The sequence below is a fragment of the Salvia miltiorrhiza genome, chromosome 1 (genome assembly GCF_028751815.1).
Source record: "Salvia miltiorrhiza cultivar Shanhuang (shh) chromosome 1, IMPLAD_Smil_shh, whole genome shotgun sequence".
NCBI classification, from domain to species: Eukaryota; Viridiplantae; Streptophyta; class Magnoliopsida; order Lamiales; family Lamiaceae; genus Salvia; species Salvia miltiorrhiza.
The window spans coordinates 49573651-49635839 of NC_080387.1; the positions used below are offsets into that span (position 1 = coordinate 49573651).

The 62189-nt window shown below is 36.0% G+C and overlaps 7 protein-coding genes across 26 annotated transcripts; 5 read left to right on the top strand and 2 right to left on the bottom strand.

Moving 5' to 3' along the window:
* The first annotated feature begins 512 nt into the window (after positions 1-512).
* Positions 513-5671, top strand: LOC130989777 (mannosyl-oligosaccharide 1,2-alpha-mannosidase MNS1). Its single transcript, XM_057913882.1, has 14 exons — positions 513-905; positions 1705-1752; positions 1837-2016; positions 2105-2217; positions 2674-2739; positions 2900-3071; positions 3236-3325; positions 3609-3733; positions 3873-3938; positions 4105-4213; positions 4307-4405; positions 4506-4586; positions 4684-4854; positions 5127-5671. The coding sequence occupies exons 1-14, from the start codon at positions 753-755 to the stop codon at positions 5373-5375; spliced, it is 1722 nt and encodes a 573-aa protein (XP_057769865.1). The 5' UTR covers positions 513-752; the 3' UTR covers positions 5376-5671.
* A 518-nt stretch (positions 5672-6189) lies between these two features.
* On the top strand, positions 6190-10614 carry LOC130989787 (metal tolerance protein C4). Its single transcript, XM_057913889.1, has 13 exons — positions 6190-6862; positions 6948-6999; positions 7441-7573; positions 7679-7734; positions 8059-8173; positions 8279-8336; positions 8431-8549; positions 8968-9087; positions 9489-9590; positions 9675-9747; positions 9887-9954; positions 10112-10172; positions 10271-10614. Exons 1-13 carry the CDS (start codon positions 6580-6582, stop codon positions 10405-10407), a joined length of 1377 nt encoding a protein of 458 aa, XP_057769872.1. The 5' UTR covers positions 6190-6579; the 3' UTR covers positions 10408-10614.
* Positions 10615-18608: 7994 nt separating this feature from the next.
* LOC131009335 (putative late blight resistance protein homolog R1A-10) lies at positions 18609-24094 on the top strand. The gene is made up of 2 exons (XM_057936641.1): positions 18609-19468; positions 21631-24094. Exons 1-2 carry the CDS (start codon positions 18618-18620, stop codon positions 24092-24094), a joined length of 3315 nt encoding a protein of 1104 aa, XP_057792624.1. The 5' UTR covers positions 18609-18617.
* A 1734-nt stretch (positions 24095-25828) lies between these two features.
* On the top strand, positions 25829-29643 carry LOC130989798 (uncharacterized). Of its 20 annotated transcripts, none has more exons than XR_009090772.1 (9): positions 25846-26418; positions 26533-26729; positions 27060-27144; positions 27212-27430; positions 27551-27753; positions 28087-28211; positions 28293-28522; positions 28607-28729; positions 29120-29643. XR_009090772.1 is itself a non-coding variant. In XM_057913928.1 (8 exons), the coding sequence occupies exons 2-7, from the start codon at positions 26617-26619 to the stop codon at positions 28325-28327; spliced, it is 636 nt and encodes a 211-aa protein (XP_057769911.1). In that variant the 5' UTR covers positions 25854-26418; positions 26533-26616; the 3' UTR covers positions 28328-28522; positions 28607-28888. The 20 variants fall into 20 exon arrangements, 14 of the variants coding, with proteins under 14 accessions (XP_057769911.1, XP_057769903.1, XP_057769887.1 ...); XR_009090770.1 differs by having other exon boundaries at positions 25851-26418; positions 26533-26698; XR_009090768.1 differs by having other exon boundaries at positions 25836-26418; positions 26533-27144.
* Positions 29644-31444: 1801 nt separating this feature from the next.
* On the bottom strand, positions 31445-35367 carry LOC130989884 (putative late blight resistance protein homolog R1C-3). Its single transcript, XM_057914035.1, has 2 exons — positions 35052-35367; positions 31445-34190 (listed from the first exon to the last, which is right to left on the bottom strand). Exon 2 carries the CDS (start codon positions 34128-34130, stop codon positions 31524-31526), a length of 2607 nt encoding a protein of 868 aa, XP_057770018.1. The 5' UTR covers positions 34131-34190; positions 35052-35367; the 3' UTR covers positions 31445-31523.
* A 1627-nt stretch (positions 35368-36994) lies between these two features.
* On the top strand, positions 36995-40010 carry LOC130989890 (putative late blight resistance protein homolog R1B-23). The gene has a single exon (XM_057914047.1). The coding sequence runs from the start codon at positions 37157-37159 to the stop codon at positions 39878-39880; it is 2724 nt and encodes a 907-aa protein (XP_057770030.1). The 5' UTR covers positions 36995-37156; the 3' UTR covers positions 39881-40010.
* Positions 40011-43662: 3652 nt separating this feature from the next.
* On the bottom strand, positions 43663-47002 carry LOC130989898 (putative late blight resistance protein homolog R1A-10). Its single transcript, XM_057914060.1, has one exon. It carries the CDS (start codon positions 46946-46948, stop codon positions 43790-43792), a length of 3159 nt encoding a protein of 1052 aa, XP_057770043.1. The 5' UTR covers positions 46949-47002; the 3' UTR covers positions 43663-43789.
* Positions 47003-62189: the final 15187 nt, after the last annotated feature.

Here is a 62189-nt window from a genome sequence, read left to right on the forward strand (position 1 = left end):
TTAATGATCCTAATAACGATTTATGAAGTATTAGAATAAAAATAAATATCTAAATTAAAAAAAGATAATGCTAACGATGACTAAATGTGAGTGGTGTTTACATAAGATGCTCACATAAGGTATGTAGCATAACATTCCTCTGTTTTTAGATATTAATGTGGACTGAGGAGTCAACGTGAGCCAGCTTAATTTTTCGTTGACTTGAATAATACAAGTCTACGCTACATTATCCTAATGCAATTGGGCTTTTTTCTGCAAATTATCATACAAAAATCTTTTGTAGTCATACTAATTGTAAATCTATATTATATACAAAGAATTGTATAATACCATCAATTTATAGAATGACGTCTCAAAATCTATATTAATTAATGCAAGTATAATTCCTTTAGATTTTTATGAAGCCGGCTAAAATTTTCCTCGACAATATTTCCTCGAAGTACTGACGTGTCTCCCTCCCATTAGCTACCTTAATTAAGTATTTACTAATATATTAATGGAAGAAAAATCAATCCGTCCCTTCATTTTCATTTTCATTTTTTTGCTATTTCGATATTTTTACCAAATAAAGGAGGTTTATGTCCGCCGGGAGAAAAATCCTCCGCATCGGAAAATCTCAAAGAGGATTGCTCCATTTTCTGCAGATCGCTTTGAGATCTTCTTGATTTCTCCGTTGATTGCTGCTGTAATATCTTAATTTTCAATTGCTGCTGGATTTTTTTCATTTTTCTTTTTTAATTTTGGGGAAAAAGATGGCGAGGAGTAGATCCTCCATCAGCAAATGGAGGTTTCTAAATCCGGCTTACTATCTGAAGCGGCCGAAGCGTTTGGCTTCGCTTTTGATGTTGTTTGTCTGCGCGACTTTAGTTGTGTGGGATCGGCAGACTTTGGTGCACGAGCACGAGGTACATTTTGCATATCTTTTGCATTATTTTTAGGTCGTTTGATTTTGTTTTGATGTGAAGATGGTGATCTGAAGATATCTGGCTGTTTTGTGTTGGATGAATTTTGTAAGTGGGTTGGTGGTCGGGATTTTCTTTGTTGTTAAGGATGTGATGCAAACCTTATGTACGTTTATGCGAATGTTGCTGCTGCTTATATGGGGAGTGTTGCTCTTATGATGCTGATGCAGAGCATGATACGTGTTAAGATAGGGGCATCTTGTTTTCTGTTTAATTGAGCTAACGATTGACTAGTTCAAGAAAATTTCTGTTGATATGGGTGCTTACCAGCTGATGTTTTGGGATCTAATTCGATTAGATTATAAAAGGTGTCTTTTATGTTTGCACTTGTTTGGAAGGTTTAAATGCGAAACCTTTATGTTCTTTTGGGTGTGAAGTTCCAAATTGGAACGTTCTTGTCAAACAAATGGACCTTTTCAGTGACTGGTCAGATCCAGTCTAGTTCTATGATATTTAGATGCTTCATATACTGCTGCTGCTATGATGCTTTAGTACATTCTCCCACAAATTGAGTGAGTTTTATGATTATGTTAGTGGATGCAAGTGCTAATGAGAAGAAAAAAAATTACTTGGTTGGAGCTGTTTCGTAACTGAGTACTAATGTACTACAACAACATGTTGCTTTATGTGTTGGTTTGATTTTGTAGTGAATCTCAATATCTTATCTTTGTCTTGATTCCTTTGATGAAAATAATTACTTGTGCTATTGCTGCAATTAACTGCTTGTTGTATTACTGTCCAGGAAGAGTTGTCTAAATTGACTGATGAAGTCACTCGGTTGCATAATATGGTAGGTGTTTAATTTTCTTAGTTTATCTTTTCTCTTGGTGTCTTGGATGTTACTTTTTTATTGAGATTATTAATCATATTTCAGATTGAAGAATTAAAGGCTGGGCATAGTGTTGTGGAGAATGAAAATGTAATTGCAGAAAGCAGGAAAGTAGATGTTTCTGAAGACCCAATCGACATGGAACGAAGAGGGAAAGTTAAAGATGCCATGATTCACGCGTGGAGTTCCTATGAAAAGTATGCTTGGGGCCATGATGAACTCCAGGTATGTTTTTATTTGAATTTGTGGCTGTTCATGGATATGGTAATGCCTCTACAAATTGATTATACTGATGAGGATTTACGGTTGTCAGCCCCAAACAAAGAATGGTGTTGATAGCTTTGGTGGTCTTGGAGCAACTCTAGTTGATGCTCTAGACACGCTATACATAATGGGATTAGATGAGCAGTTCCAAAAGGCTAGAGAGTAAGTTCAGGATTCCCTTTATGGCCTTTATATTATGAGCAGTTAAGGTGGTTTTTCTATCTAAATATGTAAAGTTGATAAATATTTAGTAGAAACTCAAGCATCCATATAACCAAGCATGCCATCTAATATTAAGATCGATCTGCTGTAGTAGTACATGGCCCTCTCTGGAATAGAAGCGTGAAATCATGGGTTGATCATTACTATTTTTCAGATAGTAAGCATAATTCTGTTTTTCCTTGCACCATTCGGGATTTACATAACCATGTGCTTCTCAATCCGATTCCATAAAGTTGAGGTTTTAATTGGATTAGGGAATTAATGATATTTTAATTCCTTGCCTTTTGTGTTTCTACTTGTGAGAGACTTGACTGAAGTACTCAATTTTTCATGGGAGCAACAAACGTCACTGTTTGTTCCTATTATTCCTTATGCATAGCAATTTTGTTGTTGCAGGTGGGTTGCACAGTCCCTGGACTTTAACAAGAATTATGAAGCCAGTGTCTTTGAGACAACCATAAGGTTGCTTTATAAGGTTTAATATGTCTTTATATTCCTCTAGTTGATTTTCTTACCTGAAGTTGATCTTCAAATCTGCTAATGAATCATAATCATTTCACAAGGAAAAGAAACATTCCTGAATGCTTACTTAAATTGTACTCTTATGTTTGTGACAATCCAGAGTCGTTGGTGGACTTCTCAGTGCATATGATCTATCTGGAGATAAACTTTTCCTTGAGAAGGCAAGGGATATTGCTGACAGGCTGCTGCCTGCATGGGATACTCCTTCTGGCATCCCCTTTAATATTATCAACTTGGCACATGGGAATCCACATAATCCTGGTTGGACAGGGGTAAGTAATTAGTATTTAACTTAGGAATTGCATACTATGTTGCTTTGCTAATAAAAATTATCCGTGATTCATGTTTGTATTTCCATGGTTTGGTTTTATTGAACAGTGCTGCTGAGTTATTTTACAATCTCGCATGTAAGCGACTGACATAATTCTTACTGTAGGGTGACAGCATTCTGGCAGATTCTGGCACGGAGCAGCTCGAATTTATTGCTCTTTCTCAGAGGACAGGGGATCCCAAGTATCAGCAGAAGGTTTCAATCCCTCTCTCTCTCTCTAATACACACACACACACATATTTATACTCGTATAGTAATATCCATCCCGTACTTTACTTATTGACGACCAATGCAGATGGTTATGGAGAGTTAACTATAAATGTAACTTCATTGAAGCATTATTATGATGGGATAGTGCGTTGTGTTCATGGGGTGTAAAACTATATATATGTAATTTCAGGATACTAATGGCAGGCGATCGCTTTCCTGTTAAACCTTGAGAATTTTATTTCCTCAAATTGATTATGTGATGTTTCAGGTGGAAAATGTCATTATAGAGCTAAATAAAACCTTCCCACCTGATGGTTTGCTCCCCATATATATCAATCCACACAAAGGATCTAGATCGTATTCAACCATAACTTTTGGAGCCATGGGGGACAGGTATGTCCTTTTACGGATATGAATTGACACCTCCTATTTTAGAATATATTTTCTTGTCTGAGCACGGATCAATTATGATGGTCAAAGGTGGTTCTATAAGGTTTTCTAACATTTGACGGAAGGACACGGAACTGTGCAGTTTTTATGAATACTTACTCAAGGTCTGGATACAAGGAAATAAGACCAGCACAGTCAAGCATTACAGGTAAATTACCCTAATCCAACAGATGTTTTATTCCACAGAGATACATATTTGTACATATATCACAGGTTTAAAACTATATGTAAGGCCTACAGTTTTGATGCACTTCATGTTTTACTCCTTTCAAGAACTTTCTGAGCAGCCACTGTTAAATATATTCCTAAAACAGGGAAATGTGGGAGACATCAATGATTGGTCTTGAAAGCTTGGTGCGGAGAACAACCCCGTCTTCTTTTACTTATCTCTGTGAGAAGATTGGAACATCTTTAATAGATAAGGTGGATTTTATAGTTTTTGGTATTAATAAGTGCATGATGTTTTCCTAACTTGTTGACTTTCAATAATTGATCTCGTCTATTATACATTTGCAGATGGATGAACTAGCATGTTTTGCACCAGGCATGATAGCATTGGGCTCTTCAGGTTATGCTCCTGATGAAGCCAAGAAATTTTTATCTCTGGCTGAGGAGGTAAACACGCCAAATTCTCACCGAAGCTTCTTGAGTGATAGGCCTGTGAGGTAGAGTGCCATCTACTGTTTTTATTGGATAATTTTGAACATCTTTGCAGCTAGCTTGGACCTGCTATAACTTCTACCAATCTACTCCGACGAAATTGGCTGGTGAAAACTACTTTTTCAATTCAGGGCAGGTGAGAGGATCTTTGATTTACTGTTTCTAAAATATTTCAAGAAATACTGAGTGTAAGGGATAATGTTTCTTTTCTGTTTTGTCTTCTTATATTTTAGGATATGAGTGTTGGAACATCATGGAACATATTAAGGCCGGAGACAGTCGAGTCACTCTTCTACCTCTGGCGTTTGACTGGAAACAAGACATATCAAGAGTGGGGATGGAATATCTTTCAAGCATTTGAAAAGAACTCCCGCACAGATTCTGGATACGTTGGATTAAAGGATGTGAGCATTCTTGACTTCATATAAATATTCTAAATCTTTCTTTTTCCTGTTATTTTAAAACTGAATATTCAGGAATATGCATATTTTCCCTTATGCGTATTATGACTTAGTGTTGCTAGAGCTCTATTTATATGCTTCAGAGTTATCGCTAGCCGTGTTAGGCGTCCTTTATATATGCCTGTCTGCGTTGGCCGTTAAATGCACAAACTACTTGTCTTCTTGAATGGTAATTTTTCCGATCATACCTGACTATTTGGTCTCTCGTTTCCCAGGTTAACACCGGTGTAAAAGATAACATGATGCAAAGCTTCTTCCTAGCAGAGACGCTGAAGTATCTGTACCTTCTCTTCTCACCTTCTTCAGTTATTTCACTTGACGAATGGGTTTTTAACACAGAAGCACACCCTATAAGAATTGTAACCCGGCATGACCATGCCGATGGGAAGTTGGGAGTCTCCGATGGTGACCATCTAGAAACCCGGTCACGTGCCAGGAGAGAAGGCCGTTTCCATGGCAACTAAGGTGACTTTAGATCTATTTCATTGCATATCATATAGGCTATAGCGCGGGAGGCCATAGCTACTAGATGTATTGAGGAGCGCTACAAAATTAATCGAGCATATGAAGAGACATCGAGGTGAAGAATAATATACAGGCTCATACAGATTTCTTTGTGCATTGCTTGGCCTCATAATAGAATAGCTTTTGATTTGTAACATAGAATTTCTAGATAATGTTGATGATTTATGACACCTTTTTTGTATGTTAGTGAGAAATGTTACACAAATCTTGGCAAGAGAATGTATTATTTTGGAGATGGCTAATGTTTCAGAGATTTTCATTGCTTGAAGTTGAATTTATATCTACTTCAACTAAACCATTAATTCAAATCGAATGCCATCACCTTAAAATTTCAACACTTTTGGATTTTGCAGATTGTTTTATTAGGGAAAATCAAAATACTATATTTTGTCACAGTCTTACCCTTTTTTCAATAATGTCAAAATTTTAAAATTTTGGCAAATTAGTAAAAACACTTCAATATTTATTCAGTAGTGTCGTCATACCTAAATTCCGAGAATTGGAAAATCAATGTGGCGCGAAATTTGGGACTCGTGAATTTATTGAAAAAACTATTGTAACATTATATATTAATTTGTCAAAAAATAGATTGCTTTACATTATTTTTAAAAAATGGCAAATTATAGGTTGAGCATAAAAGAGTGGAGGTCAATGTCATGTCATGTCATTTTCTTGGAATAATATATAAATATGTACTATTAGAATGTTTATTTGAAAGTGAAGTTTTAATCGTGATAAAATTTATTAAGCATCATTATTTCTAACAATTATACTACTCACGTACTACATATTGAACAAAATAAAAATAAACAAGATTTTTAATAAGCATGATTTATAAGTCTAATTATATAGCACACATTTTTTTAAGTAGATTTTTGAAGCGTATATATGCCCACAATTTTATAGTGCAATTAAACACTACCAATTTTACTCAGCTGAGAGAGAGTAGTGACTGAAGAATATGCTTTTCCTCCACAACTCCTCCGCCGCCCGCCGCCGGTAAACGTCTGAGCTTGACGGCAAAACCCTAGACTCTTTTCCGCTGGGAAGAAAACCCACGGGCCTCGCATTTGCCCACGTCATGCGTTAGCTGAATTCTCGATTTATTTTAGCTATTACTGTTACTACTATTTTCGAGCAGTAATGCGATCGTCTCTTCTTCTCTCTCGCCTCCGCCATGAACGAAGCCGTCAGTTCCTGTTCCGCTGCACCATTGCTCAGTTTCATGCCCCTCTCTCGTCGCGCGAGCCGGAAAAGGAACATACTAATTTGCAAGAAAACAAAATTGTTAATTCTGATAATGATTTTTCTTGCCCTCATGGGCGCGCTCAACGGCGGCGTTCAGCCGCAATCTCAAATTTCTTAGCGGCGAATTCTATGCCGAGAGTTGTTCCTCCGTCTAACTCGATTTTGCCCTTCACACGAAGTCAGTGAATTTTTTGTTCCTGTTTCTCGCTCTTTGTGGTTTGCGATATTGTGATATTGTAATTTGATAGTGGTATTGTATGCAGGTTTTTTCACGAGGGCTAAAAAGATTGAGAAGATTGCATCTATAGATCATGGGTATTTACTTTTTTGCTTAATCTAGTTTTTCTTGCTTTCGAATTTCTCTCTCTTTTTTTTTTATTGAAGTTGGATAGAGTTTCTTGACTTCCAAAGTTAGGTCATCACATTTTTGGAGTTTGAGGATAAATAGGCAGAATGTGAGGTGGATTATGAAAATTTATTATTTACTTGTGTATAGCTCTAGTGAAGTATCTCTTTAAGCATTCTTGTTGCTTTCCCCACGCCTCTTGAAGGAGTCATGGCAAAAATAGCTTAGGATATCTCTGCTTCCTCAGCTACTTTAGGTGTTTAGCATAGTTCGAACTTCGAACGAACCTCTTCCAGTGTCGGGGATATGGGATGTTCGTTAACCTATTTGAGTTTTTGTTCTGAACGCATCCTCTTCTTTTTACTGGTCGATGTTTTGGTTTGTTTTCTAATATGACATTGTTCCTTTAGCCAGCGAGCAGTCACAACTGCACTCTGGTGCAACTTTCTTGTTTTCTCTCTCAAATTTGGGGTCTGGTTATCCACCTCGAGTCATGTGATGTTGGCGGAAGTTATTCATTCAGTTGCAGATTTTGCAAATCAGGTACTTTGTTTGCTGTCTGAACGACATTCTCACTTTATTGTCAGCGTTTTTACCTACCTATGGTGCTGTGAATTTGATCTATGGTTTCCTTGTTATGACTCGCAGGCTCTTCTTGCTTATGGCTTAAGTAGCTCACGCCGGGCACCAGATGCTCTCCACCCGTAAGGCTTGCTCTGATTCTTCCATCTATATATCGTAAATAAGTTGTTAGCCTCATGCAGAGAGTTTAATGTAAGGTTTGAGGTGTCTAAAAATTATAAGGACCTTTTCCAAGTTTTTTGTAAAAAAATCTCTGTGCTTTTCTTTGTAGTGTACCTTTAAGCCTTGACAAGACTTATCAACTTTAATTGTTTTTGTTTTTTATGTTATTTTTTTGTTTTAGTATTAACTTCTTTTTATTAGATCTATTTTATTATAGTGTAGTAGATTTGTACTTTATACATGTCATGACGTGGGGCTGAATCTTGTTTATAATTATATCTCAGGTATGGTTATTCCAAGGAAAGATTTGTGTGGTCTTTAATTTCTGCTGTTGGTATATTTTGTCTTGGTTCTGGTGCTACGATTGTTCACGGAGTTCAAAATTTATGGACTGCTCAGGTAACAAAACTTTCAAGCTCAATTTGTAACACCAAGTGTTTCACTGCATTGCTTTCTTTATGCTATGAAATGGGGCTTTATTGATTGATATTATTTTCTCTTCAGCCCCCTGAGCACATTGAGTACGCTGCTCTCGTGATTGCTGGTTCTTTCCTTATTGAAGGTATTAGTCTTTGTTATTTGCTAAGACTCAGAGAGCTTCTATCGTTTATCTGCCATTTCCACATTTCCTTCTGAGTGAAGTGAATCTTTCTCAGGTGCTTCCCTCATTGTTGCCATCCATGCTGTTAGGAAAGGTGCCGCCGCAGAAGGAATGAAAGTGAGGGACTATGTCTGGCGTGGTCACGATCCAACAGCTGTTGCTGTCATGACAGAGGTGATGGCTTGTACATTTTTAGCCATTCCTGTCTTTTTTGTGACTTCAAAATTTATACTACATTAGAATACCAAATTTTCTTAGTGTAATGCCTGGGAATATTTTGAATGACAGTTATATTTCAGTACAATGTATTTGCTTATGCTTGATAACATTGATTAAAGTTTAATTTAATCAACTTGACGGATATAATATGACAATGGAGTCATGGAGATCATACATAATTTGCTATCTTCTTCTCAACTAAACTGAATGAAATAGAGAAAAGGAAGACTTTTGAATAAAAAATCTAGCAGTCCTTAGACGCTACTGCTAAAAGTTTAACCTTATGTACAATATTTAGGGAGACATTCTTCTCAAGCTATTTACATGCTTTTAAACCCCTTCTAATGAATGTTAAATCATGTGCATGGTTCAGGATGGTGCTGCTGTTACTGGCCTTCTCATTGCCGGTGCATCGTTGGTGGCTGTGAACACCACAGGGAATGCAATTTATGATCCTATTGGTTCAATCATCGTAGGAAACCTTTTGGGAATGGTAATGTGTTCATTGATTTTTCTGCTACAGACCATAAATGTCAGTATCTTTTAACAAACTTCACCGTATGAGCTGCCTATTCTGAAGTTTTGAAGAGATAACTGCATGTTTCGGTTGAAAAGAAAGTGTTTGGAACTATTTCTTTCTATAAAAAATGGTTATCAGGGCGTAGTCGAATGGAATTAGTTTTGTTTCAATGAAGTGCTGCTTTAAGTAACATTGCCACTTCTCTACAATAGACGACGTGTTCTGACGAGTGTCAATCAGACATTTTCTTTAACTCTTCAATGTAATTATTAGAATCTTGCAGTGTGATTGTACTTTCTTTTTGCGTCGAGCTTGCTGATACGTTGAAGAATGGTGCCTTTCTTGGACCTAACTCAATGACAAATATAATGCAGGTTGCAATATTTCTGATTCAGAGGAATCGTCATGCTTTGATTGGCAGAGCGATTGATGATAATGATATGAAAAGAGTGCTCCATTTTCTTAAAAATGACCCGGTACCGCCTCATGTCACGCCCACGTTGCTAATTTGTTACGAACAACAGATTTTTAGTGTTTACAACTGACGTTTCCTGCTGTAGGTTGTGGATTCAGTGTACGATTGCAAAAGCGAGGTGATTGGACCAGGGTTTTTTAGATTCAAGGCTGAAATAGGTGACAGATTGAACCATATGTTCACAATTCATATAACTTTTGGCACTACAAAAGTTGTTGGAATTGCATAAAATAAAAGTTTTCTCACTTCCCCCAAATGCCTCGAACTCAATTGTATTATCATATGATCTTGTTGCAGACTTCAATGGCGTGGTATTGGTGCAAAACTATCTGAGCAGAACTGGCCGCGAAGAGTGGGCTAAACAGGTAACTCCATTATTATTTTCCCTCGATCAATCATATTCAATAGCAAGTTGCTATACCGTTGATTCAGCTGAGCCCTTCTTCTTCTACTCATGTTTTGGGCATAAATGATAACTTCACTGGTTCATCAACCAATGTGTTTGTTCATGTCATGAAACAGTTCCGGGAGGCTGCCAAGGAAAACGATGACTCTACAATGTTCAAGATCATGTCAAACTACGGTATGGGATGTCGATAAAAAGGCAACTATTCTTAGATAACTAACATCATAGAGTGCAGAAGGTTTAAAAAATAAATGTGAAATTGTGTATAATGACAGGTGAGGAAGTGGTGACAGCTCTTGGAAGTGAAGTCGATCGCCTAGAAAAAGAGATTCAAGAAATTGTTCCTGGTATTAGGCATGTTGATATTGAGGCACACAATCCTATTGTTCCTCCTTCACCTCCACCACCATAGTTGCTCACATTCTTGCTTTCTTTTACAAATTGTAACCATATATGGAATCTCTTCACCAAATCATATACTATTATATGTTGGCTTTTTGGGCTATATGAGAGAGGGGGATGTGAATAGTACTGGGATCTTTCTTGTTAATATAAGTCTTGAGGGCAAATGTTCAGTTTCTGAAAACCAGTTTAATTTGAATTTTAGTTTCTTACTATAGTCTGGTTTTGCTTTACCATATTTGTATTTTTTTCCTACACTTGTTATACCTTTCAAAACTTGTAGCAATAGTAATTGATTTCATCCTACCAAATCCAAATTTTAAGCATCAAACTGATATTTGGATGCCGTAGCAATCCAAATTTAAACATCCAATAAATGTGCGTAGAATTGTGATCGCTAAATATATAAAAAATTGTTTTTACAATTTTAAATGATCATAACTTATTTATTTTAAAACCATTTTTTTATATATTAAATTAAAGCATTTGTTGCGCATTTTAACTTTTTCTTGGGACGAAATTGTGATATTTAACTTACGATATATATTGAATGTATTTTTATTATCAAAATAAGTATTTTTTTACAAAAAAAAATTATATATACGGAATAGAAGAAAATAAACTACTAATTCATGTTTGACCAATAAACTAAAAATAATCATGTTTCACCAATATTAATTGCTGAAATTAACTTCTAAGAAAATCAACATCAAAATTATACAAAATTGCCATCAAAATTGATTTCAGATCGAAATTATATTTTGAATATATTATAGATATCTTGTTAAAAACAAAAATAATGAAAAATAAGCAAAACATAAAGTTATAAGGAAAAATCGTGTGTTGAATATTGTGACATTGGACAAGCGCTAAAAAAATATTGTGACATCGGATGAAGTTGCGAGGCAGCGTGGGAAAAAAACCAATATATTTTCTTTTTCTTTGGATTCAGGACGAGAGAATTGAGTATTGAACTAACTCCAGTTATTAAGAAGATGAATAGCGTCAAACTAAAAGATTTGTGGTAAATTAATTTATTAAGTAAAATAACATTATCATCAGTCGGAGGACTCGAGATGCTTAAGCTGATGCATTTTCCAAATTTGTGTTGGTGCAGTAAGTTCCTCATAGGAAATTGATTGAAGAAGGGATTTGGGGGGAGTTCAAGTTCATCAATTGAAAACTCATGGAGATACAACGGTAAAGTCAGTGTCCTCAACAATATCATCATAAAATCCATGACAACGACCAACTAAAAAAGATAGGCATCACGGACACTCTCATCTAAACTCATTTGGGGAAAAACAATGTGGCGTTGCTTATTTCTGCCTTGAGGAAAATGTTGCCTTCAGACATAATATAACCTCTGCTTTTCAGCTTCTTTCAAAGATACATCTCTCTGTAGATCATGCATTTTGCACTACTTTATATTCCCAAGTTTCCCCAACTCATTAACTAGAATGAGGTTTATGTCAACTAGCTCCTTCACATACTCTTTTGGCAATTGTTGAATTTTCAAGCTTTTATTGATAACAGGTTTAAGAAATCCTTCATAAACCCATCGCTTGATGAGATCTGAGACTGATTTTCTCATCTTCCCCAAACACTCCCATATACATAAAGCAAGGCTTCAGATAGGCATGCAAATGGTCATAGCTCAGTTTCAATATACTCTCAACCAATGATCATCACTCTCAGAATTCACTATTGAGCTTAAATTTTTCTCTATGTGCTCCCAATATTTCAGTGTAAGTTCGGACTTTGCCAAAAGACCACCAATCACAGCAATCGACAAAGGAAGTTCATTACACTTTTCCACAATTTTCTTTCCAATTTCCTCGAGTTGAGGAAAAAAAACCTCATCCCCAAATACTGTTTTGGAGAACAAATTCCAGCTACTAACATCATCTAAAAATCTCATACCAGCCAAGTTTGACAGCCTAGTTGTTACGATTATTCGACTCCCATCATTGTAATCGGGAAAGAAAAACCTCATCTTGTCCCACATCTCTACACTCCGCATATCATCCATTATAATAAGATTCCTCCTGCCCGATAAATATTGTGCAACTTTTCTCCCACCCGAATCTCGACTTACATGGTGAAGAACTTCTCTAACATTATAAGTTTGAGAAATTGTAGCCCAACCACAAATATCAAAATGCTCCTTAACAAGTGGATGCTCAAATATATGTCAGGCAAGAGTGGTCTTACCAATCCCGCCCATCACACGTCGTCAAAGCCCACCATTATGCTTTCCTTCACAGTGGAAGACGACGTCAAGGAGCCAGCCTGAGCCGAGGAAACCTTTCTCTGCACCTGCAGTCTCCATGGCTTCTTTCTTCATCTGATCCATTTCTTCTATCACCTTTTGTACATCTTGATACAAGTTGATCTGTTCATCATCGTGATTTGATGAGTCATTTTTCGGATGAAGAAACAGCTGATTTTGGCTTCTTTGGATCTGCTCTGCTGAACCTTCTCCAAAATATGAGATTCAATAGCATCTTTGGTTTCTTTCGATCTGCTCAGCTGAGCCTTGTGCACAACATGTGATTCGATAGCATCTTCAGCCGCATAAGCTGCATCTGCGATACGCATCTCCAGTGGATCAGCTTCATCTCCGTCAGCAACAGGAGACTTATAACCTTCAAGAAATTTCGGTTAGAGATTGAGCTTGGTGTTTGTCAAGAGAAATCGGTGGGGAAGGATGGTTCTCGATATCATCGATGATATGCATGAGAGAAACCAAGGCTGCATAGGCCGCCATGAACAATCTTAGTTGAAGGAAAAATTACAATGTAGTTTAGCTTTAGCAAAAGCAATGTAGTGTAACTCACAATGGCTAGCTTTCTTCTACCTTTCACAGTTATATTACTGCCAACAGCTAAGATAAGGTAAAATATGTTGGTTGGCCCTACGGTTTACTAGCTGTTTGACGTCGCCTAGTTATTCTTTTTAATATTTTATTTATTTTATTATTCTTTTTAATATTTTATTTATTTTATTATAGTATTATTTTGATTGATCTATTAATTAGGTAGTTGATTCGCAGTATTTATATTTTGTTTGGAATTCTATCTTCATCTTTATTCCTTTAAAACACAAGGATTCATCTTCAACCATAATTTGTTCGGATTTTATAATTATTTTTTGTTTTTAATTCTTAATTTAGTTAATAATTAATTAACTAAATATTGCATTTATTTCTTCTTCTCTTTTTATCATGACTTTACTGTATCACTGAAAGAAGAATGCTAAATTATTTGATGATTTAGCATTCTCTATTATATTATGTCTTGTTATGAAGATTAAGGGTTTGTATAGATTATTTTATTTTATTAAGTTCTGAATATTGAGGAAATATATATACATAAGGAAGGGCTAGACTAAAAATAGTTCTTAAATAAAAAAATATAAATTAGCTAAACTGTCTGAATTTTATGTAGAACGCGTATGAATTTGCTGTGTAAATTTCAGAATTTTGAAAATTAAAATTTTCGCTATTTATGGAATTCGAACTCAAGATCATGAATTTATCCAACAAAGTGATGAATCAACCGTAAACCTTAATGATCTAAAAGCTAAAAATGATGCATATTTTTTATTTTAAAATGCATTTTTATTTTAGCTCACCCTTATATCCATGTACTCACCCTTATATACATGTACGCTTGAAATGTCAGCCCTTAAACCCATTGAGTAGGCCCAATGAGCCCAAAGCCACCCAATAGAAAAAGGAGTGGGTCGGATCAGATTGCTAGAAAATAGGGTCGTTATTTGATAGCCTAGCCCAAATAAAGTTAGACGGGCCAACTTATAGATGAAATACGTGATGTTTATTTTTTTCTTTTTTAATTTTTTTAAAGATATCAATAATAGTTTCTACTTTCACTTTGTAATGACTCAAATTACCAAGTGACCTACGCTTCATTGTCGATATAATACGAGATGTTGTTTTTTTTTTTAAAAAGATTGAGCTAAATGTTGTTACTATAGTACTCCTCCATCCCATTGGACTTGTCCCATTTGGTTTCGGCACGGTTATTAAGGAGAGTATTAATAGTGTTAAGTGTGTAGATAAAGTAGAAGGGAGAAGGAGAGAGAAAGTGATAAAGTAGAAGGGAGAAGGAGAGAGAAAGTGATAAAGTAGAAGAGAGAAAATGATAAAGTGATAAAGTAGAAGTGTTATTTATAAAAATGAGACAAAATCAATGAGACAAACAAAAAAGGAATACGAGATAAGATCAATGGAACGGAGGGAGTATTTCCCTTGTTATTTTTGTTCTACATGATTAGTTGAGACGAGAGATATTAATTTGGAATATTTGGGCATTTTTGCAGTATCAAACAAAACAAATGGAATATGACAACTTGCCAACTTGCAATGCTTTCCAAAACTAATTTCACATCTACCAACTTATGAATCTATACATATTGCAACTAGGAATGCAACTTGGCCATTTCCAAGACTATCCACAGTTTTGAACCTACTCAGAAAGCAGAAAGTTTGGCACCAAAAATACGACAAATAAAGATTGATTGCTAACCATTGAGTTAGTATAAGAAGCTAAATAAGTCTATCAAATTCTTATCAAAATTCTCATAATTATACTCTATTTCCCTTCATCTGATATCGATCATGGCGGCCTACGCAGCCTTGGTTTCTCTAATGCATATCATAGACGGCATCGAGCGTCATCATTCCCCTCCAATTTCTCTCGACAAACAACAAATTCAATCCCTCACTGAAAATGTCACGTTCTTGCAGGAGTTTCTCGAAGCTTATATCTCCCCTGTTTCCGACGGCGACGAAGCGGATCCATTGGAGATGCGTATTGCAGATGCAGCTTACGCAGCTGAAGATGCCATCGAATCTCATATTTGTTGGAAATATGGTTTTAATGCCATATCTGGAAATTATTATTTAATTAAATATTTATTATTTAATTAAAATAATGATTGTATGTTAATCTACATCTCGAGTAGATCAACGTGATATACTTGAAGTCTCAAAACCGATTTCCGATGAGTGAGATATTGTATGTCAAAGTTTGGATGTTGAAGAGGGAAAATAAATGCTATCCCACATTGGAAAACATAGAGATGTTTTTCATGTATAAGAATAGCAAAGCACATGGAGTTGATAAATTGACTTGTGGGCTTGCTAGTGGGCTTGATCTAAGTACTAGCCTCGCGCGCACACACACACGCGCGCCGCCGCCGACGATCGATCGGACGGACGGACGGACGACGACGTGTACCCGGATCGTGTACCCGGATCTAACAATCGCAAGAAGATTATTTCTCTGCCGTTGATACACGTTCGAGAAATGGCTCACACCGACGTCAATATGGATGGCTCCACCACCTCTGCAACCATCGGTTCAACCACGTCGTCAATATTTTCCTCGTTTGCATCAACGGGGGCTTCATCGTCAACATCTAGAACTATTGGTCTTGCCGAGAAACCATCAACGTTCTCAGGCAAGAACTTCAAATATTGGCAAGAGAAGATGCTATTCTACCTCACAACCGTGGGGTTTGCCGGATTCTTAATGGAGGATAAACCTCCAACCCCGAGTGAAGGGGAAGGGGAGACAAGCCAAGAAATTCGTGCCGAATATTTGAACTGGTGTCGCGGCGACTACTTGTGCCGTAACACCGTTCTCATGTCTCTGGACGAACGGCTCTACCGTGTTTTCAAGGTTCATGAAACCGCGAAACAATTGTGGGAGGCCCTTGATCTAAAGTATCAAGTGGACAAGGCGAATACTACCAAGTATGTCGTTGCCAAATGGTTGGAATATAAAATGGTTGACTCCCGACCATTGATGGACCAAGTGGAAGAGTTCCAAAATCTTTCACATGAGGTTCAAGCCGAAGGGATGCCCTTGGCGGATGCATTGCTCGTTGCAATCATCATAGAGAAATTACCTTCTAGTTGGAGGAAATTTCAAAACCTTTTGAAGCATGAGCGCTCGGAGATGTCCGTGCCGATATTAATATCCAAGCTTCAAATGGAGGATCACGTGAGAAGTCGTGATCAAAAGGGAAAAGCTCCAATGGAGGCAAAGGCCAATCTCACCGAGAAAGGCGGCCCCTCCAACAAACGTGGTCGCCCTAACCCTAATAATAAGGGTAAAGGGAAGCAAGGCGGACATCAACCATCAAAGTTTGATGGTGTATGTTATAATTGTGACAAACAAGGTCACATGGCTAAGGATTGCCGCAAGCCAAAGCGGAAGAAGGCAAAGAGCAATGTGAACAACGTCGAGAAGGACTTCGACGATTGGAACCACGATGACTTTGCTGCCATGATATCCGAGGTGAATCATGTGGAGAATCCGAACGCTTGGTTCGTGGACACCGGCGCTACCGTCCATATATGCATAAATCGTGAGTTGTTCCACAACTACAAAGAAGTGGAAAACAAAACGATAATGGAGGCTAGCGAACGGACATCCCAAGTCCTTGGCATGGGAGATGTGATTCTTCAACTCACGTCGGGCGTGGAGATCACATTAAAAGACGTATTACACGTTCCAACTGTCCGAAAGAATTTAATTTCGGGCTTTAGGCTTACGAATAAGGATTTTGAATTGTTTTTCAAATCTGACTATGTTGTAATACGCAAGTGGGGAAAGTTCCTAGGGAAAGGCTATGCCTCCGAAGGACTTTTCAAACTTGGTGTAAGAGCTTGTAAGCCTGCCAAGGCTAAAATCAATAAAGATGCATCAACTTCTTCTGCTTACTTGATTGAGTGTTCTGATTTATGGCATTGTAGACTTGGACATGTTAATCTAAATGCTATAAAGAGATTAGTAAAAATGAATTTACTAAAAGTTGATGAATACAACTCACAAGAAAAATGTGAAGTTTGTGTTGAAGCCAAAATGGCTAAGTTACCGTTTAAATCGGTAAAAAGGTGCACTCAACCATTGGAACTTATTCACACCGATGTTTGTGATTTAAAGTTCGTGCAAACTAGAGGTGGCAAGAAGTACTTTATCACCTTTATAGACGATTGCACAAAGTATTGTTACCTTTACTTATTGAAAAGTAAAGATGAGGCTATTGAAGCTTTTATAAACTTCAAAAAATGAAGCCGAGAATCAACTTGGATGTCGAATTAAGATGGTTCGAAGTGATAGAGGTGGAGAGTATGTAGCTCCGTTTGCTGAATTATGCAACGAAAGTGGTATAATCCATCAAACGACGGCTCCTTATTCACCACAATCTAACGGCGTTGCTGAACGCAAGAATCGAACTCTTAAGGAGATGATGAATGCCTTGTTGATTAGTTCAGGATTACCCCAGAACATGTGGGGGGAAGCTGTCTTAACGGCCAACTATATCTTGAACAAGATTCCACTCAAAGGGAAAGATGTAACTCCCTATGAGCTATGGAAAGGAAGGAAACCTTCGTATAAATACCTCAAAGTGTGGGGGTGTTTAGCCAAGGTAGAAGTGCCTTTACCAAAGCAAGTTACAATAGGACCTAAAACGGTGGATTGTATCTTCATTGGTCATGCACTTAATAGCAGTGCCTATCGTTTTATAGTGCACAGATCGGAGATACCTGATATACATGTTGGGACAACGATAGAATCAAGGAATGCTATATTCTTTGAAAATATCTATCCTAACAAGGATAAAGGTACATCGAACTCTAATGATGGAGTTGATGGTGATGCTACAGGTTCTAAACCTATGGAAGTAGCTAGTAATTCTACTCAAGTAGATGATGCCACGGGTTCTAATCATGCACCACCTAATAGGAAAAGACCAAGGTCTAAACCTATGGATGTAGAACCGAGACGTGGGGAACGAGTTAGAAAAGCTAATGTCTATGGACCGGATTATGTTGTCTTGATGCTAGATGGCGAACCGGTGACGATTAAAGAAGCTATGTCTGGCTCAGATGCAGCTCTCTGGAAAGAAGCCATCGATATTGAGATTGATTCCATTATGCAGAATCATACTTGGGTGTTAGTGGATCTACCACCTGGAAGTAAAGCTTTAGGATGCAAATGGATCCTAAAGAAGAAGTACAAATCTGATGGTACTATAGATAAGTACAAAGCCCGACTTGTCGTTCAAGGTTTCAGGCAGAAAGAAGGGTACGATTTCTTCGATACCTATTCACCTGTGACCAGACTAACATCTATTCGGATGCTTCTCGCTATTGCTGCCTTGCACAATCTCGAGATTCACCAAATGGATGTGAAAACTGCGTTCTTGTATGGCGAGTTGGAAGATGAAATATATATGAAGCAACCTGAAGGGTTTGTAGTACCTGGGCAAGAGCACAAAGTATGCAAACTTCAAAGGTCTTTATATGGGTTGAAGCAAGCACCGCTTCAATGGCATTTAAAATTTGACAGTGTAATGTTGTCAAATGGATTCAGAATCAATGAGTGCGATAAATGTGTCTACATTAAGAATTCTAATAACGGATATGTTATTGTTTGTCTTTATGTAGATGACATGCTCATCATGGGAAGTAATTTCCGAGTGATTCAAGAAACCAAAGGCATGCTAAGTAAAAATTTTAGCATGAAAGATATGGGCTTAGCTGATGTTATCCTTGGAATTAAAATTCTAAGAAGACCTGATGGTATTACTATAACACAATCTCACTACGTTGAGAAAGTGTTAAAGAAATTCAACGCTTTTGACAAGCCAATAGCTAAGACACCATGGGAACCTAGTGTGCATTTGAGTGTACACAAGGGAGAACCTGTTGACGCGATAGAATATGCGAAGATTATTGGGAGCTTGTTGTATCTAACAAATTGCACTCGTCCCGATATAGCATGCTCGGTCAACAAGTTGGGCAGCTTTACAGCTAACCCTAGTAATGAACATTGGAAATCTCTTGAAAGGGTTTTGAGATATTTGAAATATACTCAAAACTATGCGATTCATTATACTAGGGAACCCTCTGTACTTGAAGGGTACTGTGATGCAAATTGGATATCTGATGCCAAAGACTCGTTTTCAACGAGCGGTTATGTATTCACTGTGGGGGGTGGTGCTGTGTCTTGGAAATCCAAGAAGCAAACATGTATTGCTAGATCGACCATGGAATCAGAATTCATAGCTTTGGATAAAGCTGGTGAAGAAGCCGAGTGGCTTAAAAATTTCCTCGAGGATATTCCATGTTGGTCGAAACCTGTGTCGTTCGTGATAATTCATTGTGATAGTCAAGCTGCTATCGGACGAGCACAAAATCATTTGTATAACGGTAAGTCGAGACATATTCGTCGACGTCATAATACCGTGAGACATTTGATCACTAGTGGAGTTATATCAATTGATTATATAAGATCAATTGATAACATAGCGGATCCTTTGACAAAAAGTATCCATCGAGATCAGATGTATAAACTGTTAGGGGGAATGGGTTTGAAGTCCACAAATTAAGGATAATCATAGTGGCAACCCAACCATGATGACTGGAGGATCCCAAGAACTTGGTTCAATGGGACAACTAAGCTATGAAAATCCGTGTGTTGAACACTCGAATTGCCTATTCCTTGTAGAACAGTGAGTGTTCGGAAACCTGCACGTGGTGAGGTTAAGTCTTTGACTTTTAATGACTCTAGAACTCCTCGAAGAGGACAAGTATAGCAGGATACTTGAGTTAAGAGTTACCTATGTAAGTGTGAAGTGCGGCCGCTTCGATTGAAACACTTATGAATCCAAAGAGGTGTTCCAAGGCCTGTAATGGACACAAACGTGAGAACGAATAAGGATTGAAGCAATATTGTATCAATATTGTTGACTAAGTATACACCGAGGAGGACTAGTTCAAGGAACACAATCCACTAGGCCGCCGGTATACTCGATAATATTGACTATGGCAGGTTCAAAGCCACAAGCTACCTCTCCAAATGCAATGTTGTATCTTAAGAGGACTGAGCTAAGTGTTTGCATACTTTCGCATACTGTTTTCTCACTCATGTGGGGGATTGTTGGAAATATGGTTTTAATGCCATATCTGGAAATTATTATTTAATTAAATATTTATTATTTAATTAAAATAATGATTGTATGTTAATCTACATCTCGAGTAGATCAACGTGATATACTTGAAGTCTCAAAACCGATTTCCGATGAGTGAGATATTGTATGTCAAAGTTTGGATGTTGAAGAGGGAAAATAAATGCTATCCCACATTGGAAAACATAGAGATGTTTTTCATGTATAAGAATAGCAAAGCACATGGAGTTGATAAATTGACTTGTGGGCTTGCTAGTGGGCTTGATCTAAGTACTAGCCTCGCGCGCACACACACACGCGCGCCGCCGCCGACGATCGATCGGACGGACGGACGACGACGTCGTCGCCGCCGCCGCCGGACGGGCGGGTCGGGTACGGGCCGCGGCCAAGGACTTGGATCTTGGCAATTGGTGCTTTGGGGTGGTGTTTGGGGCCCAACCTTAATTTTTTGGACCAATGGACTTTTGTTTTGTTTTGGCCCAACTAATTATTCTTGGCCCAACTGTTTCCAAACCCAGCCCACACAACAACATTGCAGCAGCAAAAAAAGAAGCAGCAGCAGAAGCACGCAAGTTACGACTTCTGCATGGCAACTCCGATTTTGCAACTAAGTTTCCTCAATGGCTGCTGCCACCGGCCACATCTTCAACCTTCCAGCCGTCGGAGTGGAATTCAATGTATTGAATTCATACTTACCACATGTCTATAAATAGGCTTGTGGAGAGCATGCAGAAATGACCAACAAACACCTAAAAATACTGCATTCTGCCAATTCTACACACACACCCTCTGCACAACACTTTGCTCAGTTCTTCATCCTATTTAGTTCGCCGGAGCTCGCCGGATTGTGGTGCTACATCCAACGAGACGTAGTCGTTTTACCTTTGGGGAAGATACGCCAAACCGAAGAGCACTACGGGGGCGATAATCTTCTTGCGGGAAGAGATTCATCTCGACTCGACTTTGTTTATACGTATAATTTATTTATACAGTGTATTTCAGTTGTATCAAATTATTTGAGTTGTAATTTCTCAAATTATTTACTTTGTAATATTTTCAATTATTTTGAGTCGTAATTTCTCAAAATAAATATTTTGTAATATCTCGATCGTGTACCCGGTTCTAACAATATTGTGCACAAGGCTCAACAGCTGAGCAGTTCGAAAGAAACCAAAGATGCTATCGAATCTCATATCGTGGGCAGATCCAAAGGAACCATTCGCAGCCGCTTCTTCAGCTGCTTTCGAGCCCCAGAGGATCCGAAAACTGTCTCATCAAATCATGATGATGAAGAGATGAACTTGTTTCAAGATGTGCAAAATGTGATACAAGAAATGGATGATATCAAGAGTTTGGCGATGCAGACCAACACAGAGAAGGTGGAGCACCATGATAAGCGGCGTAGCTTCGTCTCTGCTCCTTCTTCCACTGGGAAGAACAGTAGTGGCACGGCGGAGTGGTCCGAGGGTCTCGTGAATGGAATCTTGGGAAAGCTCGTTGCGGACCAACGAGAACGCCAAGTCATCCCGATCACAGGAATGGGCGGGATAGGTAAGACCACTCTTGCCAAAACTGTTTATTCGAAGCCAATTATTGAGCAACGTTTTGATATTCGTGCATGGGCTACTATTTCTCAACAATACAACACAAGAGAAATTCTTTGTGAACTTGTTTCTCAAGCCACTAAACAAAGCAAGGAACAGTTGAGTGAAAGGAGTGAAGATGAACTAGGATTAGATCTCCACAAGCATTTGTCAGGTAGAAGGTTTCTAATTGTGATGGATGATATATGGAGTATCGATGCATGGGATAGGATACAACGTTTCTTTCCTGATAATGAAGAGTGTAGTCGGATATTAGTGACGACTAGGCTATCACAGTTGAGTTCCCAATTGAACAACAATTATATTCAAATGAAATTTTTAGATGAGGTTTTAAGTTGGAAACTTTTCTCAAAAATTGTTTTTGGGGCTGGACGTTGCCCTCGCGAGTTAGAGGAAATTGGAAAGAAAATTGTAGAGAATTGCAAAGGACTTCCTTTATCAATTGTTGTAGTGGGAGGTATTTTGAAAAATAAGAAACACACTCTAGGAAGTTGGGAATCAATTAGGAAGAACTTAGCTTCAGTAGTGAATTTGGAGAATGATAAGCATTGCTTGAAAGTGCTGAAAATGAGCTATAATCATTTGCCAGTTTATTTGAAGCCATGTTTTTTGTATATGGGAGTGTTTGAGGAGGATGATTCGGTTAAAGTCTCAACACTCGTGAAGCTATGGGTTTCGGAAGGATTTCTGAAGCCAGAGAATGGAAAAAGTTTGGAAACTATTGCCATAGAGATCTTAAAGGACTTGGTTGATAGAAATCTCATTCTAGTTAGTGAAGAGGGGTCCACTGGAAACATAAAATTAGTCAAAATTCATGATTTGTTGAGGGATTTATGCTTAAATGAGGGCAAGAGAGATGGGTTCTATCACGTGATAGGGCAATCTAGTCCTCGAGGGAGAAGTAGCCAACGCCGCATTGTTATACCTAGGAACACTCCCGATGAGAAAATCCTTGATGACTTGCAATCTATGCCACGTGCTCGTTCCGTTATCAGTGAATATAGGGAAGTCCAGGGGAGTATGAACTCTGAATTGCTTAGAACATTACATGCATGCAAGAGTCCATACATTGATCCTTTCCTTGTGTCTCAGTGTGTTAACTTGCGCCACCTAGCCGTTCGAATTGGTAGCATGTCCTCGATCTTTTCCTCGTTCAGCCGACTCTGGAATCTACACACATTGATCGTTTCTTGTACGGAGCAGTCCACTGCGCCTGCTGAGATTTGGAGAATGCCTCAACTTAGGCATATTAAAATGACTGAAAGAAGTTTTTGTCTTCCAGAACCTTCGAGTGATGATGTCGTCGTTATGGAGAGTTTACTGGTGCTTGAGCGAGTGCGTAATTTCAAGTGCAGTGAAGAGGTGGTCAAGAGAATTCCCAATATCAAGAAACTGGGGATGCAGTATTTTGGGAGCGAGGGGATCGAGCACGACGATTATTATTGTCTGAGCAATATCAAACGTCTGTGTAAATTGGAATCCCTCTACATATCGTGTTGGCCTGATTTTAGAGCTTCTTTGTATGTGCTCACATTCCCCCAAAGCCTCAAGAAGTTGACTCTTTCCATGAATGGTGGCTTTGAGTGGGAAAAGATGTTGGGAAAGATAGGTGCATTGCCCCTTCTCGAGAAGTTCAAATTGTGGATGGGATGCTTTAAAACAGGCAAGTGGGAAATGGTTGAAGGCCAATTCCCTTGCCTCAAATACTTGGGATTGTATTCGTGTCCTAGTCTGGAGTATTGGACTGCGGAAGCGAGCTCCATCTTTCCACGTCTTGAGAAGCTTCAGCTTTTTGATATGGAAGCGTTGAAGGAGATCCCGTTTGAAATTGGAGAATTACCTAACCTGCAAAAGATATGGATGAGAGATTGTGGTGAATCATCAGTGAGGTGTGCCAAGGAGATTGTTGAGGAACAAGTGGAATCACAAGGGGAAGATCTTCCATTTCATGTTGAAGTTTGGTTTTCGAGTAAGAACGAAGCAATGCAGAGCTTGGCAGGTCCCAACTTTGAAGTTTCTTGTGTTTTGAGGGAAAATTACAATCTTTATAAGAGGTACCTAAGTTTGATGTTATCTGAGAGCTAGCTAGGTTTTACTCCACCATCTCTCTTGTTTTTGTGTATTTGCTTATTTTTCTTTTTCCGCAACAATTTTCTACAATCTTTTTCCCTGTAACCTCTTATCACGCACAATGAAAAATAATTAAGGGATCTCAGCATGATTACAGTAATAATTTTCATTGTGCATTATTTTTCACAGTCAGTCAAAATAATTGAAGTATTAGCTTTATTTCTTCTTCTTTTTTTCTACATGTTTATTTACGCATTTTATTAATTTAATTTATAAATCATAGTGGTTCCTCTTCCTCTGGAGTCCATTTATTGGCAAAAAATATTATTGTAGAAATTTATGAATTGAAATTTTTACTATGAACTAGTATGTGCCCGCTCGTGCGATGCACGACCATCATCGAAATTGAACGATAATTTAAATAAATAAATAAAAATGTTAAACATAATATATATATATATATATAAGTAAATATAAACATAAATGATCTCAATAAAAAATAAATTATTCACAATATAATCTCAATAAAAATATCAATCTGAAAACATTCGAATTTTCAATTATTGAAATAGCAATTAATTGATTTAATTGATAATGTGTATAAATTTATAAATAAATAAATTATGAAATATCAAAAGCAAGTATAGATGATAATGAGTATCATTATGGATCATATAATATTCTAAGATGTACAAAACTATTTATTTACATATAGTATAACTGTAGTTTAATATAGTTTTCGAATGCATATTTATGAGGTCATTTTGTTTATGCTCAATTTTAAAATAAAGTTACAATGTATACATTTTTTTTTCAATTGGAAAGTGAAAAAATAAAGGGTTTAACATGAGATATGTGTCGTTCATTTTCCAAAATAAAATGTATACAATTTCAGTAAATTTAAATAAATGTGCTACTAAAAAATTAAACTCTTCAATTTACTTTTATTTTTTATTTTTAAAGAAAATCGATAATGGTTCTCTAATTACTGATTTTCCAATGAGTAATTTTGAAGCTTAAAAATTCGATTTTTAAGATATACTATATAGTATTAGTTATTTATCTACAAATTTATATTAATATAAAGTTGACCTTTAAAAAAATATTTTTAAGCTAAAGATTTCTAAAATGAACAAATATAAGTTTCATCATTGTAATTGCATTAAACTGATATAATAAAAATATAAATAGTAAAATATAAAAAATACTGATCTATAGTAAAAACATAAAAAATAAAATAAAAAAATACGGAAAAAGGAATGAAAGAACCGTGAATTTTAAAAAATGAGAAATGAGAGAGGAGATGATAGAGGAGAGAAGAGAGAGGAGAGAGAAAAAAATAATTTGGTGACTTTAAACTATAATAACTTATTGGTTTTAAATTTATTTTTTATAATTTTTACATCAAATTAAGGATATCGTCATTATCTTTAATTTAACATCCATATTGAATATTTTTTTATAAATTAAAGTTGATGAATCTATACTATTATACTATAGGAAAGTTTTCTGCATGAAAACTTCCCGCCAAAAACCCATCTTCCATGCAAAAAATATTATTTTATTAAAAATAATATTTTATTATTTATTACTTATACATGTCATTTCATATTCCCACCCACTTCATATTCCCACCCACTTTTTCCTGACGTGCAGACACTAAAAAGGCAGGCGCATGACTTTTCATCTTCATACTCAATACAATTCTGCAATCTACTCTATATCTATTTATTATCTAAAGCCAGGAAAGTTTTTACAAAAAAACGCAGTGAATCAGTGCAAAAACGCAACGCACATTCCCGCCTCTTTCTTCAGCCTTACAATTTTTTTTCGTTTTGCGTGATATATGTAAGTATTCTGTGGTGCATGTGCCATCAGCCTTTTTACTCTCTTTCCTTCACTTTTCACGCAAAAAGGCGTCTGACACCATTTATTACTCATTTTTCTCTCTCTCTCTCTCTCTCTTACTTTAGGTCTCCTCATTTCTTTCTCATTTTTTTTTTCTCTACAATCCTCAACTTCTCAAGGTGGAGTCGTCGCTAAGATCCATAAAGAAGGTATTCCGCCGGACCAGCAACGACTCATCTTCGCTGGGAAGCAGCTCGAAGACTGCCGCACCCTCGCCGGCTACAACACTCGCCAGCCATCTCTCTATCTTTCTCCTGCCAAATAGATACCGTCGTTCGCCGGCGACAGCAGCAGCAGCACCACCCTCTCCGTCCTCTCTTTATCTCCCATATACTCATTCTTCCAAAAGTCTCTCTCCTCTTCGTTTTCTCATTGTCAGTGGCCATAATCCGGCGCTTCAGAAGTTATTAAGTGCATTCGCTCCTTTGATGGTAAAATTAGCAAATAGGAGTATATATCTCCATAGTTTGTGTGTTTTCTGAATTGTTTTTTATTTTGCAATTTTATTTTTTTCTAGGACTGAGAAGTTTGAATTTGTGTAATAGGCATCGAGGCTGTGACGATCGACGGCCAGAACCGCTCTTCCGCTGTAGTATTAAAGCTTCTGGTGGATCCAAACTCTTGAGTTTATGTTATTCTTTGTTCATTCATTTATTTCAGTTTGCGATAGTATTAAAGCTCAGAACCGCTCTTCCACCGTGGAAACAAGAGGTTAAGACTATTAGCTGAAATATCCCTAAAGGTGGATAATCACAGTTGTTGTATTCTTACGTGCATTCGCTTAATTACTTGGTAACGAAATAATACCTGCAATTTTTCTAGATGATGTTTAAATTGAGTGGCTGCAAGGATATGTTAAATGTGACCGTGGTTTTCACAGAAAGAAGATTGATTTTCGTTTTATTTTCTGAGTTGATGTTATTGGGATTTTCCTTTAGATTAGCTCTAATTTTTTTGTGTTGGGAACTTGCCATACCAGGCAGCCCCACATCTTCCTGTCATTCCCACTTGAGTAAGGATGTCTTCCTCATCTACTATTGTATATCATACTATTTTTCTGTGATTTCTGCAGATGTGCGAACTCAAGCAATGTATTGGCTATTGGATTCTGGGTTTATTGGTTTGATATGTTCCTGTTTCAGTGAAGATGCTCAAAGGTTAGTGTTAATATGATGGCCTATGACATAGTCAGTTTTTCTTTTCAGCTGATATAGATCATTACAGGTTGGAAGGATTCAAGTCATTGCATTTCAGTCTATGGATGGGAAGCAGGGTCACATGATGAAACCTCTTTCTCTCACTCCTATTTTAAAAAGTGCTATTATAGATGTAGAGTCATCCATGAGTTCTTCAGATAATGCAATTGCGGTGTTTGGTTCTTCCAAAGGAGAAACTATGGAACAATACACTGGAGATTCGGAGGTAGCTGGTAGGGCTTCTAAGGTATGCCTGAATCAACCTAGACTTGATTTCTGTGCATTTTCTGTCTCTCAAGTTTATGATGGCTTGGTAATAATATAAATGTATATTTATTGTATGTGTATGTATCTGTTTCTTACAAAGGAAATGGAATTCTCTCTCATTCACCATCCACTCAAGCCCAACTTTTTTCACCACTCTCTCTCATCCCTTCCCGCCGCAAGAAAGAGATGCTCTTACAGGAATACGGCGTCTTTAGGGTGCCACTGTTTGTCGTCGTCTTTGGAATTGCATTTCCAGAATGAGGAGTGGGAGGCGCTGCTGAGCTGTCTCATTGCTGCAAGTTGGTATTTTTCATAACCTTTTTTGGTTTAATATTTCTTGATAATGTTGGGGGTTTTCTTGATTGAGGGAATTGTGCTTTGTTTTTTGTTAGGTGGTACAAATTCATTGCTTTCAAAAGAGGTTCGAGTAACATAATGTAACTAAGGAATCTCTAGCTAATTTGTTTCATCTCTCAGAAAATGGTTTCATGTTATACAGCCTAATACATTGAAAATTTGTTGATTTTTTATCCTAGAATTATTTTGACCTAATAAGTTACCGTATCTCTGTGATTGATTAGCTGCTGGGATTTCGTGTTGATGAATGATATCATACCTTTTTGTTTGAATTTGCAGTTTTGGGGATTTTCAAGCTCCATTGAAGAAGTCAGTCGGGCCTACAAGAAGATCACCTCTAGATGGTAACGATGCACCTGAGCGGCGTGTATGTAAAGCTGCAGCCCGTGCTCTGGCTATATTGGGTGCGTTTTTGCTAGAATATTTTAATGCTTTAACATAGATTGGGTTAGGGAGTCTCACATCTCTCACATATGTCATTCTAGGGGAGAATGAGATTCTGCGCCGTGCTATTAGATGAAGACAAGTTCCCAAGTGAGGATTGCGCATACCTACAATGGATGGTGGTGGCATGAAATTGAGAAGGGTACTAGAAAGCAAATTCATGAGCTTTTTGACCTTATTTGTTGAACATCTACTGGTGGTATGCTTGCTGTTGCTCTTGAAATATAATTATTGTCCTTGGAAAAGTGTGAAGAAATATACAAAGAACTTGGTAATTTTTCTTTGTTCCACAAGAGGTCTCTTCTTTTTTTCTTTATTATTCTCCTTATAATTAGTTTCAATATAATGTTTCTAGGAAAGCTTGGAGTTTGCTGAACCTGTTCCTAAGGAAAATAAAGCAGCAACATGGAGAGAAAAACTGGATGAACTCTACCAAAGCTCATCACAGAGTTTGCGTGTTGTAGTTCATAGAGCTAAAGTATGTTATACTACTGTTATCTTCGTTTATGCTCTTTCAGTATTTTCAATCTTTCCACCATCATACTTTTTGGCCATTCAGCTATTGTTTTTTTTAGACTAATGAAAAGATACGATGTTTTTTTACTTAAAGAAAGTAAGTCATACTGCTTTTCTTTTCTCTTCTGGTTCTTCATTTTGCTAACTTTTCCATAAAAAACCATATGGAAACTTCTTGAGAAGGGGATGTTTCTCATTTATAGGGGAATGCAAACAATTATGGGTCTGAAATCTATCTATTATACTAAAGGAAAGTAGTGTGTTAAAATTTTCCCGCCTAAACACATTTGGACAAAATAGTCTTTTCATATTTCTCTCAAAAATTGATGGCGAAGCCTTTATATCTGTCCAGATTTTTTCAGTTTTCACGCAAGCCTCTCCTCCCTATCTTCTCCATCTTCTCCGCTGCCTCCTCTCTCCTTTCGACTCAGTCTGCGGCAACTCCATCAATGGTTTCTACGACGGCGATGCCAACGTTGACCGGCTGTTCACATCCAAATCATACGACGCATGGGAGCTGATCTGGTGCGAGGCGGAGCACACGCTACTGGCGGACTCGAGTAGAGCGCCATGGTTGAAACTGCCATAAGTTCAGATTTCTAGCTTCTCACAGAAAATTGAGCACCCCGGAAAACCGTAATCGGAGAAATTACAGCAAATTGAAGGCCAAAACTTTATTTTCTGGCTTCTCTGAATCTGTATGAGATGAAAAGACCAATGTATTGATCTTTGATTATCGATGTGGACCCAAATAATATCTGCTACACTAATGAATATAAATAACATATAAAGTTATGTAGTCATATTATAGCTGCCCCCACATCGCTTAAATAGGAAAAATATTACAATTACAAGTAGAGTTTTTTACATCATTTTTGTATTTAAAAAATTGTGACAGAAAATGAATAGAATTCGTGAAGTGCACTCTATTGGTACTATAGTATTTTGGCATAAAAAAATTATTCTATGAATTACGGAAATCTGCAAAAAATAAAATAAAAAAAATCAAGTACTAAAAAAATGTCATTTCCTCTTAACGAACTTAAGTCATGAAATTACCTTAAAGTTTTGATAATTTAGAACAATATATAAATATAATCATAATCACCTGCAGATTGTGAGTATATATTTTTTTGAAAGAAAAGTGATCCATAGTCATTTAGAATTATACATCTACCAAATTATGTAATGGGGAAGAGTTTAATTAAGCAATAGATTAGGATTTAATTAAGAAATAAAGTAAAGTGATTAGCATTTACGGTGGTGGTTTCATTAATGACAAATAAAGTAAATAAAAAAGTCAATAAAAGAAAAAATTGTATAAAAAGTGAAACATGACCTTTTTCGTGGACAAAAAAAGAAGGGAGGTATGACTCTTTTTTGGTGGACGAAGGGAATACTACATTATGAATGATTCATCGATTCATAATGAGTTATATCTATAAATAATAACTATGTAAAATTAATGATATAAATATTACCATATTTTATTGTAATTTTAAATGAACAAAAATTAGAAGCTTCTTGATTTATAAATTTTAGGACATCAAATTATATTGATCCATATTTTTATTATTACTTCAAGCTTATAATATATTTAAATATTTTAAATTAATTTATCAATCTTTATATTTCAAAATTATAAAACTAAAACAAAAATGTGCTGACCGTGCGAAAGCACGGGGGCAACACTAGTTTAAAAGAAAATCAAATTGAATAAATATATTTGAATATTGTTTTCTAAGTAATTAATATATTTTGTTGAATTAGTGTGAACGTGTGAAATGAGTTAGTGGTGTTAATAATTTTTTTTAACCTTCATATTAAAAGTATTATCAAAATTGCCATTCAAATCAATTTCAAATTGATTTGAAATCAATTTCTAATTGAAAACTGTTGTTTTAATATAATATAGATTAGTTTAAATTTTAAGCATCAAATTGATATCTTAAACATCCAGTACGAATCCAAATGTAAATATTCAATAGATGAGCATAGAATTGTGTCGGTAATGTGAAATAATATGCAGTGAAGTTCATTCACTAGCCCAAGATCAAAACCATAATTAAGGCGCCAAGGATAAGCTTTGAAGAATGAAAATAGACAAAAGATAATAGCAGTGTTGGAGGCAAAAAATGGAGAGTCTGTTTTCTTTCGGTTCAGTAGTTGTGTTGAAGACAATTAATCCTCTCCATCTTTTTAATTGAAGCTCTCTTTTCTCTGATAAAAAAAAAAGTTGTGTTGAAGACATACAAAAGGAATTAAAAAGGCCTACAGAATATTCTAGGCTACAACATAAAGACCCAAATAAAGATTTAGAGAAACTAGGCAACAGCAAGACAAATGAACATCAACATTAATTGAGACTTGCTTTAGGAAAATCAGCTTTAACTTTCAACAGGTAAAACATCGTTGAATCTTTTAAATACTTTAAATAAAAATATTACAAATTCAAAGGATTTGTTTAGTTAAAAACTATACATAATTTAAATAAGACAAATACAAAATTATAAGGAAAAACTAATGTATTGTTTCTTTTTTCTTTTCTATTTTGGATTTGGGACGAGAGAACATAGGATTGAACTCCAATTATTAGCTTATTAAGCAGATAAAAAGCGCCAATAATTTAATTTATCATTTAAAATAAAAGGAAAACCACAATTCGGCACCTAGAAGAAGGAAGGGAGCGAGATATGGAACATTAATCACTCAAATTAGTATTCCGACAACTGAATTCCTCATCACATCAAACAAGTTTAAGCATGTCCTACACAAAAGTTGGGAGTTGCCAAGCTCCGCAGTTCTTGGCTGACATTGTATGACTTAACTCGAACATGGAAGGATGGCTCCCCTTGTAACTCCTCTTGTTCGTCTACTATCCTTTTCAAAGACATAGCCATCGATTCACTGCACTCCGCCAATTCAATTGATCTGAGTGTTGCTATTTCTCCAATTTCTGAAGGGAACGCCTTCAACAACCGCATGCTTTTGAGACGAAGTTGCTCGAGGCGCGGCAAGCAAGAGCCCTCTAAAGTCCAACATTCCATATTCGCACACTCATCCAAACTCAAGTATTTGAGGCAGGGGAATCGGCCTTCAACTATTTTCCAACAGCGTGTTGCAAACCGACCATGTTCCAGTTGAAGCTTCTCAAGAAGTGGTAACCAACCTAGATGTTCCAGAATTTCCTCAATATGGATGTCACAGCTAAGAAACAGCTTCTTGAGTGAGTTTGGGAAGATAATACTTTGCAAATGCTCATCAATTCCATACTTAATATAGCACTTGAAGCTTTCCAATTTACTCAGAAACCGAACATACCTGAGGCACTTCCCTCTGTCCATTAGTTTATCCCAGTAACTTATATACAATTTCTTGATATTGGGTATTCTTTTAACCAATGCTTCATTCAAGTTCAAATCAAACACTCCTTTGAGAGTCTCTAGATTCTCCATGATAACATTATCATCACTCGGAGGATCTGGGAGATACATTCCTCCAAATATGCACTCGACATGCTTAAGCTGATGCATTTTCCAAATTTCTGCTGGTGCAGTAAGTTCCTCATCATAAATAATAATTAGTGTATGTAGATTCCATAGGAAATTGATTGAAGAAGGGACTTGGGGGGACTCCTCAAGACATCTTCTCGAAACTCCAATCGAAAGGTACCTCAAGTTCATCAACTGAAACACATTTTTTAGGTAAGACTCATGGATATACGCATGTATAGTCAGAATCCTCAACAGCCTACAATTTAGCAATTGCCGAACTATATCATAAGGACGTTCATGATGACGGCCAAGTAATAAAGATAGGTAAGAACGAGCAAGTGGCATAGATTCCAAGGCATCACAGACATTCTCATCTAAAATCATTTTGGGAAGAATGTGGCGTTGGCTATTTGTGACTCGAGGAATAACAATGCGGCGTTGGCTACTTATGCCTCGAGGACAATGTTGCCCTAAGACATAATAAAACCTCTGCTTTTCAGCTTCTTTCAAAGATAGATCTCTCAGTAGATCATGCATTTTGCAGTACTTTATATTCCCAAGTTTCCCCAACTCATTAACTAGAACGAGATTTCTATCAACTAGCTCCTTCAGATACTCTTTGGCAACAGTTTCCATGCTCTTATTAGTAATTGGTTTAAGAAATCCTTCATAAACCCATCTCTTGATGATATCTGAGACTCTAATTTTCTCATCTTCCCCAAACACTCCCATATACAGAAAACAAGGCTTCAGATAGGCAGGCAAATGGTCATAGCTCAGTTTCAATACTCTCAACCAATATTCATCATTCTCAGAATTCACTATTGAGCTTAAATTTTTCTCTATGTGCTCCCAATATTCTAGTGTAAGTTCGGACTTTGCCAAAAGACCCCCAATCACAACAATCGACAAAGGAAGTCCATAACACTTTTCCACAATTTTCTTTCCAATTTCCTCAAGTTGTGGAGGAAACCCCTCATCCCCAAACACAGTTTTGGAGAACAAGTTCCAGCTACTAACATCATCTAAGAGTCTCATACCAATGCTGTTAGAGTCTGTCAACACGGCAGCCAAGTTTGACAGCCTAGTCGTTGCGATTATTCGACTCCCATCATTGTTATCAGGAAAGAAAAACCTCATCTTATCCCACACCTCTACACTCCACATATCATCCAGTATTATGAGATACCTCCTGCATAATAAATACTTATGTAGTTTGTCTCCTAAATCTTCCTCACTTAGATCGCCACCCGAATTTCCACTTACTTGGCGAAGAACTTCTCTAAGTGTTTCTCTAACATTATAAGTTTGAGAAATTGTAGCCCAACCACAAATATCAAAATGATGCTTAACAAGTGCATGCTCAAATATATGAAGGGCAAGAGTGGTCTTACCAATCCCGCCCATCCCCGTGATTGGGATGATTTGGCGATTGCGGTGCCCTCCAGTGAGCCTATCCAGGAGTTCAAGTGACACATCGTCAAAGCCCACCATTATGCTTTCCTTCACAGTGGAAGAGAACGTCAAGGAGCCAGCACGAGTCGAGGAGACATTTCTCTGCAGCTGAGCTTCCGCTGCACTCTCCGTGGCTTCTTTCTTGATCTGATCCATTTCTTCAATCACTTTTTGTACATCTTGATACAAGTTAATCAGTTCATCATCGTGATCTGATGACTCATTTTTCGGATCTCGAAAGCAGTTGAAGAAACAGCTGATTTTGGCTTCTTTGGATCTGCTCAGCTGAACCTTCTCTACAATATGAGATTCCATAGCATCTTTGGTTTCTTTGGATCTGCTCAGCTGAGCTTTGTGCACAATATGAGATTCGATAGCATCTTCAGCCGCATAAGCTGCATCTGCGATACGCATCTCCAATGAATCAGCTTCATCTCCATTAGCAACAGGGGACTTATAACCTTCAAGAAATTCCTGCAAGAACATAACAGTTTCTGTGAGAGATTGAACTTGTTGTTTGTCGAGAGAAATTGGAGGGGAAGGATGATGCTCGATATCATCGATGATATGCATAAGAGAAACTAAGGCTGCATAGGCCGCCATGATTGAAGGGAAAACAGTGTATATTTTTCTGAGAATTTCGGTCAATAATTTGATAGAATCTTAGTTCAGCTTCAGCAAAAACTATGTGTAAGTCGCAGTGGCTAAGATAAAATCACATTATTGCCAACAGCTAAGATAAAATAAGTCAGTTGGCCCTACAGTTTACTAGTCGTTGACGTAGCCTAGTTACTCTTTTTAATAGAACAGGTAAATAAGAAAGCTGCTAAAGACTTCAATTTCATTTTTTTTTAAAGATGTCAAGTTTTGAATTTTCACAAGAACCGATTTGATGTTATCTAACTTGAGGCAGATTATGTGCACCAAACATGTATATTACTGGCGCTAGCTGTGGTAAAATGTTGGTTATACCAAGATAATCATAAGTGTTATAGACCTGTACAGAATAAGAACTCATATCTGAATCTATACATGTGGATTAGTGAATATGACTTATAACAATCAATGCATGTGAATACTATCATATCGTCCAGCCCCATATGCTTCGATCTCAATTTTCTTCACATCCATATCTGAAAATGTAACAGAGAGAAACATAGACCTTAATTTATAGAAGCAAGTTTGACCTTTTGGCTGAACAGAGATATTTTTGAAATCGAACTTATTTAAGGTATCTCAGATCTGAAAGCTGTTATATTATTTTTCACCTCCATAAACTCAATAACATACATAATTAATACTAAGCATGCTCCTAAACATCTTCAAGAAACATACTGCATAAATGTAGGCGAGACTGATCTACGGCTTCAACATTTGTAGATACATCAACGAGGTTGTGATGCTTCAAGAAACATACTGCATAAAAGTAGGCGAGATTGATCTACTGCATAAAACACGCTGATTTTTATCAAACAAGGATTGGAGTTGCTAATCGAATTCGTGCCCAATTTTAACAATGCCGTTCTAACAGAGTATTGCTGCGGAAACTCGTTGGGCCCATTGGCCCAAAGCTACCCAACAGGAAAAAAAAAAAAAAAAAAAAGAGTGGGTTGGATCGGATTCCTTGAAAACAGATGGAGTTAGACGGGCCAACCTGCAGATGGAATATGATATACATATTTTTTTTAAATGATTAGTTCTCATTTTAATCTCGTAGTGACTCAAATTATCACAGTAATAGTTCTCATTTAGTCATTTTCATCTCGTAGTGACTCAAATTATCAAGTAAGTTGCGCTTTATTGTCGATATAATACAAAATGTTGAGCTAAATGTTGTCACTTGTCACTGTAGTACTCCCTCCATTCTTTGGCCAAAATTATATTTCCTCCATCCACGATATTGTTTCCACCTTTTTATTTATACTAGCATAAAAAAATGTACAATGTATGTGTAATTAATGTTATTTTATTTGATAATATATTTTAGAAAATCTATTAGCTCATTACTTTAAATAATTTATTTAATAGATATATTTATTTATAAGTCTTATCAATAGCTATAGATATAGGGAAAAATTCTATTGAAAAAGACAAATATTTAAAGAATTGAGAAAAAATCTCATCCATTGATCATGATCCATCAAATAGTCCAGTATTAAGAATAAATCTCGCGTCCAGATTTTAATGAATATATTAATAATTGTGATGAACATGTCAGTAATTTTTTATGAACGAACGTATTTGTTGAAAAGATGTATTTGTTTAAAATTTCACACTTCAGGATTCAATCCCCAAACGTTCCTAAACGTTCAATAAAATTATTGGTATGTTCATAAAAAAAACTATTGACATGTTCAATGATCCTAACTTAAAAAAAAAATAAGTCTCCATAAAACCTAACCCTATAAATATATATCACATAGATTTAGTGTAATATCTAATGAATTAATATATATTCTTATAAATATATAATATGTAAAATAATTTTAAAATAAAATATACAATAGGGGGTAAAATAGACAATCCACAAGTTGTGTTTTATGCTGCCTTAGGCTCTTTTTCTATTAGTATAGATAACTGTAAATAATAGCTACACAATAATGTTGACGAACAAAATCTATGCCCAAACAAAAATCTATGCCCAAACAAAATGCCATACTGTTGACGAACTAATGGAGTATTTACGATTTACCTTGCTATTTTTGTCCCACATGATTAGCTGATTTTGCGGTTGTTCAATGAGACTTGAGATATTAATTTAGAATTTTGGGGCATTTTTGCAGTATCAAACAAAACAAATACTAATGGATTATGACAACTTGCCAACTTGAAATGTTTTCCAAAATTCATTTCACATCTACCAACTTATGAATCTATACATTTTGCAACTAGGAATGCAACTTGGCTACTTGCAATATCCTCTTGTACAAAACAACCCACAGTTTTGAACCTAGTCAAAAACCAGCAAATTTGCCACAAAAATGAGACTAATTAAGATTGAGTTGCTAGCCATTGTGTTAGTATAAGAAGCTAAATCAAGTCTATCAAATTATTGTCCAAAATTCTCATAATTATACTCTATTTCCCGTCAACTGATATCGATCATGGCAGCATACGCAGTATCAAACAAAACAAATGGAATATGCACGACAACATGCCAACTTACAATGTTTTCCAAAATTCATCTCACATCTACCAACTTATGAATCTATAAATATTGCAACTAGGAATGCAACTTGGCTACTTGCAATATCTTCTTCTACAAAGCTAACCACAGTTTTGAACCTAGTCAGAAACCATCAAGATTGGCACCAAAAATACGACTAATTAAGATCGAGTTGCTAGCCATTGTGTTAGTATAAGAAGCTCAATTAAGTCTATCAAATTCTTATCCAAAATTCTCATAATTATACTCTATTTCCCTTCAACTGATATCGATCATGGCAGCCTACGCAGCTTTGGTTTCTCTAATGCATATCATAGACGACATCGAGCGCCATCATTCCCCTCCAATTTCTCTCAGCAAACAACAAGTTCAATCTCTCACTGAAAATGTCACGTTCTTGCAGGAGTTTCTCGAAGCTTATATCTCCCCTGTTTCCGACGGCGACGAAGCAGATCCATTGGAGATGCGTATTGCAGATGCAGCTTACGCGGCAGAACACGCCATCGAATCTCATATCGTGGCCAAGATTCAGCTGAGCAGATCCAAAGAAACCATTTGCAGCCGCTTCTTCAGCTGCTTTCGAGGGGCAGAGGATCCAAAAACTGTCTCACCAAATCATGATGATGATGAAGAGATGAACTTGTATCAAGATGTGCAAAATGTGATACAAGAAATGGATGAGATCAAGAGTTTGGCGATGCAGAGGAATACAGAGAAGGTGGTGCTCCATGATAAAAGGCGCAGCTTCGTCTCTGCTCCTTCTTCCACTGGGAAGAACAGTAGTGGCACGGTGGTGTGGTCCGAGGGTGTCGTGAATGGCATCTTGGAAAGGCTCGTTGCGGACCAACACGAACGCCAAGTCATCCCGATCACAGGAATGGGCGGGATAGGTAAGACCACTCTTGCCAAAACTGTTTATTCGAAGCCAATTATTGAGCATCGTTTTGATATTCGTGCATGGGCTACTATTTCTCAACAATACAACACAAGAGAAATTCTTTGTGAACTTGTTTCTCAAGCCACTAAACAATACAAGGAACAGTTGAGTGAAAGGAGTGAAGATGAACTAGGATTAGAGCTCTATCAGTATTTGTCAGGTAGAAGGTTTCTAATTGTGATGGATGATATGTGGAGCATCGATGCATGGGATAGGATACAACGTTTCTTTCCTGATAATGAGAATTGTAGTCGGATATTAGTGACGACTAGGCTTTCACACCTGAGTTCCCAATTGAACAACAATTATATTCAAATGGAATTTTTAGATGAGGTTAGAAGCTGGGAACTTTTCTCCAAAATTGTGTTTGGGGTTGGGAGTTGCCCTCATAAGTTAGAGAAAATGGGAAAGGAAATTGTAGAGCACTGTAGAGGACTTCCTTTATCAATTGTTGTGGTGGGGGGTATTTTGAAAAATATGGAACACACTCTAGGAGGTTGGGAATCAATTAGGAAGAACTTAACTTCAATAGTGAATTTGGAGAATGATAAGCATTGCTTGAAAGTGTTGAAAATGAGCTATAATCATTTGCCAATTTATTTAAAGCCATGTTTTTTGTATATGGGAGTGTTTGAGGAGGATGATTCGGTTAAAGTCTCAACACTCGTGAAGCTATGGGTTTCGGAAGGATTTCTAAAGCCAGTGAATGGCAAAAGTTTGGAAACTATTGCCATAGAGTTCTTAAAGGACTTGGTTGATAGAAATCTCATTCTAGTTGGTGAAGAGGGGTCTACTGGAAACATAAAATTAGTCAAAATTCATGATTTGTTGAGGGATTTATGCTTAAATGAGGGCAAGAGAGATGGGTTCTATCATGTGATAGGGCAATCTAGTCCTCGTGGCAGAAGTAGCCAACGCCGCGTTATTATACGTAGGAGCACTCCCAAGAAAATAGTCCTTGATGACTTGCAATCTATGCCATGTGCTCGTTCCGTTGTCAGTGAATATGGGAAAGTCCCGGGGAGTAAGAACTCTGGACTGCTTAGAACATTGCATGCATATAAGTTTCGTTATTATGATGATGAAAGCTATGTGATCAAGTCCCTTGCGTCTCAGTATGTTAACCTGCGCCACCTTGCTGTTGAAGTTGGTAGCATGTCCTCGATCTTTTCCTCCTTCAGCCGCCTCTGGAATCTACACACATTGATCGTTTCTTGTGAGAAGGAATTCACTGCACCTGCTGAGATATGGAGAATGCCTCAACTTAGGCATATTGAAATGACTGAAAGAAGTTTTTGTCTTCCAGAACCTTCGAGTGATGATGTCGTCATCATGGAGAATCTACAGGTGCTTGAGCGAGTGCGTAATTTCAAGTGCAGTGAAGAGGTGGTCAAGAGAATTCCCAATATCAAAAAATTGGGGATGCAGTATCTTGGGGGCGAGGGGATCGAGCATGATGATTATTATTGTCTGAGCAATATCGAACGTCTGTGTAAATTGGAATCTCTCTACATATCGTGTTGGTATGATTTTAGAGTTTCTTTGTATGTGCTCACATTCCCCCAAAGCCTTAAGAAGTTGACTCTTTCCATGAATGGTGGCTTTGAATGGGAAAAGATGTTGGAAAAGATAGGTGCATTGCCCCATCTCGAGAAGTTCAAATTGTGGCAGGGATGCTTTAAAACAGGCAAGTGGGAAATGGTTGAAGACCAATTCCCTTCCCTCAAATACTTGGGATTGTATTCATGTCCTAGTCTGGAGCATTGGACTGCGGAAGCGAGCTCCATCTTTCCACGTCTTGAGAAGCTTCAGCTTTTTCATATGGAAGAGTTGAAGGAGATCCCATCTCAGATTGGAGATATACCCACCCTGCAAAAGATATGGATGACTGATTGTGGCGAATCATCAGTGAGGTGTGCCAAGGAGATCGTAGACCAACAAGTGGATTTACAAGGGGAAGTTCAATTTCATGTTCAAGTTTGGTTTCCGCGTAAAGACGAAGAAATGCAGACCTTTGAAGCATTGCAGAGCTTGGCAGGTCCCAACTTTGAAGTTGTGTAATAGCTAGCTAGGTTTTACTCCACCACCATCTCTCTTGTTTTCGTGCGTGCTTATATTTTTTAAATTATGTGTAAGGCTCTCCAAGATATTTGCATTTGAATAAGCATCAAATTAACATATGTTTAATTAAGAGATAATTGTGCATATATTCAGGAATTTTCATTAAACAGAGACAATAATCCCAATCGTAGGAATGAGCGGCATAGCTAAGACTACTCTTGCTAAATATTTCTATGCATCACTACTTATTAACGGAATTTCTTTGATATTTATGCGTTGATTGCAATTTATCAACAATACAAAGAAATGGTTCACATGGATGGAAATGTAGTATATTTTAAATCAGAGGCAGAATTGTTAGCCCAAAACCCATAGCTTGATGAGTTCTGAGACTTTAATGGGTATTAGGTTACCTAAATAATCGAACACCCATTTCAATTTGATAATGGGTATTAAAATTTTGAGATTTTCGAGTTCGGGTAATCGAAAATTTCAATGTAGATACCCAAACACGAACTATTCGACATGTCTAGATGGGGATGAGATCCAGTGTCCCACAATTTTATGCATGCCACTGTATCTCATGCTTATATTGATTATTTTAAAAATATTTTTTATAAAAATAAAATTTATTATAATACTATGAATTATATTTAATTTTTATTTCAAAAAATTAAATTTTTTAAAATATATACCATGACTTTGAATTTATCAACCTATTATTAGCTAATAAAAGTGAAATTAAATGATAAAAAATAATTATATACCCTACATTGATGGAATAAACCCTAGCTAATATTCACAACATTAAATTAAAGCATATAAAATTGAAATTAAAGAAAAAATATATAAAATAATAAATGAAATTGAAAGTGGGACATAAAATGTGATACACTGAATCTCATTCCGTCTAGATGACAATTTACAGTAGAATCGGAATTATAATTACTCTCTTTACTTCTAGAATATAAGAGCACTCCCAGCAGATCACCTAAATGCATCACTAACTCTTAATTTAGGCTAAAACAATTGAAAATGATATAAAAATGCATCCAGCAGATCCCCTAAATTGGATGGGGCCCACAAAAAAAATTACACCTACCTAAATTCAATCTTAAATTTACACCCACCCTAAATTTATTTTAAGCTTATAATTAGTAGGGCCCACACATAATTATTGTTTTTATGTAGAAAATAGGAGATTTGATGTATGCATTTATAAAATCGAGATCTTAAAATTAAATAGGGAAGCTTTAGGGAGGAATATAGGAGCATAATTTTGGGATTTCTGCTGGGAGTGCTCTAAGGAAGGTATATAAAATTATCTTTTTATATGATGATAGCTACATGACATTTGGATTAATTATATTATAGTATTAAATTATCATTATCACTATCATATAATTTTGGGACTAAAATTGTGCACATAAAATGATACTCCCTCCGTCCACGAGATAAAACTCCTACTTGGACCCCTTAAATATGTGTCCACGAAATAAACTCCTACTCTGCTTTTGGACAATTATACCCTCCATTGCTTTAAATTACTACACTTTATCTATTGGACCCCACTTTATTCCACAGACATATACATATTAGGATATTATGAATTTATATATATTAGATTAATTTTAAGAGGAGGAGGAGGAGGAGGAGGAGGAGGAGGAGGAGGAGGAGGAGGGGAGGACCGGAGGAGGGGAGGAGGCGGAGGAGGAGGAGGAGGAGGAGGAGAGGAGGAGGAGGAGGAGGAGGAGGAGCCGGAGGAGGAGGAGGAGGCGGAGGGGAGGAGGAGGACGGGAGGAGGAGGAGGAGGAGGAGGAGGAGGAGCCGGAGGAGGAGGAGGAGGAGGACCGGGAGGAGGAGGAGGAGGAGGAGGAGGGGGAGGAGGAGGAGGAGGAGGAGGGAGGAGGAGGAGGAGGAGGAGGAGGAGTAGGAGGAGCCGGAGGCGGGAGGCGGAGGAGGAGGAGGAGGAGGAGGAGGAGGAGGAGGAGAGGAGAGGAGAGGAGGAGGAGGAGAGGAGGAGGAGGGATGTAGGAGGAGGAGGAGGAGGAGGAGGAGGAGGAGGAGGAGGCCGGGAGGAGGAGGAGGCGGAGGACCGGGAGGAGGCGGAGGCGGAGGAGGAGGAGGAGGAGGAGGAGGAGGAGGGAGGAGGAGGAGGATGAGGAGGAGGAGGAGGAGGAGGAGGAGGAGGAGGAGGAGGAGGAGGAGGCGGAGGAGGCGGAGGAGGAGGAGGAGGGGAGGGGGAGAGGGGGAGGAGCGGCAGAGGAGAGGAGGAGGAGGGAGAGGAGGAGGAGGAGGATTATTATATATTATTTATTATTATTGTTATTATTATTATTATCGTTATTATTATTATCCTTATTATCTTATTATTATTATTATTACGTTATTATTATTATTATTATTATTATTATATTATATTACCGTTATTATTATTATTTTTTTATTGTTATTATTGTTATTATATTATTATTATATTATTGTTATTATTATTATATTGTTATTGTTGTTTGTATTATTATTATTATTATTATTATTATTATTATTATTATTATCATCAAATTGCTAGTTAAAGATTAGTAAAAGTAATCAAATACATAAACACTACCTTTTTAGTCTTTTACACCACCTTTACACCACCTTTTTCAGCTTTCTTAGTCTCCGTGCCGAACCCCAACTGGGAGTTTATTTCGTGGACGGAGGGAGTATATAAGACTTAGTTTCATTCTTTGTCTATATTTTTTTCACTATTTGCTACTCACTCTATATATCCTATAAAAATAGTCTTAATTTTCTTTGTTAGGGTGTCCATAAAAAATAGTCTTATTCTATTTATGGAGACTACTACACAATAGATTACTCTTCATATAGTAACTTATTTACCTGTTCTGCCACATGGTGAGACCCTTTTTTCACTTATAATTTAATTAATTATCATTATTAACACTACCTTTAAGATGAAATTTTTTCTCCACTCATAATATACTTAACTATTTTTATTACAACTCGTGTCACTCCCTTCTAACACTATTTTTATGGGACGAAGATAGTATTATTGAAATTAGTAATCAACAATTCATATTTATTATACGCTCTCTGTCCTGTAAGAGTGTATCACATGTGGAATGACGTAGGTTTTAAGAAAATTAAGGTTGGTAGATTATGTGTTAGTGGAAATGAGTGGTTGTGGTTGAATTAATTTAATTTATTTGTAAATGTAAATTGTAATTTTTTTTCCTTTTACGTTGAATTTAATAAAAATGTGAAGTCTATTACATTTTGGGTGTTAATGTGTTGTAATTTTATTTCGTTTATAGTTTTTTCAATAAATTTGTTACATATAATATATTAAATAATATAATTTCATAAAAAAAATATACACAATACAACAAAATAAAAATAAGAAAATAAGCGGTTCGCCCTTCTCTACCTCTTCAAGGGCCGCTTACAGTTCACCGGGTGAACCGTAAATCACCGATTTAGGCCCGATACTAGCGGTTTCTGGCCCGTGGACATCACTAACGACATTGTAGTTAGGCTTTTCGTTTGTGTTCGAATTCTAAAGGGTGTGAAATTTATAATATGTATGTTCATGAGTGATATTGGTTTATTCGTAGAATTTATTAATTTATTTGTTATTCTCCATTCTCTTAATAGCATTTTCCATCAAACCAAACCCTACACAATTACCCTTAAAATTAAATATGTAATAGAGATATAATAGATAATCTATATTTTATGTCCAAGACACTTTTTATATTTGTATAGATTAAGAAGATGAATAGCGCCAAACTAAAAGATTTATGGTAGATTAAATTATTAATTAAAATAAAAAAGAAAGCCATGATTCGACGCCTAGAAGAAGGAAGAGAAATATATTGAATTCCTCATCTACATCAAAATACAAGCTTAAGGACCAGTTTTGACTATACGAAAGTTGGGAGTTGCCAAGCTCTGTAATTCTTGGCTGACCTCGGATGACTCAACTCGAACATGAAAGGATGGGTCCCCTTGTAAGTCCTCTTGTTCGTCTACTATCCTTTTCAAAGACATAGCCATTGATTCACTGCACTCCTCCAATTCAATTGACCGGAGTGTTGCTATTTCTCCAATTTCTGAAGGGAACTCCTCCAACGACTCCATGTATGAGAGATGAAGTTGCTCAAGGCGCGGCAAGCAGAAGCCCTCTAACGTCCAACATTCCATATCCGCACACTCAATCAATCTTAAGTATTTGAGGCGGGGGAATTGGCCTTCAACTATTTCCCAACTGCGTCTTCCAAACTGCCCATCACACAATTTGAGTTTCTGAAGAAGTGGTAATGAAGCCATCTTTTCTAGAATTTCTTCCAAATGGAACTTTCCGCATTCAAGATACATCTTCTTGAGTGACTGCGGGAAACTAATACTCTCCAGATAGTCATCACTTCCTCCTAGAAAAATACAATGCAATGTTTCCAGCTTACTCAGACATTGAAGATAGCTGAGGCTCTTCACTCTGTCTATTAATTTATCCTTATATTTTATATACAATTTCTTGATATTGGGAATTCTTTGAATCACTCCTTCATTCAAGTTGAAATCAATCACTCCTTTTAGTGTCTCTAGATTCTCCATGATAATAATATCATCACTCGGAGGATCTGGGAGATAAATTCCTAGAAGTGGGAACTTGACATACTTAAGCTTACACATTTTCCAAATTTCTACTGGTGCAGTCAAACACCACGAAGAAATAACAATTAGTGTATGTAGATTCCACAGTAGATTGATTGAAGAAGGGATTTGCATCCCCGCAGAAAAATGAACCCGAAGGTACCTCAAGTTCACCAATTGAAAGAGATTTCCTATCAAATGCTCATCGAAAAACATATATGTAGTCAGTGTTCTCAACAATCTACAATCTAGCAATTGCGGAACTGTATAATCATGACATATGTAAGAACGAGCAAGTGACATAGATTCCAAGACTTTCCCATCTAAAATAATTTCGGGAATAACAATGCGGCGTTGGCTATTTATGCCTTGAGGACATTGTTGGCTTAAGACATAATAAAACCTCTGCTTTTGAGCTTCCTTCAAAGATAGCTCTCTCAGAAGATCATGCATGTAGCAGTACTTTATATTCCCTATAAACCCCAACTCAAGAACTAGAATGAGGTTTCTATCGATTAGCTCCTTCAGATACTCTTCGGCAATTGTTTCCAAGCTTTTACCGACTATTGGTTTAAGAAATCCTTCAGAAACCCATAGATTGATCAAATTTGAGACTTTAATTTCCTTATCTTCCTCAAACGTTCCCATATATAGAAAACAAGGTTTCAGATAGACAGGCAAATGGTCATAGCTTAGTTTCAATACTCTCAAGCAATATTCATCATTTTCAGAGTTCACTATTGAGCTTAAGTTTTTCTGTATGTGCTCCCAATATTCTAGTGTAAGTTCGGATTTTGCCAAAAGGCCCCCAATCACAACAATCGGCAAAGGAAGTCCATTACACTTTTCCACAATTTTCTTTCCAATTTCCTCGAGTTGAGGAGGAAAACCCTCATCCCCAAATACTGTTTTGGAGAACAAATTCCAGCTACTAACATCATCTAATAATCTCATACAAATGCTGTTAGAGTGTGTCAACTCGGCAGCCAAGTTTGACAACCTAGTTGTTACGATTATTCGACTCCCATCATTGTTATCAGGAAAGAAAACCATCATATTTTCCCACAACTCTACACTCCACATATCATCCAGTATTATGAGATACCTCCTACACAATAAATACTTACGTAATTCCACTCCTAAATCTTCCTCACTCAAATCACCACCCGAATCTCCTCTCACTTGGCAAAGAAGTCCTCTAAGTGTTTCTCTAACATTATAAGTTTGAGAAATTGTAGTCCAACCGCAAATATCAAAATGATGCTTAACAAGTGGATGCTCAAATATATGTCGGGCAAGAGTGGTCTTACCAATCCCGCCCATCCCCGTGATTGGGATGATTTGGCGATTGCGGTGCCCTCTAGTGAGCCTATCCAGGAGTTCAAGTGACACGTCATCAAAGCCCACCATCATGCTTTCCTTCACAGCGGAAGAGGACGTCAAGGAGACCTTTCTCTGCAGTTTAGGTTCGGCTGCAATCCCCATGGCTTCCTTCTTGATCACATTCATTTCTTCTATCACTTGTTGTAGATCTTGATAGAAGTTGATGCAGCTGACTCCCTTTATCTGCAGTTGAGGATCGACTGCAATAAGACTCTCCAACAGATCATCTGCTTCACTGCTATCGCTAAAAAGGGAGTAGCATCCTTTTTCGAGAAGTTTCCGCAAGATAGAAGTCGCTTGTTCACTGGAACCGTATGCACCTAGTTTAATCACGTCCACAATATGCGATTCGATAACATCTTCGGCCGCATAAGCTGCATCTGCAATTCGCATCTCCAACGGATCGGCTGCAATCTCCATGGCTTCTTTCTTGATCACATTCAATATTTCTTCCATCACTTGTTGTAGATCGTGATTAAAGTCCTCCTCAATAGTTGCACATTTACACAGAGCTCGAAACAAGTTAATAAAACTGATCATCTTCCCAACAATTGTGGATCGATTATCAATTTGAACCACAATTTGGGATTCGATAACATCCTCAGCTGCATAAACTGCATCAGCAATGCCACGCTCCAATGGATCAGCTTCATGGTCATCGACAACCGGGGGCATATAACCATCAAGAAAATCCTGCAAGAAGGTAACATTTTGAGTGAGAGATTGAACTTGATGTTTGTCGATAGAAATTGGAGGGGAAGGATGATTCTCGATGCGATCTATGATATGCATAAGAGAAACCAGAGCTCCATAAGCCGCCATGACTAACTCTTTCAATGCAGAATGAATATATTTATAGGAAGTGTGAGTCAAAAGAAAATATGAGATAATATTTGAGAGGTGAAAGAAGACAACCAATCTTTTATTCAAAGATGTAAGAAGGCAATTAACCAATCTAGTATTATGATTCCACAATTGAGAATTGAAAATTTTTGTGGCAGAAATAGCTGAACAAGTCATGTGCAGCATTATCGAAATCAATAAAATATGCTGCAGTTGTCTTAGTAAAATGTTAGTGCAACTACTATGCACCCAATGAATAAAAAATGACTATTGAAAGATTGAATTAGTTTATGTTGATTAGGTTGTAGACACTGTCATAGAAAATTTTAAAATACGCCCAACTTGCGTCTGTGACAATCTCTTCAAATATTTATTTAACAGAATAAAAAATAGAAATTGATAAAAATCAATAATTAACCAACTTGAGGCGTTAGAGTCAGGTTGACGTCTTCCAGCTTAGAGACGATCCAACTGTTCGATGAAATGCTCAGCAGAATCTTGGCCTTCCAAATGTTCAATGAAACGCCACATAAAGTTAATCCTCAAAATTAAATGCCCCCTTAGGGGTGTTTACTTTGGATAATTTATCTTAATAGATAAAAATAGTAAGACTAATTCTTCGTTTATTTGATGGATTGAAACTCTTGGAGTTAATTTTTAACTCCAGTATTATTTTGTTTTGCCTTTCATCACGTTTTTGCAGGCCTTAAAACAAAGTCAAAATCAGTTCCTACAAGATAGGAAACATGGAGAAAGGAAGAGAAGGGGTTGAGGGAGTTAGTTCCTAAAATCATGGATAAAACCCTAAACTACCTCAACCTCCACTACTCCACTTCTTGCAACCACGTTTTCAGCTTTGAAGAGCAAGATTGGAGTTGTCTATAAAAGCTGAGGAAGTTCCCTCAGTCTGTCTAGAGCTTACAGAGAGAAATCAGGCCATGTAGGGTAATTGTGTACGAGTGTGATTCCGTATGTTGGGATAACATCAGAGCCAACACTCGTTGTTTTATTTTGTAAGGTTTCGGAGTATTACTCTTGAATCCAGTTTTTGTTTTTTAGTGAGAGTGTCATGTGTTAAATACCTAGAGTCTTGTAAAGGTATTGAACGTGAGTTGTTCATTCTCGATTTAGTCATTTTGCCATGAGGCATCTTCAAGTTATATTTTATAACCTGAAGAATTTTTGTATCTCCTTGTGTCTTCTCTCATTTTTATTTCCGTTGCAATATTTCTCTGTGTGCACTGGTGTGTTTCCTAAACACAGTGTGTCACATCAAGTTTGAAGGAAGCAACACTAACAAGTGGTATCAGAGCAGTCACTCGATACACTGAGTGTGATCCTCGTTGTTATCAGAACAGTTGCTTCAACATGGAGTCCAACAATCTCGGATTTATGCGACCACCAATTCTGGATGGTGCAAATTGCTCTTTCAAGAAGTACAAATGCAAGGGGAGAACATCCATTTCGGGGGAGATTTAAAGGCTTATTGGTTTTGTGAAGAAAGGCAAAAATGGGGAGTTTGTTGGAGTTAATTTTTAACTCCAGTATTATTTTGTTTTGCCTTTCATCACGTTTTTGCAGGCCTTAAAACAAAGTCAAAATCAGTTCCTACAAGATAGGAAACATGGAGAAAGGAAGAGAAGGGGTTGAGGGAGTTAGTTCCTAAAATCATGGATAAAACCCTAAACTACCTCAACCTCCACTACTCCACTTCTTGCAACCACGTTTTCAGCTTTGAAGAGCAAGATTGGAGTTGTCTATAAAAGCTGAGGAAGTTCCCTCAGTCTGTCTAGAGCTTACAGAGAGAAATCAGGCCATGTAGGGTAATTGTGTACGAGTGTGATTCCGTATGTTGGGATAACATCAGAGCCAACACTCGTTGTTTTATTTTGTAAGGTTTCGGAGTATTACTCTTGAATCCAGTTTTTGTTTTTTAGTGAGAGTGTCATGTGTTAAATACCTAGAGTCTTGTAAAGGTATTGAACGTGAGTTGTTCATTCTCGATTTAGTCATTTTGCCATGAGGCATCTTCAAGTTATATTTTATAACCTGAAGAATTTTTGTATCTCCTTGTGTCTTCTCTCATTTTTATTTCCGTTGCAATATTTCTCTGTGTGCACTGGTGTGTTTCCTAAACACAGTGTGTCACATCAAGTTTGAAGGAAGCAACACTAACAAGTGGTATCAGAGCAGTCACTCGATACACTGAGTGTGATCCTCGTTGTTATCAGAACAGTTGCTTCAACATGGAGTCCAACAATCTCGGATTTATGCGACCACCAATTCTGGATGGTGCAAATTGCTCTTTCAAGAAGTACAAATGCAAGGGGAGAACATCCATTTCGGGGGAGATTTAAAGGCTTATTGGTTTTGTGAAGAAAGGCAAAAATGGGGAGTTTGTTGGAGTTAATTTTTAACTCCAGTATTATTTTGTTTTGCCTTTCATCACGTTTTTGCAGGCCTTAAAACAAAGTCAAAATCAGTTCCTACAAGATAGGAAACATGGAGAAAGGAAGAGAAGGGGTTGAGGGAGTTAGTTCCTAAAATCATGGATAAAACCCTAAACTACCTCAACCTCCACTACTCCACTTCTTGCAACCACGTTTTCAGCTTTGAAGAGCAAGATTGGAGTTGTCTATAAAAGCTGAGGAAGTTCCCTCAGTCTGTCTAGAGCTTACAGAGAGAAATCAGGCCATGTAGGGTAATTGTGTACGAGTGTGATTCCGTATGTTGGGATAACATCAGAGCCAACACTCGTTGTTTTATTTTGTAAGGTTTCGGAGTATTACTCTTGAATCCAGTTTTTGTTTTTTAGTGAGAGTGTCATGTGTTAAATACCTAGATTCTTGTAAAGGTATTGAACGTGAGTTGTTCATTCTCGATTTAGTCATTTTGCCATGAGGCATCTTCAAGTTATATTTTATAACCTGAAGAATTTTTGTATCTCCTTGTGTCTTCTCTCATTTTTATTTCCGTTGCAATATTTCTCTGTGTGCACTGGTGTGTTTCCTAAACACAGTGTATCACATCAAGTTTGAAGGAAGCAACACTAACAGAAACTTTGAGATATCCGAAGACCATTATTTCTATCAGTTAAACTAATTTTGCTTAATTCATATCCCATTAACTAACTATGCGTTGATCAAAATTCTTAAGTAATTAAGTAAGTGTATGAGTAGGTGATTGGTGTTATTTTCATGTCCTAATTCATGCATTGAATAATAAACTTTGATTTTTTAATTTTATTTTTTTGAGGGCCAAGAATAAACTATATATGATTAATGATGCTCAAGTTTGTTGGTATTGACATTAGAAATTTCTGAATAGGTTGAAAACAGTGGATAGATTCTTGTACAAGAATTTAGAAAACAACATGCAAGTCTTCAAGTTGGGAAGTTGTCATATTCCATTTGTTTTGTTTCTTTTGAATCTCATTAATATTTTGAAATGTTTTTTTATAATGCTGCAAATATATTGTAGAAGAAATTTGGGCATATTTTCAAAAATGGTGATTCTATGATCATAGCCCACGTTTTACTCAGTGTAGCCCCCAATCTAAAATAATAATAATAAATATTTATAAATTTAGTAATTTATCCTATAGCCCATAGCCCCAAAATTAAATACCCTATATAGCCTATAGCCCCCTAAATTAAATACTTTATCGTTTTCGATTGAAGTTTTGCCGTAGAACTTCACAAATTCAATTATCAGCACGAACATGTTTTTCTATATGCTAATACATAGTTGGTGCCGTAGCTCTGCTCGTCCATCTTGACTCCGGGAAGCTTCTCCGCATTGGAGTTCTTTTTCTATTTGCTCAATATGACTTCTTCTCTCTTTCTTTATATTTTTGTAAAATCTAATGATTTTGTTTTTCTGGTGATCAAATTTCCTATTCTTTTCCTGCTTCTTTTCTATTTATGCCTCTTTTTCTAAATCAAGTTTTTGCTATGTTAGAGATTGAGGGGCTGGGCTTCATTATCTTGCTTCAATACTCTATTTCTTTATATTTTGTAAAATCTAATGATTTTGTTTTGTTGTGATCACATTTTTCTACTTTTTTTTATCTATTTTTGTTACTTATTTTAAATCAAGTTTTTGTTATTTTAGAGATTGAGGGGCTGGGCTTCATTATCATGCTTCAATATGGAGTGAAGAATATCTTGATTACTGGTGGTGCTAGTTCATAGGATCCCATGTTGCAAACTGGCTGACACGAAGTTACTCCGACAAGATTGTTGTTGTGGATAAGCTAGAGTACTGCTCAAACTTGAGAAATCTCGAGCCCTCTCAATCTTTCCCTAACTTCAAATTTGTGAAAGCATACATGCTACGGAGGCCATAGACACGGTCATGCACTTTACTGCTCAAACACATGTTGATAATTCATTTGGTAATAGCTTGAGAGTTTATCAGGAACAATGTGTATGGTACATGTGTCCTTCTTGAAGCTTTGGTAATGTTAAGAGATTTGTCCATGTTACTACTGATGGGGGCGCTTATTTTGCATGATTGATAAAATGAATGATTGAGTTTTTTTATCCTCAAGAGTAGGATTATTTTAATTCTACCATTTTAATGGGATAAGAATAAAGCAAAATAAGTTTAAATAATAAAAAAATAATCAAACGGCTTGGGATCGGATATTCCAAAGTTTCAATCCAACGAAGTAAACAAGGAATTAACCTTACTATTTTTATCTATCAAAACTAATCTTTCAATGTAAACGCCCCCATAAGGTTTATGAAGAGACGGATGAGAATTTTGTGGCAAGCAACCATGAAGCGTCGCAGCTTCTCCCCACGAATCCATATTCAACATCCAAAGCTGGAGCTGAAATGCTTGTTATGGCTTATGGGCAGTCATATGGATTGCATGTGATAATTACAAGGGGGAACAAATATGATCCCCACCAGTATCCCGAAAAGTTGGTTCCTAATTTATCCTCTTAGCCATTTGATAAAATATATATGGATTCCATCCTTGCAAAAAGCGATCCTAATAAATATTCACAGGTCATCAAATTTCTACAAGACTACATCTACCATGATGAGGACTAAATTGTCCACCAGCGTTGTGTTTAACAGTGCTGGAATATTTCTTTATCATTATTAGTATTTAATGCTATTATTATTTTTTCACATATTTGATACTGTGCTGACTTGACAGGTTCGACTTTATCAACCGAGAAGTAAATTTGGCTCCTAGCGCTGATAGTATCCTAACTTTGGCTTCCAACGCAAATATTCGGCTTAGCTCCCAGTGCTGTTTATTCAGCCCGAAGACGAAGATCACTGTAATAGGGGCTTAGGCCCAACTACTTGTGCTAATGGGCCTTAGGTTTACCTTAGTGCATATAAATAGATGTTGGAAGATAAACTTGATTTGGTGAGATTAATAATTTTCCACCGACTTAAGGAATCATCTAGATAAATTGAGAAGTCAATAACTTCATGTTGAAGCCAATCGAATTATCTAGATACTTATAGAAATGTTGAAGCCAATTAAGTCAAATGTGGTGGCTATATCACCGACATTGTACACTATAAATATGTATTGTATCATTTCAATTTGGAAGTGAGGAAAAAGAAGTTTAAGAAATCAAACTCCTATTCTCTTATCAATTTACACGTCCACACACATACACATTTATACAAATTAGTTTCTCCACTATAAATTATTCATTCTCCAAAATAAAATCCTATACATATTTTCTTATATTCCAACAATAGAAACTTGTTCATTAGATTAGGGGGCTCTTTCATTTTTATTCTTAGCTCACATTGTAAAATGTAAATTCTCCAACTATAGTGAAAAACACTCGAATGCCCACCCATGAATGTAGATCCTCGCGATCGAACCACGTAAATCTTTGTGTTGTTTATTCGTTTTATCGTTTTTAGTTTATGTGTTGATGTTAATCCCATCGTACCATAAGAAAATCTTATGAGTCTCCTAATATTGATTCCCCTCAATCACCAGGGGAATAATATATATATATATATATATATATATATATATATATATATATATATAGGGTTAGGTTCAATGAAAAAGGCCTAAATGTAAGAGAGAATAGAGAAGAAATCTCATCCGTTGATTTTATATAATCTAACGGACATGATTTATTCACGCCATGTTCAACAGATTTTTTCGTTGAACATTCGTGAACATATACAATATTTTTGGGGGTTCTGGGATTCGACCCCCCATACGTTCAACAGAAAAATCCGTTGAACATGACGTGAATAAATCATGTCCGTTAGATTAGATAAGATCAACGGATGAGATTACTTCTCTCTTCTTTCTTACATTTAGGCCTTCTTCATTGAACCTTGGCCTATATATATATATATATATATATATATATATATATATATATTATATGATTAGAAGCTTGACGTACAAAAGCTAAATGTGATATTTCGAGCTACAGACAAAATGATGTTAAAAAATCATGTAAGGTTCAGATGTAAATATGTTCACATGTAAGATGTGGTCTTAAATTTTACCTATCAATTTAAAAAAATTATACTCCTATAATATTAGTAAATCTTTCCTATATACTATTAACAAGAAATACAATGTATCAATCCTTTATCATATCCAATATCATATATACCTAAATCTTTTTGAGTTAATATATAGATATGACCACTTTCATATAGTAAAATTAAAATTTGGCCTATGAAATAAAATATTAAAAATTGGTCACTTTTTGTGTAAAAGTACAAAATTGCCCCTTGCATTAAAATTTTAAAAAATGGCCACTTTCCTCTCTATCTCTCTCAAGCTTCACAATCTCACAATTTCGATTTCGACTCTCTCTCTCTCTCTCCACCATCTTCTTCGTCGTCGTCCCATCGCGCCGCCCCTCCGGTTGCAAATTGTCGTCGCGCACTGCCGCCGTCACGTAAGGTTCATCTTCTTCGTCGCGCACTCTCCGGAGCTCACTCCGCATCTCCACTGGCTACGCCACCGCAGAGAGAACCAGGACCCCGCGAGCGGTCCGCCGAGGAGCTCCACCGGAATAAGCTCGGCGGTGGTTTTAGATATTACGGCGGCGGTTCCAGAGACGAGCAGCCGGTGCGTCAGGGGAGCTTCAATCGAGAATCTGATCGTGAATTAGAGCCTTCTAGGGCTGACGAAACTAATGATTGGGGTGAAAATAAGAAACTGTCTGGGGGTACTGGATTTGATAGGAGATATAGGGAAGAGCGAGGGGGTTCGCGATAATTCTCCTTTTTATTTTTCCAATTTCAGACATCTTTGTTTTTAACTTAATTACTAGATTCCGAACTTGAGTTTTGGATGGAAAATTGATAGATTTTCCTCTGTTTCTGTATATTATTATTTGAATTAAATAACTGCCATTTTTTGTTTGTGTGATTGAAAGTTTGCTTCATAGTTGTTTCGCGAAGTTCTATGTGATAATTGAAAGTTTGTTTCATAGTTGTTTCGCGAAGTTCCATGTGATAATTGAAAGTTTGTTTCATTGCAGTTGATTAATTGATTCTAAGCGACGCAATTGCTTCGCGAAATTTTGCTTCTCTTAAGTTCTAAAATTTTGTGTTTGTGTAGAAGTCTCTCTCTCCACACGTAATTGATAATTGATTAATTGAAATATTTTTGGTTAATGTTCTTAAATTCACGATTAAATTTATAAATTCAAAACTTAATGTTCTTGAATTCACAACTCAATTTTTTTGAATTCACGAACACATCTATGAATTCACAATTTAATATTCTTGAATTCACAACCAGATCTATGAATTCACAATTTAATGTTCTTGAATTCACAATTTAATATTCTTGAATTCAAAACCAGATCTATGAATTCACAACCAAAATAAATTCGAGTTTTAATTGTGAATTCAAACTTTAAAAACTCAAATTCACAACTTAATGTTTATGAATTCACGATCAGATCTTTGAATTCACAACAAAAAAAATTCTGGCTGTGAATTAAATTTTGGTTGTGAATTCGATTGGTTGTGAATTCACAAACAAAATAAATTCTAGTTGTGAATTAAATTATGGTTGTGAATTCGACTGATTGTGAATTCACAACCAAAAAATTCTGGTTGTGAATTACATTCTGGTTGTGAATTGTCTGGTTGTGAATCCACAACCAAAAAAATCTGGCTGTGAATTAAATTTTGGTTGTAAATTTACAACAAAAAAATTCTTGTTGTGAATTCGACTGTGTAGGGTTTAGGGTTTAGGATTTAGGGTTTAGGTTTTAGGATTTAGTGTATAGGATTTAGGGTTTAGGTTTTAGGATTTAGTGTTTAGGGTTTAGATTTTAGGGTTTAGGGTTTAGAGTGGATTTATGATTTTGGGTTTAGGGTTTCAGTTCAGTTCAGTTGTGAATTTACTGTTTCAGTTCAGTTGTGAATTCACAATTGTAATAATTCACAACTAGGGTTTAGATTTAGGGTTTAGTGTTTCAGTTCAGTTCAGTTGTGAATTCACAATCGTAATAATTCACAACTAGGGTTTAGGGTTTAGGGTTTAGGGTTTCAGTTCAGTTAAGTTGTGAATTTACTGATTAAGTCCATTTGTGAATTTACTGTTTCAGTTCAGTTGTGAATTCACAATCGTAATAATTCACAACTAGGGTTTAGGTTTAGGATTTCAGTTCAGTTCAGTTGTGAATTTACTGTTTCAATTCAGTTGTGAATTCACAATTGTAATAATTCACAACTAGGGTTTAGGTTTAGGGTTTAGTGTTTCAGTTCAGTTCAGTTGTGAATTCACAATTGTAATAATTCACAACTAGGGTTTAGGTTTATGGTTTAGGATTTCAGTTTAGTTAAGTTGTGAATTCAAAATCAAAAAAATCTGATTGTGAATTAAATTTTGATTGTGAATTCGACTGGTTGTGAATTTACAAACAAAAAATTCTGGTTGTGAATTCGATTGGTTGTGAATTCACAATTCACAACCAGTGTGAATTCACAACCAAAATTTTTTGGTTGTGAATTCACATTGGTTGTGAATTGCGGGATTTTTTAAAAGGGTGATGTAAAGTGGACATTTTTTTAATTTTTAATGTGAAGGGTATTTTGGTAACACTGGTCATTTTTTAATATTTTTATCTTAGTGGACAATTTTTAATTTTACAATATGAAAGTGGCCATTTTAAAAATCCACTCAATCCTTTTCTTCTTATTTTTAAAAATCTCAAACCTCACATCAACTTTTTATGAAATTTCATCAAATAAAAAATTATATAAAGATATTCTATTTTAGATCTCAACAAAAAATAACATGTAATTGGCGAAAATTGTTGAGATTATTATAGTTTGAATTGTACCACCAATTTATTTTGATCAAATAAAATTAATTAAAAAATAATTTATATAAAGACCATTTCATATGCTATGATTATAAACTAGTCGGTAACCCGTCGAAAATCGACGGGAATCTATTAAAATATAAATATTTGTAATTATTCAATATATTTTTTAGTTGATGAATTTTTTTCAATAAGATATACTTATTGAATGAATTTGTTTTAAAGTATTTAAAGTAAAAGATGTAATATTTATTTGAAATTAATATAAATTAAATATCTATATAAGCAGAGTTTTGATTCAAAAAATATTAAAAAAGAAGTTGCGATAATGATTTGAAACGTGATTTGAAGTCATAAATCAGGCCTATCACGTACGAAGATATCAAATGTTAAATTCCAACAAAAGACTGAGAGACAAAAAAAATATACCCACTGTCTTCAACTCGTCTGTATAAGAAACTCTCACATTTCCAATATTCTAGAGGTCTCATCCTAATTCTTTTGCTTATGTTGTACCAACCTCTGCAGTATCAATCAACACATATCAAATCAGCCAAACAAAAAATAAGAAAAAAAATATTTTAAATAATATCGTTAATGACTTAACTTCTAAAGATTGAATAAAATACTATTAAATTTGCAATTACCTCATAATCTATCGAAAATATCAACCATCTCATTGGTGGGGGCCAAGATAGCTCTATTCTTAAACATTTCTAGATCAAATGCATTATTCATGATGTCATTGTATGTGTTTTCCACTATAGCTGCAATAGGATTTGTTGCATTGTGTATAAGGATATCTTCTGATAATACCACAACAGATTCTCCATCAGCAAGACTTTGTCCGGCTGTACCGTCATCTATTTTAGTATCAATTCTACAAATTCTTTGGTTTCTTCTGCATCCGAACCAGAAGCATTTGCCTGAAATAAAAATGTACTTTTATCAAATATTTACTCATTTATTGTTAACACTACTCCTATTATAAACCTTTTTTTATCCAATCACGATATATTAAATTACAATTATAAAAATTTATACCAATATTTCTTACAATTATATTTGTAGAATGAGGAGAATATTAAATAAAAGTCTTTTGAATATTAAATATCAAAATTACGCATTTGAATTTTGAATATGACATTTTCATAAAATTATCTCATATTATATTTTAGGGTTAATGGCCGTAAAATACACGAAGTTTGCCCGAATTTGCATTTCGTACATGACCTTAAAAAATAGCCCCACAATACATTAACTTTTGATTTTGTCGTAATTTGCACACGGCAATAATTCCGGTTATGATTAAAGTTGACCAGCAACGACCTCTGCTTTTCTTCAGGGTGAAAATCAATTATTGCGCCTTTGCATATATAGTTCCACTCTATAAATTGAAAGATAATTATTTTCTAATCTCTTTAATTGTTTTCACTTCTATTATTCCGGCAAGTTAAAAATTACCTCAGAATTTTTAATCTCTTTAATTGTTTTCACTAAAGCAGGTTTCAACCATTCTTCATTTTTTACTTCTCGGCTAACGTTGGAAATATCAGTTGTGGTGTATTGTTGGAATCTTCAGTAAGACCGCACCTGAAATTATTTTAAACTTGAAGAATATGTGAGAAACAGGTGATTAACACTTGTATAATGCATGAATACATCTTATATCAAAATGTATTTTTAAATATATATTTATACAAACCTTAATATAAAATCTTTAATTTCTTGAATATGAGAGCTGATAAAATATGTGGTTGCATGCTTCATTGTGGAAACTTTGGTTACACTTAAAATAACATTTAAATTATCAGTCACCATTATATCTTTCAAATTATGGAGCAAGAATTAAATAGATTTTTTTAATAATACGAAGAATACGCATATATAGAGACCACATATCGTTTGACATTGACGAATCTATTTTAGATAAAAAAAAATTGATTAAAACCTATAAGCTACTTACTAATTATAAGCCTACACATACTTTCTATTTTTCGTATATGTTATCGAAAGAATTGGCTCAATCTAGATTTGAAAAAAATAATTTAAAAATTGGCTCAATCTAGATTTGAGTATTATTTATTAGATATTTAGTCTATCTAGAAATTTGTTGATTAAACTCTCCCTTTTACAATCAAGAGAAATCCTCTATCTATTATTTATTAGATATCGAATATCTCAAAAGAAGAAATGTATATTATTTATTACACATAGAAATTTGTTGATTAAATTTTTAAAAAAATAAGAATGAATGAGAATTGAGAAAAATTAGAATAGAGTGATTATACGATGCCACGTAGGATATAGTTTATTTTACTTTTATATATATATAATTTATATAAAGACCATTTCATATGCTATGATTATAAATAATGTACAATAATAATTATGATATAAAGTGGTTTTTCATCAAATTTCGACGGGTGATACACACTGGCGGATCCAGTATGGTACAATGGGGGTACAAGGGTACAGTTGTACCCCCATTTTCTTTAAACCATATATATATATATATCTATATATATATAGGGTTGTGCTAAAATAAGACCCACTCTTAGCCTATAAAACATCTCACATTTATGGACGGTCAGATTTGGCTAGATTTCTTAGTATGTAATCAGCCGAAAATAAGGGAGAGGTTAATAACGTAATTACATTTCATTAATTAATATCTTCCCATAATTTAAGGGATTACGTTTGTACACTATACAATTCCATATCTTCTTCATTCATCCATACACTCCCACATTTTTTTATAATGCCTTCTTTCTGGAACATTTACTAGTATATATTTCGCACCCCCAAATATATATTTCTGGATCCGCCACTGGTTATACACTAGTTAATTTTTGATATGCACGTGATGGGTTAAGTTCTACTGAAATTATTACTTTCGTAAGATGTGAGATTAATGAATAAGCAGCATATATTGATGAATAAAGCTTATATAGTATTGAATAACAATATTTAAAAAATTAGTAAAATTTTCGTTCACTCCAAAATTCGAACCAAGTAAAAAAAAATATCCTCTAGATAAATATCAATTATAGAAAATACTTAAATTAACATCTACAAATCAATCTAATATCTCATCATACGAGGGATCTCAATGGAATGGAACCATTCCCTGCACATGATAATGGATGTATCGATCCTCCAAAATTAAAGGGTATTCTGTGTAATTAACTGAAGAAGCCATGTGCACTTCTTGAAGTCATTTAACTATACGTTTCTCAAAGTTCTTGAAGTATATGAGTAGGTCAGTAGGTGACTGGTGTTGATTTTTATGCGTCGAAGAATAAACAATGATTTATTTTTATTTTTTATTGACCTTGGAAATTTCCGAATAGGTTGAAAATGGGTAGATTTGTCAAGAATTTAGAAAACAATGCAATATGCAAGTCGTCAAGTTGCATCCCAATTTGTTATAAATTATGGAATTTTGAAAGAAGAAAAAAATGCAAGTTGGGAAGTTGCCATATTCCATTAATTTGTTTGTTTGTTTTTTTTTTTCAATCTCATTAATATTGTGAAAATGTTTTTTGGTTTTAATGCTGCAAAAATATTGTAGATTAAACTTGGGCATATTTTCTAGAATACGTCTCTACTGCATTCGAACCATGGACCTGTTTTTTTGTTAGGACGGCTTTGAGTCCCTCGGCCCAACGGGCTCAGCTATTTTGGATATTCAGTACCTAATCCAATTGTAAACATCCGATAGCGCGTAGAATTATCATCACTAAACATCGCTTAATCTTTTAAATGCTTTGAACAAGAACATTAAAAATTAAATACTACTACTAAACACTTGTTAAAATTATAAATAATTGAAATTAAGAAAAATAGAAAATTATAAGGAAAAATTATGTGTTGAATATTGCGACATTGGATGTAGTCGTGTGGGAAAAAAAAACCAATGTATAGTTCTTTTTTTTTTGGATTTGGGACGAAAGAATTTAGGATTGAGCTCCAGTTATTCAGGTTATTAAGCATCAAATTGATATCTTGAACATCCAGTACGAATCCAAATGTAAACATTCAATCGATGAGCATAGAATTGTGAAATAATATGTAGTGAAGTTTATTCAGTAGCCCAAGATCAAAACCAGAATTAAGGCGCCAAGGATGAGCTTTGAAGAATGAAAATAGACAAAAGATAATAGCAGTGTTGGGAGGCAAAAAATGGAGAGTCTGTTTTCTTTCGGTTCAGTTGTGTTGAAGATATACAAAAGGAATTAAAAAGGCCTACAGAATATTCTAGACTACAACATAAAGACCCAAATAAAGATTTAAAGAAACTAGGCAACAATGAGACAAATGAACAGCAACATTAATTGAGACTTAGGAAAATTAGCTTTAACTTTCAACAGGCAAAACATCGTTGAATCTTTTAAATGCTTTAAATAAAAATATTACAAATTCAAAGGATTTGTTTTGTTAAAAACTATAAATAATTTAAACAAATACAAAATTATAAGTAAAAACTAATGTATTGTTTCTTTTTTCTTTTCTATTTTGGATTTGGGACGAGAGAACATAGGATTGAACTCCAATTATTAGCTTATTAAGCAGATACAAAGCGCCAATAATTTAATTTATCATTTAAAATAAAAGGAAAACCACAATTCGGCACCTAGAAGAAGGAAGAGAGCGAGATATGCAACATTAATCACTCAAATTAGTATTCCCACAACTGAATTCCTCATCAGATCAAACTACAAGTTTAAGCATGTCCTACACGAAAGTTGGGAGTTGCCGAGCTCCGCAGTTCTTGGCTGACATTGTATGACTTAACTCGAACATGGAAGGTGTTATTTGGTAGTGTAGAAAATAGAATGACGATAAATGGAAAAGATGCAGAACCGAGGCGAGAATAAATTCTCTCTCCGTAAGGCAAAATTACTTCCGCTCTGTGCTTGCGGATCTACAGTAATTGCCCCCAAGATACCACGGTTTCGGGATGGTAGACGAGTCTGAAAAAATAACTAATCCATACAAAAAGTGGTGAGATGTGTTGTATCAATGAATGTGAGTACGAAAGATAGAACACAACGAATGATAACCCAGTTCGGTTAAACAACCTACGTCTGGGGGGCCTCGCCCAGGGAAAATCATCCACTATATGAAGTTAAGATGTACAAAGGACTTACACAATAAGACACCCTCTTACTTAGCCTCTACATCTTCCCAAAACCTCATCAACGGTGAATAATTGAAAGCTAGACAACGACTAACTTTCTAGGCGCACCTAATCCCTCGAGAAACAAGAACCAACAATAAAGAAGAGTAAATAACTCTTTTACAATGTACGCTCAAGTGTATAACTCACAAGCACTCTTCTGCTAGGAAATAAAAGTACTGTATCAATGAAAGTACTACAGACTGTACAAATTTGGGGGGACACCTAGCAGGAACAGAATTCTCGACTACATTGCGAGAGATGTTAAGCACGAAATTCCCCAGCCATGATGAACGAAATATGGCCTCATTTTATAGACATCAAGCCTTTAATCTTCTCTTGTAGCCCAAGTTAATCCTTTCCCAGTCGTAGAAGGAAATAAGAGTTCTAACTTGATGAGGACTCTGCTTGGATGATCTTGATATATCTCTAATTGTAATCCATCATCAAATTGTGCATACTACTGATATAATATGAAATATATCCATAAGAGTCGTGTAAGATACCAACTGGAATATGCTGCTGAAAATCTCGCAGGAAAGTACCAGCCAAAGTACCAGACATTGATTAGTACTTTGCTTGTAATCGTATCTGAACATCCTGAGATACTTAAAGAATTGTCTATACAATGACAATATATATTTGAGTATAACCAATACTCAACAATCTCCCCCTTTGTCATTGATGTAGACAAAACAAGCTGCACAACTCATGAATAAACTGCAGCAAGCAAAAGTATCAGCATCTGTACCATCTCTTCAAAGAACTCTCGGAGATACATCACCGGCGACAGGCACACGAACACGTGGAAATACAGCACCAGCGACATACATATGAATATGAAACGCTCTGTCGAAAGGTCTATTCATTTTCCATATTCTCCCCCTGAATTGATTCAATTTGTGAATGCACCAGTAGCAGCCTCCAATACAATCTCACAA

Coding starts and splice junctions, on each gene's coding strand:
- LOC130989787 (XM_057913889.1), top strand. CDS start 6,580: ATGCGATCGTCTCTTCTTCTCTCTCGCCTCCGCCATGAACGAAGCCGT. Junction 7,000..7,440: donor ATTGCATCTATAGATCATGG/GTATTTACTTTT, acceptor TTGTTCCTTTAG/CCAGCGAGCAGTCACAACTG. Junction 9,748..9,886: donor TAGATTCAAGGCTGAAATAG/GTGACAGATTGA, acceptor ATCTTGTTGCAG/ACTTCAATGGCGTGGTATTG.
- LOC130989898 (XM_057914060.1), bottom strand. CDS start 46,948: ATGCTGCACATGACTTGTTCAGCTATTTCTGCCACAAAAATTTTCAAT.
- LOC130989777 (XM_057913882.1), top strand. CDS start 753: ATGGCGAGGAGTAGATCCTCCATCAGCAAATGGAGGTTTCTAAATCCG. Junction 906..1,704: donor CTTTGGTGCACGAGCACGAG/GTACATTTTGCA, acceptor ATTACTGTCCAG/GAAGAGTTGTCTAAATTGAC. Junction 4,587..4,683: donor ACTTTTTCAATTCAGGGCAG/GTGAGAGGATCT, acceptor CTTATATTTTAG/GATATGAGTGTTGGAACATC.
- LOC130989890 (XM_057914047.1), top strand. CDS start 37,157: ATGGCAGCCTACGCAGCTTTGGTTTCTCTAATGCATATCATAGACGAC.
- LOC131009335 (XM_057936641.1), top strand. CDS start 18,618: ATGGATGTGAAAACTGCGTTCTTGTATGGCGAGTTGGAAGATGAAATA. Junction 19,469..21,630: donor AAATCCAAGAAGCAAACATG/TATTGCTAGATC, acceptor AACCATTCGCAG/CCGCTTCTTCAGCTGCTTTC.
- LOC130989798 (XM_057913920.1), top strand. CDS start 26,810: ATGATGTTTAAATTGAGTGGCTGCAAGGATATGTTAAATGTGACCGTG. Junction 27,133..27,312: donor ATATGTTCCTGTTTCAGTGA/AGATGCTCAAAG, acceptor AAGTGCTATTAT/AGATGTAGAGTCATCCATGA. Junction 27,754..28,086: donor TGTCTCATTGCTGCAAGTTG/GTATTTTTCATA, acceptor TTGAATTTGCAG/TTTTGGGGATTTTCAAGCTC.
- LOC130989884 (XM_057914035.1), bottom strand. CDS start 34,130: ATGCGTATCGCAGATGCAGCTTATGCGGCTGAAGATGCTATCGAATCT.